The sequence below is a fragment of the Bremia lactucae genome, linkage group LG3 (assembly GCF_004359215.1).
Source record: "Bremia lactucae strain SF5 linkage group LG3, whole genome shotgun sequence".
Taxonomy (NCBI): domain Eukaryota; phylum Oomycota; class Peronosporomycetes; order Peronosporales; family Peronosporaceae; genus Bremia; species Bremia lactucae.
The window spans coordinates 4240739-4312827 of NC_090612.1; the positions used below are offsets into that span (position 1 = coordinate 4240739).

Sequence of the window (72089 nt, forward strand, 5' to 3'; positions counted from 1 at the left end):
ACCGCTTCCTCGCTGTGCTAGGGTGTGTGCTAAGTAGAGCGTGGCCGCATTGCGACGTGCCCGTCTACAGTAATGAATATTGTATCACCTCGTATGAGAATAATGATTACAGTGCATTACACGTGTAAACAAAATTGTTTTTCTCGTAATTCTTTAAGCATTTAACCAATTAGCCAAATTACAAATAACCATTTTATCGATTTTATCCTGCATTTAATATATTTCGAAAGCACACATAATTCAAGAATGATTTTTGCAACAAAATACCCCGATAAAAGCACCAGCTTCCCTTATAGCAACGTCGCCCTATGTTGTTTTGGCAATACGTTTGCCTTGTCTTACACGACCCCGCACGACCCGCATCTGGTTTGACGGAATAGCAAGGCTTTTAAATAGAGTCTCTCTTTCTAACACGAAAGTTACGAAAGATTGAACCGACGGGGATACTGATTGCACATTCTGTTTTTGTCGAGCGAGTTTATACAGCTTGCCATTTGGGTAAATTTTCAGGAGCTCCTCCCACAAATGTATAAAACCGTAATTAGGTAAATTCATAGTTGAGGCTAAGATGACAAGCGCATGCATTTGCGGCAGTCTGAAGAGGTTGTTGCCGGCGTTGTGTAATCCAAGCTCACGAATTAAAGTCTCCACGGACTTACTAAGTGTTACTGTGCACGCGTCTACGATCCGCTGAGGAAGAATCTCCTGCTTGTAGCGATATAAAGTTTGAAACAAACTGTCGAAACGAGTAGCCATCGCGGCTGCCAACTCGAGGTCAGTTTTGGCGTACACCATTAGAAGCTCACCTTCAAAAAAGCCTTGAGGCATATTTTTAAAAACCCACCATTTAATTGGGGCTTGAATGGAAGCCGCAACGTCGTAAACAGATATTTTTTTGGCCTCCATTCTTGACAAAATGACCTTTAATGTACCATCGAATAATGGTTTTAAATCTTCGGGGCCGTACTCTTTAAACTGGGCGATTTTCGATGCAAGCGGTATTAGATCATACTTGTCCAGCAAGGCCTTTGCAATTGCAGGATATCCTTTATTTATAATTGGCTGGTTGGCCAAATGTGTGTTTGTGTTCTCCAGAACTTGAATGGTTTCGAGTAGGTCATGAGGGTTGCTTGGAATAGAATCACTTTTTTTAAAAAATAAATTATTCCACTTTTCTGATATTTCGCGGGCCAGTTTAGTTAACAAACGTTCGTCATGGTTTATGCTTGACGCAACATTCGGTGCGGCCAGTCGTCTCGAAACGACGCTCCTTTCAGTCGAACCAACGTCAAGGGGTACGTTCATCGAAGCTATGAGTAAAGCAGCGGCTACAAGTAAAGGTATAGCTGCCAGTAGCTTCGTCTTGGAGTAGGATTGACCCATTTTGGCAGCTTTCTTCTTGTGGGTTGTGAAAAAATACTGTTTAACATACGCATTTTAAAAAAGATTACTTTGGATTTGTACAAGAGATTTAGCTATATTTGCTCCTTGAGATAATTGCGTTTAGTATGGAATTGATCTATAATGCCCAAACTACGGTACAGTAAATCGTATGGGTTGCAATTTTTGAAACTGAGCATAAGAGCTGATGCTTAAATTTTAGGTACAATTCTGTAAAAAAATCCCAGACCACTCACTGGTAATTTCTAAAAATGTTGCTCCTTACAACTAGAATATGAATGATACAACATCAATAAAAGTTGAGCTATTCATAACTTCATAAATTCATCATAAAGTCAATCAAGCAAAATCGTAAGGAAAAACTTTGGCCAGGATAGTTTTCAGTTGCAAGACACTCGGACTATATTACGTTGGCATGACATTTGTCCAAAACTGCGAAAACGCATACTCCATTTTTAAGCATGCGTACCACGAGTTTCTCGCTCAGCACGGCCATGCGGCCTTGGCACTCGCGACACACGTTCCTTGTCCCGCTCTTGCTTCTATGCGTATTCATTACAGCCCAAGACATCCCACTGCCAAAACCACCGCGTCCTCCAATTTCCTTGGCGAGTCGCGTGACTGGAGAGGCCAATAATATTGTCATTTCGCGTGGAGTCGGTCGACGTCGTAGTGAAGCCCATAGTATTGCTGCAAATACCGGTATCACCACCAATGTGGCCAATGTACTAAAATTCACGCCTACGTATGTAAACCTTGGCCGCGCCGAGACGTGCGTGCCTCAGCGTTACGACGTTTACGTGGAGAACACGGGGTCACTACCTGTCCGTCTCGAGCGTGTGGAATGTACCCATGACGCGTTTTACCTTCTTACTGATCTAAACGGGCTTGAATTGGCTCCAAAAGGGCGCCTTCGCGTCGAATTTATGTGGCTTCCACGTCAAGAGGACACACACGGCGTTGAAGCGCATTTAAAAGTCCTCACGTCGTCTGGATGGTTCAATGCCGTGCCTTTACGTAGTATGAAAATCGTTCAAAATAGATACAAAGTATCTGCGATTCATGCGTCGATTCCTGTAGGAGTTCTCTATCAAGAAGTCGTGGCGTTTACCAATCCCATGGACGCCACGATTCGAATTACACAAGTTGATACGTTCGACACCGTACTCGAAGCCACAGTCCCGAGTGCAAGTCCATTTATTCGTCTACGACGGCTTCATGAGGAAGCAATGCACGCCAAAAGTAACGACGAACGCCACGCGTACGATACACGACCAAACACGGGATGGGAGATGCTTCCACATGTACCAAGTCCTCTTGTTCATGTCGTACTTGATGCCGAGACTCGTGCCGGAGTGTATACAACGTGGATCCATGTGTTGGCGGGTATTACCCGGTTACTGGTCATACCGGTACATCTTACGGTTTTAGACCCTGGACTTTATCCAATCCCCGCAATAATGGATTTCGGCATACTTTTAAACTTGGACGACGACGCGTATCGGAAAATTACGATTGATTTAATCAATACCAACGTTTACGCGGTGGAAGTCTTGGATGTTGTGTTGGCAGAGAACAATTTGATACAGTCGACTCAATTCGAAGGCTATTCAGTTGTTGTACCACCACAAACACGAATCAATCATGCGCTAGTCTTTCAAATACAATTGGATCAAGACATGACCGGTAGGGGCGCTGCATCGCTTGTTTTGACGACCAATGCGTCGAATATTGACGATAAAAAACCGGTTTTAAAAGTGTATGGACATGTGGTTCACGGATACGTGGGGTATTGGCATCATGAGACACAATGGATGGATGAAGTACCGATGGCTAGGGAATTAAACCCAATGGAGGATCGATTAAGGAATACAGACGTGATCATGGAGACCCTGAAGTGGCATACGTTGCAATTGTGGAACTATTTTGACGGTTTTGTTGAGCTACAGCGTGTGTATATTGATACTCTCACGCCGGAATTGGATGCAATTCAAGTGGATACATACACTCAAGAGACGGTGTCGACGAATTCTTCGTGGTCGGATATACTCTTTCAGATACGACCGTCTTTCGTGCCGTCTAATGAGTCCATTGCACATACGTATACGCTTGTGGTCGAGACAAATGTATCGACACATGAAATTGAGCTTACACTTCATTATGGTTTATTACGCGCAAAGTCTACTCGAGGACTCGCTCCTTTTCAATCCTGGATGGTTGATTTCGTACATGTCGATTTAACAAGACTACAATTAAAGGAAAAGAGCCTACGATCTTGTCGATCACTGGTTTTTGAGTGCGAGACTATAGTATCCAATCGTTCGCTTACAGAAGTCGTGACATTAATGAATGACAACCCCGTACCTCTTTCATTGACAATCTCCCAAGTTCACACGAGTGACGTCGTTTTTGTCTCCCTTACCGCAACTATTGTTCAAATTTCGTTTGAAGACCTTCATACTACTCAAGACACGAGTACCCATTTTAAAACAGTCGTTGCCGGACAGCGTTTTGATCTTCTGCCTGGGTATCAAGTTAATTTGAGCATCACAATAAACTCGAAAGACTCAAAAGTAGGGCACGTCATCGTTCCTGTGACAACGATTGAAACCGTCATGGAAGAACTTTATTTCTTTGCCAGTTTTACCACCGTCTTAGGCACCGTTGAACCCGTAACAAGTCAACTCATTGTGCCATCAATGTTTCCAGGACGGACTTTAAATCTTCACGTGTTGTATCGCAATACCTTTGATCATGCCGTCCTTCCATTTGAACTTTCGATGAGCAATCGCGATTGGAAAGTGGTATCCATACACGAAACACACACACCCGACGCAATGATTTCAGTCGAACTTGCATTCTCGCCAGCGTGGCACACAAGATGTGTGAATGCCGTATTTCTTGCTGATTGTATGCTTCCCGTGTCGGAAGCGGGACAGAATGACGCCGAGTTGTCCGAGTATGGCGAATTCGTGACTTCCAGCGACTTGGATGCCATAACTCATCGTGATCTTGTGTGGCGTCAATTCCATGCGTCCAAGAACCCGTATGTCTTGGAAACAATTGTACAATTACACACAAAAAGTGTTCAAGATGTCGCCAATGTGACAATCTTGACGCATGTCGAGCGACCATCAATTCTTGCGTCCACATTTAGGACGACTGGCTTGCGATTCGAGCTTACAGATCTTCTTGAACGCCGTCAATTGTATATCCCTGTTCGAAATCCAAGCAATATGACTGTACACATGGAATTAGCCATCTCCCAGACGGAGCAGCGCTTGTTTTTTGCATGTGAACATGAAACAAACGATCTTTTTCGTTTGAAAACCAATGAATTGGACGAATTGTTTGGATCGATGGATGGGATTGCATTGTTATGTCTACTCAAGTGGAAAGAATTGAATTCCGATGCCGTGACGTTCCAGTGGTTTACACACGACGATCGTCACGTTGCTCCTTTTTACTTTCGAAAACGAATGGTTCAAGTCGAACCAGGTGAAGAAGCACAATTGGGACCGATTTATTATTATCCATCTCGTGTGCAAGCACTTACAACGTCCATGTATGTTCGAAATACTCTCTCACACCTTGAAACTGTGCCGTTGTTTGCTCAGAGTGAAAAAGGAACATTACGACTTGAAATCGATACGATTGGAGGTGGTCAAAAGCCTCGCTTTATTCCCAAAGAACGTTTGGGAGATGCACAAAATGAAGGGATTCCGGACGATGCGACATTGTATGAAAACCAAGGACTTTGGCGATTTGGACTTCGTCTTCTGGATGTGTCTACGAATTACACGCAAAGTGGAGACATGAGACTCACGAATATTGGGCCATTTAACTTGACAATTCATAGCGTTAGCGTAGGAGATCTCGACGATTTCTCGTGGCTTCTTCCGTCAGTAGCGTCGACTGTAAAGCCACAAAAGCGTGAATTTCAAGTCGCGTTGGATGATGTGTCAATAGAAAAGAATGACAAAGGACACGTGGTCTTACCTTTTGAGTCGTCCGTGCGCTATCGAGTAACCTTTCGTGCCACGTGCTACGTTTCCAAGGTCTCGAGTTGGTTGATTGTCATGACGAGTGATGGGATTAAACTCGTATTATTACAAGGAACCATAACCATGCACGCTGCGTTCGAGTGTCAACGGTCCCGCGTGGCCAAGGCTCTTCAAAACATGTTGTATTGGACGTGGCTACTCGCTGTGACCGTGAGTGGACTCGCGATTGTCCATGCAATGTTCTTGCTAGCGCATGATGTCGTGATGATTCGAAAGACGTATCAAACGCGATTGTCGATTGACAGGACGAGATCCGAGACGACGAATGCAAAGGTTCTAGACAATACGGGGACTTCCATCACTTTGCGTCTTGATGCGATGGAACTTGCAGCATTTACGCCAAATCCTCGCGTTGAGATGCGTGCAGTATCTCAATTAATTGAGCAACGATCGAAAGACGGGAGTACGCGTCGTAAGAACGGCATTCGTCAGGAACATCAAGACGGTATGGGAACGAAGAAGCCATTACTGCGTGACGTAAAAGCGCATGTGCCACCAATGGAAACGTCAAATCGTGTGTGTGCTACGAAATTAACGGGGTTAAATGATTCCAAGCACTCTGTTTCGAGCTATAATGAGTCCTTGATTCAAACGATTGTCGAATCAAGTTTGGAACGAGTTGACAGTCAAGAACCACGAAATTCGTCTTCAAAGACACGCACACGCTTGGAATCCTCTACCACTGGTTTGAACTCGTCGCGTTCGAATCGGGTTTTATGGAATACGACCGATCAAACCACTTTATTGCCACAAGTATCGTGTCAAACAAAGGGGTTTATGCGAAAGCGTGGAAGGACTCGTGAAGACAAGAAAGTCGTACCATCCAAACCGTTGAATCAAGCGGAAGAAGCGTTTGAAGCCTTTAAGTCCGTCTCAACACGATGGCGTTCAGAGGATTGGCAACGGAATTTAAGCAATGAAGCGTGTGGAGGATCGGATTGGAGTGAATGGTTGTCGTTTCACAACCCCAACACGGTTGTAACGGATATAGAAGTGACGCGAGAAACAAAGGATTGTTCGTTTGCATGTCGTGATGATGCCACAAAGGCTTACGGTGTCAAATCGCAGTTGCCTATTGATCCATTTGCAGCATCTGCACCTGTAGCAACGAGCACGACTTCGTCTACGATGGATCGTAAAGCCCCTCCTGGATTCACTGCTGCTGATGCACAGCCATTGGAAACACGTGCGGCATTTGAGCACTTTCGACACAATAGCGGCTTCACCACCGCTTCTCCACTGGCGAGTACGAGCCGCTCGTTTGGTAATTATTCAGTCTTTACCAGTTCGTTGCCACTCTCTGGGCCGGCTTTGCCGTCGACACGAGACGAGAATATGACGCTTGGGAACGTTGGTCGTATTGGTAGTGGTCGATCCAAAGTCTTTCGTGGTCTTGGGAGTCCTACGATGAAATAAAAGACGAAATGCGAGTTTTTTGTCCTATTTGAGAAAGCCAAGGGAGGTGTGGGAACGCGTAGTGTATGAAATAAAAACTCGTGATGAACGCATCGATGTGAAGTGCGTTATTGTTTAATGGTACAAATCTGTAAATGAGTCGTAGGCATGCTAGCCTCGAAATAGTGTCGTCATTATTTCTGGATGGACATAGGCTGATCGCTGGTCGAGCCTTTACAGATGCTTCTATTATTGAACGATAAACTTTGGATACCATGACCACAGTAATGTTTTAGCATCGTTTCTTTATTGAAGACAATGAGTACGGGGACTGTGCCAGTCATATTCCATCTGAGGACAAGGATGAGAAATTCCAACTTAACACGCTTGAGCGTGAAGATAATCTCATCGAGCTCACAATCCATTCCCAGAAGGTGGTGTCATGGGTGCTTTTACCGCAGCACGGATGACACAAGGTGTAACGGGCTTAAGTTACCCTAATGTTACACAGTCCCCGTTTAGTACACTTGGTGTACCACTCGGGTGTAGTTCACAGTTGTGACTCGCGCCAATACCAGCCGGCGAACAACGAAGTGTTGCTTTAGGCGTGCTTCTATGGAGCGCGACAGGCGAAACATTCTCTGCAAGAATATGTGCAAGAGATGCGCTCGCTGTCGGCGTCCATTACCGTAGGTCCTATTGCGGAGGACATTAAGGTGACCACGTTTATAAACGGACTACGGCATGGCCCATCGCGATAGGCCCTTTCGAGAAAGGTGCCGTCGACAATGGAAGAGGCAATCCAAATTGTCTTAGTTGAGGAGCAAACCTACAACAATGCCACGGCGACAGCTTGGTATAAGTCGTCAGCCGAGAGGTCAGAAGACACTCCTGTGGGGTTGAGCGAGGCAGACGTTGTCTGCTGAGGATGCGGCAAGCGCGGCCATATGATGGCTCGCTGCTATGCCAGGGTCCCTGCTGGGGCAAAGATGCCCAGCAAGAGGACTTCCATCCCAAAGGGCGATGGCAAGAACCGGCGTGCGAGACGCATGAGTTTTCCATCGACCACTGAGGCTCGGGAATGTAGGAGCGCAGTAGGGGCGGAATGCCCTACTGACGCGGACTCTGAAGCTACCCCTAAGTTCAGAGTTGTGGAACAAATGGGTAGCATAGTCCCTGAGGTCTCGAAATTTCGGACCTTAACCCTGCTGGTCTATAGCGCTCAAGTACGAGGCTATGACCAGGTGATGACCCTCCTAGTGGATTCGGGTGCATCACAAAATTTTGTGAAACTCGCGGCTCTGAGAAAGAGACCGGCGATGTTTGAGTCGCTTTGCCAGGATGGCAAGCGAGAAGAGGCGACCGTTCGTTTAGCGAACGGCGCGCTCGTTAAGTCTGAGGGAGTTCAGGTAGAACAAGCCTTCAGCTTTAGTGACTTCTCTTGTAAAGAGAAGTTTACAGTACTAGGTATGAAGAGTTAGCATGACCTCATCCTAGGCATGCCATGGTTGGTAAAATACCAACCAACGATAGATTGGCGTAAACAGTTGTGAAACTCTACGCAGGACATTGGAAAGGATGTGCTCCTGCGAGAGGCGTGTGCAACTGATGTCGTGTCGAACACAGTTGAGAGTGCGTTGACGGGATGTCACCATTTTATACCCAGCTCGTGGAGACTGAGGTAGTGAATAGGACGATAACAAGTACTAATGTGTCCCATAGTCCTGCACAGACCCGAGAGCCTGAGGCAGTAGACAGCGAGTTAACAGGAGTCAAGCGTCGCATGAACCGGCACAGTGCCTAGAGCCTGGTGCGGCTGGAAAGGGTGCATTAATCAGAAGAGCAACGACACCCGCTTCCCAGTTAAAGGTCGTGGTGACTCGAGGAACGAGAACCTGACATATTAGGACGACCAAAGGCACGTCTAAACGAGTACCTTTGGATCAGTCTCTAATAAACAGGACGGGTCTTTGAACGAGGTGTTCGAGGCCGTCAAAGACGAAATCGCGGAGGCATCCTCAGTTGAGATGCTCCGGTTAGTCTATAAATCTACCGAGGAGATAGTAAATCTCCCGGAGGTGTCGTGGGATCTGTTCCTTACCGAAACAAGAGAAGGAAAGGTCCACGATAAGTCAAACCAATTTCAGAAGAGAATTTGGCGGACTGTTACTCGTCGTCGACAATGGACGAGAGCGTCCAAGAAACGGACAAAAAGAAAGGATTCGCTACTCAAGGCTAAAATGCCTTCAGAGACAGTCCGTTCTGAGGTTCTGTGGAAACATCGCTATGTGTTCCCGGAAGAAGTGCCGAGCCGCCTACCAGCAGATAGGTGCATCGTGTACGATATAGACCTCGAATCTGGCACCAAGTATTGTGTGACCAGGCGATGACCACTGCCGAAAGAACAAGTCGATTATATCAATGAGTCCTTCGACAAGCGAGCCAAGGCGAAACATGTGCGTGAGAGCAAATCGCCTCACTGCAGCCCGACCTTTTGTGTGCGTAAAGCCACAGGTGGATGGCGCGTGGTTCATGCATACAATAAGCTGAACACGGCGACCATACCGGCGCAAACGCCAATTCCGCAGAAAGATGTCTTGTTGAACTCCATGGGAAAGTCAACTATCGTTTTCGCATTAAATATGAAGGATGTCTAATATCAGGTACTCATGAGAGAGTTTGATGTAGCGAAAACGGCAGTAAGCACCCCAAGCGGTATGCTGTGGGAGTGGCTTGAAATGCCCCAAGGTTTGAAAAACGCACCAGCGACATTTAACCGAGTGGTGGCTACGTGATGCGTCAGCACCGTACCTACGCGCCCCATTACTTGTACTCGTGTATAGTAGGGCTGAGGATGGGCTGAGCGCAATAGAATCGCACAATCGTCATTTACACGCTGTGTTGAAGACTTTGAAATAATCCCGTGAGCTGTTCTCGGATAGAGATCAACGGTTTACTGCAGTTTTGGCAATCCGTGTACGATCTCTCGGAACACGGCTGACTATGTCAACTTCTGATCAACTAGAAACAGATGGTCAGACAGAACGTGAAAATCGCGTCCTCGAAGAGATACTTAGATATTTCGTCCAATACTAACAGAATTGGAGCGAGTTTTTAGCGATGGTCGAATTCGCCATTAATAATACGGTGAATGCGTCTACAACGCATACACCGTTCTTAGTGAATGGCTTAGGCCATCCACATATATCCACCCAATTAGAGGGATCGTCTAGTTTAACGGAAGGGGACTCGGACGAGCAAAATTATATCTGGCTAATGCTCATCCCGCTTCGAAGCTACCAATGACGCGAATGATGTTGATGCCGAAGCAATCAACAACGAAGATGAGAAAAATCTCATGGCAGTTCGCACAAAGCGCACTGGATTAGAAAAGACAAATGAGTGAGCAGAAGAATTTCTGCTAACTCGAGAATCAGTAACCCGTTTCGTACAGGATTCCATTGCTAACGCAGTGGACCGTCAGAAACGTAATGCCGACAAACATGGAAGAGCAAATGCTCATTCATTTAAAATTAATGATCTAAGGCTACTCTCTACGGATAATCTTCCTAAGCGTGTAGTCACTTTTGTGGGTAGCAGTAAACTACCACCCATGTTCATTGGGCCTTTCCGTGTACTGCGTCGTACAGGCTTGCGTACACAATAGAATTGCCACGTAGGATGCGAACGCATCCTACGTTTTACGTTGTTCGGCTCCGTCCGTACCATCAGTACGCGGTTTCTTCCGAAGATTGATCTGACTACCCTATTCAAGAATCCTTAAGAAATTCTTGTGGTCACGAACCAGATTCTCATGCTGACTCAGCAAATTCTCATGTCGGGTCCGAATCTTCTCGGAACCGCGATGAGCGAAAGACAGCTCATCAGGAAGAGCGTGATTTTTTTCGTTTATACTTCAACAAAGAGTACGCACTCTTCGAACGGTCTTCCATCCGCTTGATATAATGAGTCTGCACCGTCTGTTCTAACGGGTGACGCTTACCGCGCTTGTGATCAAGTCCCTCCTCCAATTCACGGAGAAAGTGATCGAGTTCGCCGATTTTTGACTTTAGTTCCGACACATGGGTTGGATCTAATTTACCTTCTTTCGCCAAAACCATTGGTATATTCCCACGGCGGTCAACGTTTAATTGTAAAACGTATTCAAAACCAGCGTGATGTGAAGGGGCAGCGAACGAGTTATCTTGTTCGCTGCACGGTTATCCACCTTCACATGACAGCTGGGAGCCTCGTTCCCAGCTGACTGTTGACGCTAAAGGCCTCGTCCGTCAGTATGACGAGACCTATCCGATGGATCAGAAGGTTCATCGGAAGTCACGAGCCCTTGGCGCTTGTAAGCCGATTGCAAAACGTCAGTCGCAACGTGCATCTCGATAAAGATGCGAGCCCTTCGCCAGGGCGAAGAAAGGGAATATGCATCCCATTTTACACGCTTCGTGTTGTCAACACAACACGGACAGGGTTCACCCCACGTGAGGTATGGAAGTCCTGCCTTACGCGACAACCGATGCAATTTATACCTTGCACCGGTTGGAGTCCGTCTCTCAAACTTAACGCGACTCTCGTTAAGTTTTTGAAGGCAGGCATCGCGTCCAGTGTCGTTGACATTGCGAATGAGCGCGCTCCATTCTTGCATAAGCGAGTTTTTGTCTCGCTTATTGTTACCACTAAACTATCGATGCTTGAAAAAGCATCGAGATTAAAATCTTTCTCAGCGCGAAATCTCTTCGCGCTGGATCAAGGCCATATAGCTTTGTCGCAATAAATTAGGGATATTCATTGTGAGGAGTAGTCTATCCAGGAAAAGCTATTAATTAGCTGTTTGGCTAAAAGCCACGGCTTCTTCTCAGGAGCAAAACGAGATATTATGGTGTCTACGATCCCGTGAGTGGTACCCACTGAAGCAGGGGTACTACAAGAGCTTTTATTACGATTAAGCCATCGTCATCACGACACTCAGAAATATGTGCGGGTGACGGCACGGAAGCCGGTGCTGGCGATGAGGAATCATCCTCATCGTCGGAACCGAACATGATACAGCGGATGCTACATGCACGTCTACTCGAATGAACCCCTCATTCGAAGGTTTATAGTCAGCCGCCTGGCGATGATTGGGCGACTGTTCTGTTCTCCTCAAGTCGGTCATTTCGTTCGACTCGCATTCGTAGTCGACCTCCAAAGAGGGGTCGCATTCACGTGGTATATCACCGCGTGTACCCGCACCATTTAGAGTTGCGGTAGAAGTTGACACTACGGCAGACGGAACGTCTGCCGCAAGAGACAATAATGCGTTGCCCGCGGCTGCATAAACCGTAGCCGAAGGCGCCGCACTATTTGCACACTGCATGGACTTGTTAACCATGCTTTAGAATAAAAGTAGGCGGGTCTGACCAATCATCACCGTTCTCATTAAGTGGTCTTATAGTGACCACTCTACCCAGTGAAAGTCAGAGGGATTGTCGTTTGAGGATGAGTTGATGTAACGGGGCGTTTCGCTACATAAAATTAACACTTAAAGGTTGTTTGTTAATATATTTTCTTAAAGGTAGATAATATTTGGAGAATATTACTTACATGATAATATTGTAAAAGCCTATCTATTGTGGATATAGACCATTATATATTCTGTCTCAGTGGTCCAGTCAGCGCTGGACGCGCGCAAAGAGAAAGACAGATAAGGCTTTATTACACGTTTTGTGGTAGTTTATAATTAAGTAAGTATTAAATAAATTGTACAAAAAACTTAATTATATTAATACAGTTTTTGACAAACCCTCTTCAAAGCTAGAGTTTTGAAGAGAGTGTTTCTCCGCACGTATTAGTGTACGTGAAGTGACGTGAGACACCACTCGCACTGAGGCAGTGCGAAGTAGACTTGTACTGAAGCAGTAAGAAAATAGCAGTGCCCCGTTACACAAAGAGATATATTCCCACATGATTTAATATTGTACTCCGTTCGGAACTGGACGAAGAAAAAAATTGGAATACTAGCTGGTGATTGGTGTATAATTTCGCATTTAGTAGGAAGCTCGCTCAATGTTGGCAAATTATTGACCGAACAAATCACACTGACATTCTGTTACCTTCAGCTTTAAAAACTTTTATCCTAACTAGTATGCGTGCTGTCAGCTTGTTTCAAATGCCGATCTTTAACCTTGCGTTTGCTTAGACTATATAACGCATAAATCACTTGGTAATTAGATATGCTTTTTTTAAAGCTTTTCAAAAAGCATGGCGCTTTGGGATTCTCCGGAACGGGATAAATAAAGTCTAATTCATGTAAATCTTCATTATTGTGTGGCGCGAATCGCCATTTGAGCTGCTGGATCAAGTAGGGACCTGCACAATTTAGATTAAGCGCTTAGATTATCCGTGTGGGCTGTTCATAGCTAAAGAAATCGTTATTGTTACTGTTGGAAAAAGGCACGGTTGAAGTTACAGTTGAGGAAACGGCTGACGACTTAGAAAGGCGTTTGAGGATCAGTTGTGTGATTGATTGGACAGGTGCGTGGATGGGTGACTGATTGGACAGGAGTGATGGAGAACAAGAACAGTTAGTCCATCATGCTAGCGCGAAAAAGATAACACTACAAACAATGTCAGAATCCTTTTATCACAGTGCCACCGACTTCCTCTCTACAGCTTGCATCATGGCAAGCGAACAGGTTATGAGCCCAAGACGGGAAGGAAACGAAGACTCCAACGCGGCACAGGCGCCGCCGGCAACCGGTCACGAATGGGCCGCGGCCGCGCCTGCTACGGTCGTCTCTCCCATCGCTCACGCAAGGAGCGCGGAGCCCGACGCACTGGCGAGGGTTCTCGAGATGCTCACGGGCATGGACTTGCGAATGCAGAAGATGGAAGCGTCCCAAGCACGCATGGACGAAGACGAGCGCATGCGCGGCGCTCACGAGAGCGAGCTGTTCCGATCAGAGCTCGGGGCGGACTTCGCAGGGCGACTCCACGGCGGAGCAATGGAGCTTGAGGACTTGCATGATCGGCAGCCTCAGCAGCAACTGCGGCGTGCACCAGCGCGGCTCGAAGACCTACGGATGCGAGCGGGAGAGCAGCTGCAGCAGCGTGCTGATCCGTTGCCTCAGCCGCCTGCCCCATTGCCGCCATACCAGCCGCCACCAGTGCCTCAGGCTATGCCGGCAGCTCCAGGGCAGCCAGTACAGCAGCGGCAACAAGTGATGCCGATGCAGTATCGCACTCCGGACGCCAGGCAGCGCAAGCTGGCGATCCGCAAGTTCGATGGTACCGAGGTGTACGTTGGACTTGGATCCGGCTTCTTCGACTGTGGCAAGACGTTTCGGCGCCAGGTCGACATGGCACAGGAGTCTTGCGGTTTCCTGTGGAGCGAGAATGTGAAGACTGACGTGCTCGGGCAGTACCTCACTGGCACTGCCGAGCGGTATTTCAGCAAGCAGGTCGACACGTGGTGGGCCGTGCTGCCTACATTGCAGTACGTGATGCAGCGCATGCTGGACACGTTCAAGACGACGATAACCGCCGCTCAAGCGATGAAACTCTTCACGGCGAAGAAAGAGAGCAAGAGATCCTGGCCAGAACACTACTTGTATCTGGTCGCTGTCAGCGACGCTGCGGGCGGCGCTGAGCAGCAGGTTCTGGACAACATCGTGCGCAACGCCTCGTCTGAGCTATCGACAATACTCATGGCGAAGTACCAGACGCACCGCATCGACTACCTCGTGCACGCGGAAGAGCTCGCGCACTTCGCGCAAGCAATCGAGATGGAAGCTCGATCAGGAAGATCCTTCGGGAAGGAGGTCGTCGCGCACGTGGACGAGTCCGTGTCGCGCAGGGAGACACGCACTTGCCACGGGTGTGGGAAGGTCGGCCATCTGAAGAAGGACTGTCGCAGCAAGAAGAATGACGACAAGAAGAGGGGCAGAGGCCCAAAAGACGGCGGCAGCATCACGCTAGCTGTTGGTGAAGGAAGAGGTCGCAACGGCTCGCGCGCCACCGGTCAAAGTCTGGCGATGGCGATTGGTGACGACAGAGATGACGAAGATGACGACTGGATACTCGACAGCGGTTCCAGCCGCCACCTTGTGAACGACGCATCCCTGCTGCGCGACGCGAGGGACTGCGATCAAGAGTGCCACTTGGCAGATGGGGAGACCATCAAGTTAACGCAAGTCGGAAGCGTCGTGCTGACTGTGCTCGCGAGAGGACAGCAGCAAGATGTGACGCTGACTGACGTGTATCTGGCGCCCGAGTTATCGCGCAACATCATGTCCTACGGTAAGCTCGAGTTCAAGGGTTTCGGGCTCGTCTACGACGGCGAGTCGCGCGTGTTGGCACGGCGCAGCAATGGCCAAGTCGCGTTCGACGTGGCGATGGACCACAATGTTCTCTACGTCCAGACAGTCGCAGCGGCTCGCGAGCCACGAGCTCCTAGCGACGTGCTCATGGCGATCCTGACGAGCCAGGCAGCTCCGGAAGAACCCGAGCCGGACACTCAAAGCGGCTCGCTGCTGCACTTCCACCAAAGGCTTGGGCATCTCGCGTACGACACCGTCGAGCGTATGGCGAGAGACCCCGCGTCCGGCATCGTGCTAACGGATCGCAAGCGCCCGACGTGCATCTCTTGCGCACAGGGCAAGCAAACAAGGAACCTGCAGTCGAAGAAGGACACTGGATCAAACTCGCCGATCGACAGAGTTGGCGGGGTGATCTGCTCAGACCTCAAGGGTCCGATGACCCCGAAGGATCGATTGCAAAACCGTTACCTTGTCAACTTTGTCGATCACAAGTCGAACTACTGTCGTGTCTTCCTGGCGCCGACAAAGGACAAGGCGGCCAAGAAGTTTGAGCACTTCCTCGCGTTCTTTGAGCGCCAGTTCGACTGCCAGATCCACGTGCTACGCACCGATGGCGGCGGCGAATACGCGAATGTCGACCTCTTCTGCAAGCGAACGGGCGTCGCGCGGCAGATCAGCGAGGCGAGGAATCAGGCGTCAAACGGCAAGGCCGAGCGCATGCACAGGACGATCCTGAACATGGCGCGCAGCATGATCTTTGCCAGCCGACTGCCATTGACGTTTTGGGGCGATGCGGTTGAGTACGCGGCGTACATCCTCAACCGCAGCCCAACGAGCGCGAATGCGAAGCGCGCGTCGCCGATCGAGGTACTGACGAAGCAAGTGCCGGATCTGCGCGACATCGTCGCCTTTGGCTCTATCTGCTCGGTCTACCGTGATCCAGGCAAGAACTCGCTCGCGCAGCGCGCACAAGTCGGCGTGATCATTGGGCGGAGCGACGAGACTAAGGGCTTTCGCGTCTTCCTTTAAAAGGAGAACAAGGTCACGATCACGCAGCATGTGCGCAACGTCGAGACGCTCAGCGCAGAGCAGAACGGTCAGCTGCAGCGCGCGCTCGAGTATGAAGATAGAGCCGTGGAGCCAGCGGCAACAAGCAAAGAGTCGCCGGCTGCTGACGATGCCGCATCGCCGACGATACGCAGCGGCAAGAAGAAATCGAAGTCGTGGACACGCGCGGCTCACCGGACGCGCGGCGCAACCAAACGCGCACAGGCGGCCGGCGATCAGGAGGAGCCAGCTGGCGACAACAGCGTGGTGGCTCATGTGTATGAGTGCGATCCCAAGAACTACGGTGAAGCACTACGCAGCACTAAGCGTGAAGGCTGGGAAAAGGCCATGCGCGAATAGCTCCAAGCCCTAGAAGACAATGGCGTGTGGCGCTTGATCAAGCGACCTCCGGGCAGCAACACTCTGCACACGAAGTGGGTCTTCAAGACCAAGACCGACGCGCACGGTGAGATAGAGCGCCTGAAGGCTCGACTGGTCGCCTGCGGCAACGAGCAAGTTTTTGGGGTCGACTACCAGCTTACATTCGCGGCTGTCATGGACATGTCGACCGTGAAGGTGATCTTGGCGCTTGCGGCGATATGGGGTGTCCCAGCAAAGCATGGCGACATCCCCAACGCGTATGTCAAGGCTGACAAGGAAGCGCACTTGGAGATACTACTCCAGGTGCCGCAGGCAATGACAATCGATCAAGACGCGCTAAAGATGGTAGGCGCAGCGACAAAGAAGGAAGTAGTGCTGCAGCTACGAAAGAGCCTGTACGGCAACAAGCAGGCTGGCCGACTCTGGAGCCAGCTCCTGCACGCTCGGCTACTCGAGGCCGGCTTCCGGCAATGTATTTCCGACATGTGTCTATACTACCAAGTCGAGGGTGGACAGTTGGTTATCGTGGGCGTCTACGTCGACGATCTACTTCCTACCGGCACGGACGCTGCAGCCGTCGACCGATTCTTTGTCAAGCTCGGCAGCTTGTCGATCAAGGACCTCGGTACCGTTAGCAAGTTCCTCGGCATGCATGTCACGATTGACAACAGTGGCGGCTACGTGCTCGACCAGGCCGAGGCGATCGGCGAGCTCCTGCGTGAGCATGGGCTCGAGGACGCAAACCCGACGAAAGCTCCAATTGGGGCTGACTGCTACGACGTGCTACCAGATGACAGCGCGCTGCTCACCGAGACTAAGGTGCAGGGAGCGCCAACAATCAAGACGTTCCAGTCCCTCGTCGGCAGTCTGCTGTGGATCGCGCGTTGCACACGGCCGGACATTGCGTTCGCCGTGCACAAGGCGACGCGTCAGACTCATCAGCCGCGACTCCACGATATGAAGCTTGCCAAACGCATCGCGCGGTACCTGAAGGGGACGCGTGACTACAAGCTTCGGATGGAACCAGCGAAGCACCTCGACACCAAGATCCAGCTCGAGGCGTACTCGGACGCCGACTTTGCGGCGGAGAAGAGCGACAGGAAGTCCTTGACTGGCGGCATCATCCGCCTGAACGGCATGCCGGTCAGCTGGACGTCGAAGAAGCAAGGCGGCGTCTCGCTCTCGACGATGGAAGCGGAGTTCGTCGCTGCATCGGAGCAGGCGCGCGAGCTTCTTGGTATCAGGGAGATGCTAAACGAGATCGGTAAGCCGCCGGCGCTACCGATGGTACTCCACGTCGACAATCAGGCGGCACTGAAGCAGCTGGCCGGCGAGGCGTCCTCTCTCAAGGCTAAGCACATCGATGTTCGCACGAAGTTCGTGTGCGACTTCGCTCGACGCGGGATCATCGTGTCGCAGTACGTCCGCTCGGAACAACAACTCGCGGATCTTTTGACGAAGGCGCTGGACGCAGTCAAGCTCGCGGCCCTGTGTGAGATGATCAGCCTCGGTTAGGACGGTAAGTCGTAGCCGAGGAGGAGTGTTGGAAAAAGGCACGGTTGAAGTTACAGTTGAGGAAACGGCTGACGACTTAGAAAGGCGTTTGAGGATCAGTTGTGTGATTGATTGGACAGGTGCGTGGATGGGTGACTGATTGGACAGGGGTGATGGAGAACAAGAACAGTTAGTCCATCATGCTAGCACGAAAAAGATAACACTACAAACAATGTCAGAATCCTTTTATCACAGTGCCACCGACTTCCTCTCTACAGCTTGCATCATGGCAAGCGAACAGTTACCAGCGCACCAAACGTATGTGGGCATTGACGTTCTGGGCGAAGATCGATCTTTCGCTCCAGACCCCCAAAAATGCAACTTAGTGGGAATATAGCACATCTATTATTACGAGTCAGCTCATGATAAAATTATTATTAGCTATCAGAGAAAATAAAGAATTTTATCTTTATTCATGATACAATTAATATATTCAACCACACATTGTAATATTGTAGCGTTAATGATATAGTTCTCTGCACAAGTTGATCTAAGACCTAATGGGCGGAGCTAATATGCATAGTTTTAATTGATAGAAGACTCAGGACTAAGAAAGGTATTAGTTGTTAGGAGCTTTACCCTATTGAAAATAGTTTCACTTTTCTTAAACTTAGCACTATTTGTTTTGTCTTGTTGCTAAGCGATCGCTTAGCAGCTTCGAGTATATCTTTGCACGTCGTGTACGTGAATTAATCGGAGGTACATTGCCTGCAATATTATCATTGTAGGTTAGCCCCATTACATCTTTTTATAATCTCGTGCGGCATTTCCAATCGATTATTCGAAAATATATGAAAAAATACAAAAAGCAAGCACAGTCATTCCTTTAGTATTTAATCAACCATGGCGGAGAACAGTTTGCATTTGCGAGCTACTTTAACAGCATTGCAGTGCTCAGTTTATTTTGTAATGTCAAGTAAAGAAGAAAAATAAAACCAATTTTCTAGATCTTCTCTGTCTTTGAAATTACGACCATTCCTGTTCCTCTGGAGTGATCTCGTCCCAGACTGCCATTGACCAACGCATTGGTGAGAACTAGTCCCCTGTGTACATCTCAAACTCTACACGCTTGTAATGGTCCAGGACATTCTGAAGGTGATGGCGGCATGATTGCGCTTGAATGCTGAGATGATATCAGCATCGATGGGCTGAGTCTTGGACGTTGCATAGGGCGGAAGGAGGAGAACATTGACGTGATTAGTTAAGGGTCCTTTGAAATGTGGGAGGGAGCGTCTTCACGGAGGAGAAAAATCACGCGCTTATCGAACATTATTCTTTTTTTAAGCTCTCGCAGCTTGCTGTTGCGAATTTGTCAATTCTGGAGACATACTGATCAGCCATGTATCATTCCAAAAGAAACCCAACAAAAGTTGCTTACCCGTTTCATCCATCTTAGACCTCAAGAGGCTGTTTTCGGCGATTATGATCTGTAGACTAGGCAGATCAACTTCAAATTGCTTCATTGTCGGCAGAACCACTCGGACCTCAAATTCGAAGAGAACGTAGCTGGTGTCGCTGCTGGAACTTGTGCAACCAGCCAATAGAAATTCAATTGCATAATCTAGAATATATAGGTTCTGTGCAAAGCTCTTGGCTTTCATCTTGATGAGATCACCAGTCAGACAACTCCAGCACTGAAGGACCTAGAATGCAACTGCTTCCTCCACAGAAACTGTTGGACAATCCAGAATCATTTTCCATTGAGCTCCGTCTGATCCATAGCCTCAACTGGTCACTCCCTTCGAGGATGTTGCTGATTGTAGCCTGGGTGATCTATTAGGGAGGTTGAGCCGCTCCTTTGCCCAAGAAGCCAACATGGTCTGGCATACCTTTTGGTCTGCCGCTTTTTTTCGGCAAATTCACGTCTCTAATTGTAGGTGAGGTGGACCTGAGACATTAATTTTTTACTTTTTTGATCATTATTAACTTGCCCAGAATTATTGTCAACTTGCTGATCCTCCTTAAAAACCGACTGTGAACCCCGCTATTAAACAAGGCTACTGTTATATTAACGAAACTTAAATCTAGTAGCGATATTTCCGCTACTTTATAATTTGCATGACTTCTATAGACCTTTAGTATCAATTATCTTCGGTTAAAAGCTGAAGATATATGTGGATAGATGAATAGTTTAACTAGTAAGCTTAAATGTAACGAAAACGTAAAGTGACTTGATTAAAATAATTGAAAAAGATCAAGTTCCCGAGACCATCACGATAAAACTTTTCGTTGCCACTGGACAATAAATATCCACAATTTAAATAGCATCGGGATACTTACCATCTTACCGACACATCATAGTTCCTAAAATAAGAGCAAGCACGAAATCCTATGTTTGAAACTAGGCAGCCTGTTTCAATTAGTCCGAAGTCATGGACCAGACAGATTCGGCACGTCCTTTCCAAGTCGAATTATTAGAGTGCTCGGTAAGACGCATTAATCGAAAATATTCTGAAATAGTATAACTTTTTCCTTTTTTCGCAATTTAGCTTCATTCGATTACCCAGAAGATAAAAAGAAGCAGACTTCGCAGCCAATTTCCCCTCAAGGATTCACGAATGAGCTAAAATTATGTGTCCTTCCGCGTATCTAAAAATCCCTTTTATTGCAAGTGCAAACGCATGCTTCGGCATCACGACTGAGCATGCCCACCGTCCTGCCAGGGGTTGGCCAATAATATATTTACCGGTACTATACAACACGCAAGTCACATTAGTCGTGCGACGAATACCTTAGTTGGCAATTGACAGCCTTGGATACCTTCACAAAGCCAATGTCCGTCGCACGCTCACGGAAACAGCGACGACACATGTTGAGGTGGTACTTGCGGATCAGACCACGCGTGGTCTTGCACACGCGGCAGTGACGAGAGTCTTTGCCGTAAGTGCGTGGGTGGGAGTACGTGAGGTTAGCCATGGTTGCAAACTGCCATCGATACACAATAATAGTCGCGTCAGTCCGAATAATTTTCGTTTTCGATCGCAACAGTGGCGCTCGAAGGGTGTGCTTTGGATTAGCGTCTACTGCTGCTCTTCAAAAAGGACCTCTTGATGCAAAGGTAAAGCAATATGCTTCACCCTACTTCGGCACAATGCTTCGCCTTCACAGCATATAGAAAAACGCTTACCTTCTTCTTGAATAGCTTCGGACAGTAGCAAATGGAGAGCGATTGACGTTGGGGAATCGTACTTTCATTGCTTTGGGAGCCACCCATCCATAGGCTTAGTTTTACACCAATCAGCTAACGAGCAATCTCTTTTCGACGAATCACCGTTACGAATTGGTTAGATCTAGTTTAAGTTCGTATTACCGTACACTTTCAATGTCAGTAAGTACGACTCGTAAATCAATCTTTGCGTTGACAGCGTGCAACGTGTCAAACCCGTAGTCCTCTACAATAGCCATGGCGCCAAAGTCGAAGGCAAAAAAGGTCGTCACCTCCTTGCCCGATTTCGACCACGAGCCACTGAAGACAAAACCAGTACCCAAGAAGCTGATCGATTCAACACGTTTCGTCTTTGGCGTGGATTTGGACGATCCTCGCGACGCCGAGGATGACGAAAACACGCTCGCTCCTGTCGCAAAGTACGTCATCCTGGCCATGATTTGCCTCATGTCGTTTGCCGTTCGCCTTTTTGCTGTCGTGCGGTACGAGTCGGTATGTACCTATTTGCATCTTGACATTTTCTTTCAATGTCAAGAATTAAAAATTGTTATTGTCTTCGTCATGGCTACATTGTCCATTTATTGCCTAGGTGATTCATGAATTCGATCCGTATTTCAATTTTCGGACTACCAAGTATTTGGCATCGGAAGGATTCCTGGAATTCCTTGATTGGTTTGATGATCGAGCATGGTACCCCTTGGGTCGTATCATTGGTGGGACCATCTACCCCGGTCTCATGTACACTGCTGCGCTCGTCTATTGGGTCCTCAATCTCTTGAACATTTCCATCAACGTGCGCAATACATGTGTCTTTCTCGCACCCCTTTTTGCCGCAAACACGGCCATTGCGAGTTTTCTACTCACAAAAGAAGTCACCAAGCGCTCAAGTGCTGGTTTACTCGCCGCTGCGTTCACAGGCATTGTACCGTCCTACATTTCTCGATCCGTCGGTGGATCGTACGATAATGAAGGCGTTGCTATCTTTGCACTCCTTTTCGTCTTTTACCTCTGGATCAAAGCGGTGCACACGGGGTCCATGTTCTGGGCTGCGGCGTGTGCACTTGCGTACTTTTACATGGTCGCGGCGTGGGGAGGGTACGTGTTTATTATCAATATGATTCCCATCTACGTCCTCGTAATGATCGTTGCGGGTCGGTACTCGCCACGTCTGTACATTGCGTACTCGACGTTCTATACACTCGGGAGTCTCATGGCCATGCAAGTGCCGTTCGTGGGGTTCAATGTCATTAAACAAGCCGAGTGTGCTGGCTCGCATGGTGTCTTTGTGCTGCTCCAAGTCTATGGCTTTGTCCATTGGCTCCGCACGTACATCTCAGCAGCGTCGTTCCGTCGCCTTGTCTTGGGTGGGGCTAGTATCGTTGTCTCGGGATTCGCATTGGCTCTCGTTGTGCTCCAACTCATGGGCAAAGTCCAATGGACAGGACGTAGTCTCACGCTCTTGGATCCCACGTACGCGTCCAAGTACATTCCAATCATTGCCTCGGTAAGTGAACATCAGCCCACGACCTGGACGTCGTACTTTTTCGACTTGCACATTCTCGTTCCATTTGCACCGGTAGGTCTTTATTTTCTCTTCCAAAACTTGACCGATGGAGGGATTTTTGTCATTCTCTATGGAACCGTGTCGTGGTACTTTGCGGGCGTCATGGTGCGGCTCATGTTGACGCTTGCGCCCATTGCTTGTATTCTTGGTGCCGTGGGCATCTCCTCAACACTTTGTAAATTCATGGGTGTCCTCGCTCGTCCATCGACGTTTGTCGTGTCACTAGACGGCGTCCAATCGGTCCACAAACTCGTGGCTTTGAGTGTCGTTGGAGGTCTCTTGATGATGATGCTAAGTTACTCGTTCCACGCAACGTACGTGTCGTCCATGGCGTATTCGTCTCCAAGTATTGTCATTGAAGCAGGTCGGACGCAAACGGGGGAGCGTGTGAATTTTGATGATTATCGGGAAGCGTACTTTTGGTTACGTCAGAACACGGACGCAAATGCCAAGATCATGGCGTGGTGGGACTATGGGTATCAAATGTCGGCCATGGCCAATCGTACAGTCATTGTCGACAATAATACGTGGAACAACACGCATATTGCCACGGTCGGCCGTGCCCTTGCGTCAACGGAAGAAGACGCGTATCCGATTTTACAAAGTCTCGATGTCGACTATGTGCTTGTGATTTTTGGTGGCGTAACGGGCTATGGGTCCGATGATATAAATAAGTTTCTCTGGCCCGTACGCATTGGATCGGGCGTATATCCGAACGACATGCCCGCCGAGCGTGACTATTACTCCGTGTCCGGGTCTTTTGACATTGGTCCCGGTGGCTCTAAAATCCTGCACAATTGTCTTGCATACAAGCTATGCTACTACCGCTTTGGAGAAGTCATGACGGATTATCAACACCCTCCTGGCTTTGATCGGGCGCGAAATGCCGAGGTGGGAGTCAAGAATATCCAGTTGACGCACATGGAAGAAGCGTTTACGTCGGAGCACTGGATTGTACGCATTTTTAAAGTCAAGAAACAGCCGAATGTCGAGCCAACGACTGCTGTCAAGACGGCACGATTGTCGGCCGCGGCCGCCACGGAAAAGGACATTTCAAAGGAACGGACTCGCTTCTTGGGGTGTACCCGTGCCGAGGACTTGCTTGGAAATGACCGCGTGTACGCTGGTGGAACGAGCGGTGCGAATTATAACCTCGCGCTCTTCCTTGCAAAAGAAAAGAACAAACGATACTTTGCCATTGCTCGCGTTGCAAATGAAGGCCATGCGTTTGCATTTAACAAGCTTCCTGTGAATATTGCCGACTTGGATGGAAATGATGAAGGATGCACGCGTCCGTGTAAAGACTCAAAGTCGCACGTTTGTGGCTGTGCCGATGGTGGCTGTACAGAAATGAACGTGGACCCGGGAGAAGGACAGGAGCACAATCGTCGCTGGGCCATTTACGAACGCGAGACAATCTAACGCCGTCGCTTTACTCACGGCATCGATGAAAGATATGTCGAATGATAACAAGCTCAAACGATAATTGCAAAAGCTGCAAAAATGAATGTGAATTGATTCCATCCTCATGGCGTTTAACGTCTTCCTTGTTGTCTAAACTCTCGTTTCTTGTCTACACCGACGACTTGGACTCGCTACTAGCTTGACGAGCTGCTTCCTTTTCCGCTTCAATTTGATTGCACCATTCATTCACTTGACTGTCTTCCAATGGCTATGTATGATACAATACATTGGTACAATTCATGCAATACAAACTAGTCTCCGTACCGTCACTTTTCCGTCCATTCGGACGACAACAATTTCAATGTTTTTACTCCCAGCTTCCACGACTTCCAAAAGCGCTTTAATCGCCAATGAAATCGCGTCTTCTTCCGAAGCATTTTCAATGTAATTTTTCTCAAGAAATTCACGAATATTTGTCGAATTGCGGCCCGTGGCATTGGCTTTCCAGGCGGAAAATGTCCCGGACGAGTCCGTCTGGTACAATTGAGGAACGCCTTGGCCATTGCATCCCGCAAGGAGCATTGAAATCCCAAAGGGTCGGACACCACCTCGTTGCGTGTATTTTTGCTGGACGCGTGCAACGTAGCGCGCCACGTATTCGACCGATGGCGCGTCTTCGACCGTAAGGCGGTAGCTCTGGCATTCCAGCCGTGCTTTATTCACAAGCACTCGCGCATCGGCCGTAAGACCAGCAAATGCAATGGAAATATGGTCGTCGACTTTGCAGATCTTGCGCACGGTACGAGGATCTTGCAATTTAGCAGTCTCCTTGCGTTCGACGGCTAACACGACCGCGTTCTTGCCACGTACCCCAACGACTACTGCGCCCTAGATAGAATATATTAGTGCAACGAACGTGGTACTTGTAAACAATACAATACTTGCCTTCTTGACGGCTTCCATGGCGTATTCAACTTGGAACAAGTGCCCGTCGGGTGAAAACACTGTAATCGCGCGGTCATAGCTGCACGAGTACAAGGAAACAAACAGAGAAAAAAATACCAGTCAATAGCTGTACTAGACTTTTATGCAATAGGCGTTGAAAGATGGGCACATGCTAGCGAGAAAGATCGCTGTAACGCTCACCTCGACATGGTAGTAGCAAACCTCGATTTGTTTTGTTCTGGATCCAAGGGGGAGGAAGCCTATCAAGTAAAATACGTTTTCAATTAAAAAAAAAACAATCTCTTAATTTTTTTTAATTTTTCTTGAATCAAACGACAAAGAATAGTTCGACACGCTTTGGGATTGGCTAATATGTGTTTCAATTCGAACCATGCACCACGAGCTCTTCGTTGCCCTGCTTGGGCACACGGGCGACGTCATTGAACGCCGTGACGATGGCTTTTTCGTCCGAAAAGACGCAACTTTTCTATCATCGTCGCAACGCACTGTACTTGACCGCCTCCTATGTCTTGGATTTGCCTTTGCCACGCTAGATGAGTTTGTAAGTCGCGCGTCCAAGTATCCAAGCGTGTATTTGCGGGCATTGGCACAGGGCATTGAAACGCTCTTGCAACGCTACATGGATGACGTGGTTGCAGTCGAGGCCAAATTATTGCAACATAATGCCGTCTTTCCAGTCTCCAATCTCATTTTTGAGCTTGAAGAATTTCGAGAGATTTTACCGGAAGTGTGTACACTCGTCAAGCGGCTCACAGAAGGAAAAAAAGCATCCACGTGTGTGAAAGGAGCAGCGTTATTAAGTATCGTGCATCAAAATACCAATTCTGGATTTCCACGCGTTGCCAAGTGCATGCAAACGCTGCTCTACACGTGCCATCGGTAAGCCCACGGTATACTTTTTTCTGTAACTTTCTACCGCGTATGTCGTGTAACCACTCTATTGCTCAGCGTCTTTTTAAAGCAAATGATGGCATGGATGATTTATGGGGAACTTCTTGATCCGTATGCTGAATTTTTCATTCAAAAAGTCGAAACAAACCCCACAAACAAGACAATGACGACAACGTTGTGGCACGAGCACTTTGTTATTAATTTAAATGCCGTTCCAATCGAGTACGTATCAACGTCGGTAGTTGAGAATGTCTTTGAAATTGGCAAGGCCGTACACATTTTGACGCAAGCAGATCAATTTACTCCCGACGAAGTCCAAAAGATCATCAAAACCATGTCCGATCTTGCATTACGGCCCATATTTGATGCTCTAATATTGGAACATGAAGTGCGTCAAGTACGTCAGTACGTTGCAAGTCGACTGCATGAAGAAATTGTCGTCAAAATGAACTTTGTCGAGTATTGCATGGTCCTTAAAGATTTCTTTCTCCTGTCGCGTGGGGAAGTGTTTCAGACGTTTATTGAACGGAGTTTTCAACGAATGCTTGTGCCCCCAACGACTCGATCGGAAGATGATGTGAATTACAGGATCTGGCAGGACATTATCGACGAATGTGTGCCCAAAGATGACAACTGGAGTCGCGCGTTTCACATGGAGGTTTGTTGTTGGAATGAGATATAATTTTTGAAATCAAATACTGTACTGAATGGTCGAATTGGATCTTGTTGTTTTTGTAAAGCTTCCATTGCAAACGTTTGCGTTGCCAAATTTTAAATCGATCGATCATGTGATTCTCTTTAATATGGCACCAAGTAGGAATGGTCAATGTTTATCCGTGACGACGAAAGACTCGAATTGTGAAGAATTGGAAACGCTACCGAGCGGTTCGCTTTGGTGGCGGCATGCTCAAGTAAACAAATTGTTGTTTTCATCGGACTTTTCACTGTATTGGGATCACAAAGCAGAGCCCTGTGCGAGTCATCATGTGTCGCTTATCTTGCGAAACGAAGGAAGTCTAGGCCCTGCGACTTTTGTTAATGGCTCGCTGGAGCTTCAAGATCCAGATGCTGTCTATGTGACGGTCGACTTGGCAATACAGCCTGAAACATTGACAAAAATGCGTGTGATGGCGCAAATAAAACCTTCCAATGGAGGTGACAATACTGTCGTCGCGTCCCCAGTAGTGACACTATCAAGTACCAACGAGAAACCACAGAATCTTTGCATTCGGATCCAATACGTTTGTCAAGAAACAATCCTACCGTCGTCGAAGCAACTCGTGTTGAAACGAATGATGGTCGTTCTTGTGAATAATGTTGTTTTGCTAAAAGTGCCTTTTGATCTTCAGCAAGTGCTCAAATTACATGCGATTACGGGAAATTACTTTATTGGCCTTGGAATGTCGTCCCTCGTTTTACTGACAAGCTGGCACTTGCAAAAGTATCCAGCCACCACGAGTTGGCCTACGAAAGAAGATGTTGATACAATTGACAAAGATTCTTCAGTCACGACACCACGAATATTGTGGCAGTCCTTAACGTTGCATTGTACAGTGCACTGGCCACTTCAATTGCTCGTGACACCGGAGCTCTTGCGCTCGTATCGTCATCTTTTCCAATTTTGTTTTCGGCTTAAGCGCGTGGCATATGCACTGGAATTGGCGTGGAAACACTTGTCTCTGCGTGCCAAGTCGACGGTGGGTTTCGATGCTTTATTTGCCGTTGGTGCCTTGCGCCTTCGGATGAGCTTTGTGGTCCGCACACTGGAGCTGTACTTTCACGTGTTTGTAATTCAAGGCAAATTCGATCAGTTCGTGGGCCAGATCCAAACGGCGCAAGATTTCGACCGTGTTCAGCGCGTTCATGAAACATTTGTTGCAAGTATTGTTAAAAGTTGCTTTGTGTATTCAAAGACCGTGGCGTCCGCACTTGATGAGCTCTTAAGTTGCTGTTGGAACTTAGTCGAGTCCATTTTGCTGTACGACCGTACGACGGAACTTTCGCGGGACTCGATTTCACGGCTTGACCAGGACTTTTTCCATCGCTTTGAAGCTTTCTATAATGTGTTGCAACACTCGGAAGCGCGCGAATTACTCTTCTTACTTGATAGCAATGGATTCTTTGCCACGGAGCGCGAGCGTCGAAAGCCACAACAGTTGCCGCTATCACATGAATACGACTACATTTTTGAGAAAAGAAGTATTTAACTTTTTAGATATTTAATTTTTTTTTACTTAATGAAATCATTTAATAGCTCGACGCGAGTTAAATAGGCTGTGACTTAATGGCATTACAAAATATAGTTTCCTATAAGTGAAATCATAAATATTATTTTCCATCAAAGAAAGTCGTAGAAAAGTAAAAAATTAGGGAGCCCTTCCGGCGTTTTGGTTCCTAAATTATAGATAATAACCGATATAGCCAAACGCCTTAATTATATATTTCTGTATTTATGAGAGTAGCGTAATGGTAGCAACTTGTTGATAACTAGAATTCATATTGAGAAACCTTTATGCAGGCCTTTCCAACTCAGTAGCTCAAAAGGCCAGCAAAAAGACTTTTCAATAATTGTACAATTTCTTTGTTTAATAGCAAGATACTTTTTTAACATAGAAATCACCAGCGAAAGCCGACAAGCCTGAAACATAAGGAAATTGTGGCTTGCTTGTGCTAATGGTGGGTACAAAAAAACAAGGGCACTAAGTTTCAAAGGTAAGCAATGCACTTCCTCAAAAGTAAAGCATCGTTAGCTCAACCTCCTAAGACTGACTAATATGCCTGCGCAAGAGCGCACCTCCAACCCTTGTCGCCTATTTCCAGCTTAAGTTCTCCCTCGTACTCGATTTGCTGTTCTATCTACTCACTCTTTTTATGACTTTCCAATTAAGTGCGGACGCTCTTGGCATTTTCTCACCTGTTGAAAACAGTACATTTAATATCGCCGAACGAAAACACAATTTCTGATGTGCCCACGGGCAATCACAACTCTCATGTAATGTAATCTAGGGCTGTGATGTATCAAATACCAAAAGGGCAAGTGAATGAAAATAATTCTAGTTTTTATTCAATAACGACATACAGACGGGAAAGAAGTAAAATTGGCTTCGCGTTCAAAGTTCAAGCAGCTATTGTCTGAACGGTTCGTCGTTAAAGTATTCCCAGGGCTTGTCCGAAGCCATTCGAATAGTCATGTGGATTTCTGATCTGCTGTGAATCTTTCTTGCGAAGATAATATTGTATTACTTTGTGACCAGCAACCAGGTCATATTTGTCCTTTCCTCACGTCCAAATATATTTTTATCAATGTCAAGTATATTTTAGGGAACCAGTATAGGGACACCTCGGGAGGGAGGGGTGTGTGGCTATACCAAAAGGCATCTGTTTGTTTTAATTAGATAAAATATAAAGATATAAAATGACAACATTAAATATTTTATTATTCCGCTATATCGCAAAATTAACAATTAGTCGTCGTTAGATCCCCTTTTGGACTTTGGTACACCATCCCACCCCCTAAATTACATTAGGGAGTTACAGCAGCCACACACCTTAACCAGCTACATGAGAGTAGTGCAATGCATCAGAAACCGTGGTTTCGTTTGGCGCTATTATATATACTGTTTTTAACAGGTGAGAAAAAGCCAAGAGCGCCCGTGTAACGGGGCACTACGACTTGTATACTGCTTCAGTACAAGTCCCCTTCGCACTGCTTCAGTTGAGAGTGGTGTCTTACGTTACTTCACGTACACTAGTACGTGCAGAGGAAGACTACTCTTTAAGACAACTAACTTAAAGAGGGTTAAATGAAAACTGTATCAATATAATTAAGTATCTCTTCTTTCCATCTGTTAACTCTGACTTAATTATGAACTAATACTAAACATGCAATTGAAATCTTATCTTATCTGTCTCTTTCTTTTGTTTATCTCTACAGCTGATTAGTCTGCGGGATATATCGATATAATGGCCTATACCTATTTATGAATAAATTTTCTGAACATTACTAGATAAAGTAATATTCTCCAAATATTATCTACCTTTTAGATAACATATTAATTAACAACCTTTTAGTGTTATTTTCGTGTAACGATACACCCCGTTACAGCCCGCACTTGATTGGCAAGTCATAAGAGGAGCGAAAAGAAAGAGCAGCAAATCGAGCACGAGAAAGAAGCTGAGCTGATAATAAGCGACAAGGTTCGGAGGTGTGCTCTTGCGCATGCATATTAGTTAGTCTTTGGCTGTCAAGCTAAAAATGAATTTATATTTACTTCACATATGCCAGCTTTTGCGGAAGTGCATACTTACCTTTCAAATTGGCAAATCGCAGTGGTCTTTTTTGTGCTCGCCATGGGCGCAAGCAAACCACAACTTTTTTATGTTTCAGGTTTGTCGGCTTTCGCTCGTAATTTTTTTGTTGAGAAAGTATCTTGCTATCAAACAAAGAAATTACACAATTATTGAGAAAGTCGGAAGGCCTGCATAAAGGTTTCTAAATATGAATTCTAGTTGCTACCATTACGCTTGTAGCGGAGCTACCTCGCTCCTAAAGTCAGAGGAAGACTTTCAGAATCAAAGAGTCACTTAGTTCTATTGAACTAATGGATTTAACAAATCAGGGAGTCGTACAAGCTATTAAAGCTTAAGGAATTCTAGTTCAAGGGATTCAGGGGGTTGTATACCAAGTGGCAACTAGTGCCCAAGAGGATATACCTTAGAAAGGTTTCAATCTCTAACAGATCAATGCGCAAGCCTAAGGAAGGCACTTAACGTTTTAAGATCAATAGGGGAACTGCACTTTATTTAATTATTAATTCTCAAAACCTTACCCTAGCTAATTAAAAATAGATTTTGGCCGCCAGATTTATATCTGGCGGCGACCACATTTGTTACCCATATTAAATGGGATTTAAGTAATTAACTATTTTGAAATTAGATAAAAGGGTATTTTATTGATAAAGTAAATGTACCATATCAACAGTTCTCCAACCGATGTGTGCCCCATTATACCCTCCACGCGATCGATGAACAGCTTAGCTGTACCCTCTCCATCAATGGAATCCGCCACGGCCGCTAAGTGATCCATTTTGCTCAAACGGTAAACAAAGACCACTACACTGGAGTTACCGGCTGTCAACAAAGACCGCTATACTGGAGTTACTGGCTAAATCTTTCGGTTATTCAAAATCAAAATCCATACTAATGAACTCCCAGCAACCTATGGGACGGGAAGACTCACCAGTGGCGCAGCAGCATGCGCCGAGGGTTTAGCCCGTTGGCACGTTTCACATGTGCGAACATATGTGCTGTTCCATTTATAAAGTTTGGACCACCAATAACTCTGGCTTATAGAGCCGTAGGTCTTTTCTCTACCGAGATTACCACCAAGGAGAGTTTCGTGTGCCTCATAGAGGATTCGGTACTTTTAATCGTCATCATGAGGAACAATGACACGAGGGGGGGGGGTCCGCGATGTCTGTGCAATAAAGCAACAGGTTCTTATCGATAGAAAATCGATGTAACCTTGCACGCAAACGTGCCGGCAATTTAATACCTGAATCCGAGTTCCTTAAAGCTCGTAGCAGAGCTACACAATGTTCACCCTTGGCGTAAGCCGAACGGACTAATCCAGGAATAGGCGACGAGATAGTCGTTAAATGAGAAAGTTCATAATCCCGCCTGCGTGATAATGCATCGGCCAAAGCATTCTGCTTGCCGGGTTTAAACTTCACCTCGAAGTTGTATTCCGCAAAAAAGGATAGCTATCGGGCCATTCTCTGTGAGAGATGGGGCGACTTAGTCGCCGTGCTTAATGACGCGTGATCTGTATAAATCACAAACGGCTTAGAGCCGAGCAGATGAACCTAGAATTGTACGAGAGCATACTTCATAGCAAGTATCTCTTTGTCATGAACTGGGTAGTTCTTTTCCGCAGCTTTAAGCTGTCTAGACTCGAACGCAATAACACGTTCACGCCCATCAACATCTGTTTGTAACAGAGCACTGCCAATGCCAAAATCTGATGCGTCACAGACTACACTGAAAGGCCAATTTCGGTTTGGCAGTGCCAGAATCGGGGCATGGCTAAGACTGTCCTTAACTACTCGAAAAGCATTATTTTCGGTGCTAGTCCAGCACCATTCTGTATCCTATTTAAGGAGATTAGATAATGGCCTAGCCATATCAGCGTAATTTTCGCTATATTTGTGTAAATAATTGGCGAGACCCAACCACTTACGCAAATCCTTTTGGTTTAAGAACCAGCCAATCTAATTTGGCTTTTACCTTAGCGGAATCCGCTCTAAGGCCTCGCTTTGAAGCATCCTAAAATAGGAATCTCGTCGTCTGCGCCAAAAGTGCATTTAGATGCATTGGCATACAATTTGTTTGTGCGCATGCACTCGAGAACTGCTCGCAAATGGTCTAATTGGTTTTCCATATCCGACCGACCCTGATCCGCACGACTATGGACAAAAATGTCATCGATATAAGTCTGTACATAACCTTGATGAGGGCGAAACAGTTGCGTCACTAGACTATTGAATATTGCCGGGGCGTTGGAAAGCCCTTGAGGCATAACCAGCCACTCCCATAACATACCACTTGGGTGCTAACCGCTGTCAGCGGGATATCGCTAGCTTGCATGAGCAATTGTTAGTAACCATCGACTAAGTCCAATGAACTGTGCATTGTACATCCCACCATATTATTCTGGAGAACCTTCTTTCTAGGAATGGGGATTTGTGCTGGAATAGTGACAGCATTAAGCTTATTATAAGCATGTACAATGCGCCATTTACCATTTGGCTTTTTGACATAAAATGTCGGTGTCGAATGTGGAGATTTGCTCTCTCGTACCATTCCAGCCTCGTGCTTAGCACGGAAGGAATCGTCAATGACGTCACACTGCTCCCTTGGTAAAGGCCATTGTCTTGTGACACAGTATTTGGTTCCCGGAACCAAGTCAATTTAATGACGAACACCTCTATCCGGAGGTAAAACAGATGATGGTTTATTACATACCACATCTTGGAATTCCTTAATCAAGGAATTAAAGGGATCCGTAGGATCTTTAAGGATCGATGACCCATTTCACGCATTAAGTACAGCTTTGTGTCATCCAGGACAGCTTCGTCTAGAAGTTACGATGAGTTAACTCAATTGTTGGTCAAATGACCACAATTTCAGATAAAATACCAGCCTTTAAAGCTCGGCCGCACTCATGAATTGACATTTCGTCTAGCTCTAAAAAGAGCATGTAACGGAGGGATTGCCGCAAGGCTAACTACCCTCTCAATGTTACCGGTTACGCCATTTACAGGCGTATGTAATTGCTCACTCGTATCACTTTGTAAGAGTATACACGCTTCGTCTCCATCCTGTCTTGGAGTGGAGACAATACGCCTCTTAGAGGCCAGGACATTCCGTCCCCGGGTTTTCCAGCTTGTATTGGTTCTATACAAGACATGGTGTATAATTTGACATCCGAGAAGGAGTTAGGTAACTCAACTTCCTTATCTAGCGAATGTTTACGTTTCGCTTCACGTGCATTAGAGGGTTTGACCCACGATACCTTGGCGAACCGCCAATAGTGTCACTATTGACACTCAGTATGGTGCCACTTCGGCCGGCCATACTCGAAGGACTTAGACGTGCCACTCCACGTATCTCAGGGATACTGCACCCTTGATGATTCGGCCTTAGGCCAACAGTGCTTTCAGCAATCAGTGAATCGTTATTACAACGAGTCACTCGACGGAGTACGTGCCGTTCCACTTATTTCTGCTAAGTCGGGCTCAGAAATAATGTTTTTAACATAAGAGTTTATTAACTCAGACATGCCAATGTCTAAAACATTGACAGACTCATCCAATGATTCGCGCCAATAGCGCTTTTGTTGCCTAGCAAAGGTGAGTTCATGACTCTCCACAACTTTGCTAGGACTATTGCGCGTGACGCCTAAGGTCTTAGACCTCCAATTGATCCATGGCTCATGGTGTTCTAATCAGGCCATACCAAGGATGATATCATATCTCGAATCCAAATCAAGGACGAGACAGCGTTCCACACTGTCAAAGTCCAGGAACTTTATACCTAAGTTCAATGGAATTTTGGGAACAGTGGCACGAGTCCCAGTCGATGAGCGAACAGTCATTGTATCACCTTCATGCGCTCTAAGCGCCTCAACGTATTATTGACTTCCTTCAAGGGAAAGGCGTCGAGCATAATTGCAAGACACTCCTGAGTCAATTAAAATTGACCACGGCTTACCAAAGCCCTTTACAAGCCAGGCTTGTACTCTCGCCCCGTGCCATTGAGCACCGAGCTAATTGGGGCCAGGTTCTTATTCTCACCTCCTTGAGGTTCAACAGAGCCTAGGTCTTCCCCAGTAGGCCGCCCCGCATCTACTGGGTATCGACGTTTTCCCGCACCGTACCAGATCTCTGGTATAGGTCGGAGTTGGAGCTCTTTCGAGCTTTACGCGAAATTCGAAGAGGGCAGGCAGGGTGTTAATGTTTCGTATTTCCGCACATATAACATCGACGGATGGTCTTATGCTGTTCCACAGCTTGAAGAGCCTCTTCTCCTTCCCCAACGAGGCTTAAATCCATAGATTCCGCTCTATTAGACGGAACCCATGTGCTCGAAGATCTTGTTCGGTAGACAGGCGTGCTAACGCGAGCAGACTTAAAGTCAGACTCGGTGCGTAGCGCTATGGCAACTGCCTCTTCGAACGTAGCCGGATCAGATTGGAACAATTCCGTCCGGGCAACGCCCTCATTGCGACCCCTCATAAAGATGGTCACTGCAGTTGCTTCTTGCATCGGGTCTTGACTCATAGATGCAATGAGAGCTCTCAACTCCTGGACAAAGTCCCCTAGGGTAATACTACCCTGTCGAGTCGCTAGGAGCCGTGCTCGCATGCGAAAAGCCTGATCAGCTGATCAGGCGGTGCAGACATGCTGGTCATTTGATGTTTCAGCGAATCCCATGAGGAAAAAGTGTCATTTATGGACGTGCTGCACGAGAGTGCCCACTCCATGGCTCTACCTCCAAGTTTAAAATGGCAATAGCCACCTTTTGCCGTTCCGTTAAGTACAAGGCGGAGACAATGGACATTTCCATCTGCTTAATCCAAAAGGGAGATTTTCTCCCTCTTTTCCTTCAAATGTCTTCAAATTTACAGTTAGAGGACGAGCCCTCGGCTCTAAGTCAGGTACAGAGATGTACAGGGTTGGCATAGATCCCGCTAAATGGTCCTGTACCTGACCGATCAGGAAGGCTCCGTACCGCATGAAGGCTTCAAGCCTTGCAAGCAGGACCTCTGGTCCCTGGAAGATAATAAATTCCACGTGCTCAAGCCCGAATAAGGTTTTGAGCTTGTCATAAGCGGCGCGATGTGCTTCTGACAATTCTGGAACCTCTTCCATTTCCGTGAGAAATTAGTCTTGTAACGACTCAGGCGTAGATTGACTACTAGTGCTACCAGGTGTAGCGGAGCTACCTCGCTCCTAAAGTAAGAGGAAGACTTTCAGACTCAGAGAGTCACTTAGTTCTATTGAACTAATGGGTTTAACAACTCAGGGAGTCGTACAAGCTATTAAAGCTTAAGGAATCCTAGTTCAAGGGATTCAGGGGGTTGCATACCAAGTAGCAACTAGTGCCCAAGAGGATATACCTTAGAAAGGCTTCTATCTCTTACAGATCAACGGGCAAGCCTTATGAAGGCACTTGACGCTTTAAGATCAAAAGAGGAACTGCACTTTATTTAATTATTTAAATCTAAAAACCTTACCCTAGCCAATTAAAAATAGATTTTGGCCGCCAGATTTATATCTGGCGGCGACCACATTTATATCTGGCGGCGACCACATTTGTTATTAATAATAAATGGCATTTAATTAACTAACTATTTTGAAAATTAGATAAAAGGGTATTTTACCCATTGAGTAAATGTACCACAACAACGGTTCTCCGACCGATGTGCATATTACAACGCTACTCTCATAAATATAATTAAGGGGCTTAACTCTATCGGTTCCCAAATGTAATTTGAGGGAAAACGGCGTTCGTATAAAGGTGTGTCCGAAGGCGTCTGACAAACGCCGTTTTCACACACGCCATTGGACCCATGCCATCCGATGATCTCGATCCGAAAAAAGTTCCAAATATTATCTTATTTTCGCACCCGACGAATTAAAAATTAACCAATATATAAAAAGTTCGCCGAATGCCGACCTAAAAATTGAAAAGGAATTACTGTTGATTTTTGGATGCCATGCCGTGAAAATATTCTTTATGACGTCTTAATTCAAGACAGACGGGGAGGAGGTGTGGCTATTCCAAAAGGGTGTGTGCCTATACCGGTTCCCATATGCTTCCATGTCGCTTTGAAAGAGCATAATATCAATGTACATTGCATAGCTGATGCAAAATAAAAAAATCTATACGTCGGGGATGATTTTTCCGAGCTCTAAGCTCTCTTTTTTATGTCGCAAACACGTTAAAGTGATGACATTTGAATATGATTTGCCTGATCGCGAGCAATTGCCTTAAGATGTCGCAACGCTAGAGAATTGATGCTACTCAGATGCTGTATGCTCCATAGAACTACAGATCACTACACATAATTAAAATCAGGGGCTCGTTTGATCGCAGTATCTATCTTCTCTCGTGAGCCCCGTGGAAAGCTACCAATGGTTCGTGTCTACGTCGCGGCATTGGCAGCCATTTTCGCATTAAGTGCCTCTGCTACTTTACATTTGACGCTCGCAAACGCTTCATCGGTAACTACTGAAGAAGGTGACGGTCGTCCTCAAGGGAAGTTACGCGTCAATGCAGCAACAAATGTCGAAAGCGACGAGAGATTTCTAGACGGATTAAAAGCTCTTGTCCGTGGTTTCTATGACCTTACGCCTTTCGCACCACGCTTTCAGAAGGACACATATTCCAACCTTTTATTGAAACTGAATTTGTCTTTCGAACAGTTTTCTGGGAAGGACACCTTGCAGCTTCGGCGATTGTACGACGCCGCTAGGAGGCATAACAAGGTGAATCCAACAAACCCTGTCTCGGTATATACAGGATTGGTAGAAAAGTATGGTGAGTTTGAAATAGTAAACATGGTGTATTCGCTAAAACATGCACAATCAAGCAAATCCCGTGATGTGCTCAAGCGACTCGGCAAAGAGGAAAAATGGTATTGGAAGGATAAGAAGGATGCGGGGAAAATGTACGCAGAGGCGCTCGACCTGGGCAACGAGTTTACAGTGAAGAATATGGTTTCGAAATTATCGAAGCTAGAACAGTTTTTAAATCGCATCGACCAAAAGGCTAGCGAGGAACAATTGAAAGCTTTGGTTGTTGCCGATATTGAAAGGGTGAAAACGAAAAAAGAAAGCGTTTCACCTAGCGACGTTGAGATGTGAGATGTGCTGGCACCTTTGTGCTCTTTGCCAAGTGGAAGAACGAAATGCTAACGTCACCAATGGACTGAAGCGCAATGACGAAATAGACAGGATTATCAATCAGAACTTCGACAAGTTCTGGAACAGTTAGGCTCGAATTGATGTCATAATGGGTTGTGTTCTTGGTAGAGTAAGAAGTTGCTAATACACTCACTTTTTACGATATTTATGCGGCTATCTGTTAATAATACACGAGCTCGTTTACTTCCTTACTGTTGTTACCTCGCGATCAACCGATTTGAAGTGGCACATGAAAGCAAAGAAGAATACGACTTCAGATGCTTGATTCTTAAATGCCTAGAATAAGAAGTGCCCTCTGTGCTGTTGTCAAGCGTATGGAAGTAAACGTCTTGAAAGGAACAAGCCAAAAAGAAACACGACGACGGAAACATTGCCATGAGCGTCTAGCAAGTGTTGGTGTAGGTCGCAAGCATGTGGAATGCCAAGGTTTTCGAGAAAATGGCTCTTAATCGACAGCAAGGATAGCGATTCGATCTGAATGATTGGCTTCTTGATTTGCGCCACTCAATCTTGGCTTAATCACGTTGATAACGAAACCGCCTCAATGCAAGAAAATGCTAAAAGGTATTGCAACGCCGAGTATTGTTGCTGAGAATTTTGTTTTTGTGTTCTCTAAACTTATAGAATTTATCGTCTATCGCGAGCACGGTGGAAGCAAATGGTTTGAGTCTACGTCGCCGCATTAGCAGCCTTCCTCGCGTTTAGTGCCTCAGCTTCGGCTACTTCACAAGAGACGCTGGAATAAACGCTTCATTATGCTGATCAGAGTGACGCTTCTTCTCAAGAGAGGTTACGCGCTCACGCAGCAGCAAATGGTAAACCGACGAGAGAGTCTATATGGAAGGAACCAGGATCCTGTGCCGGTTTTTAAAGGTGGACGTGGTAGCAATTTTGAATCGTGTGGGGGATCTGGACATGGTTTAGATAAAGTTCTTACAAGTGCGGAACTTCATCTACTGACAGTACTCAACTTCGTTATATGCGCTATTGAATATCAAGTATTGCGCGTTGCTGGTAAAGGCGTCGGAGACGGAAAAAAATTGAAGACGCTAGCGTTATTAAAAAAACTGTTGAAGGAACAAAATAGGCTTTGGACAAAGGCTGGAGAGCGCTTTGCGAAGAAGAAACGATAGATTGGCTGACGCTGGACGAAGCCTGGTCGAAATATGCGTTCATGGCGAGGTGTTGTTATAGCCTTAAGTGCAAAGAGAATAGACATGTTCTCTTACTTGTATGAACGCTTTTATCGCGCTGGCACACATCCGTCTGGCACGATTAAACCTTAGAAGCAATCCTCACTATAAACAGTCAAACCTTATTTTTAAAATTCTTGTTCAGTTTTATGAGTTGTTTTTTCAAAGTTAAAAAAGAATCATCAAACAAAACATTATCAAAAATGCTAAACCTTTGTTGTCACAGGATTGCTGTTAGCTGTAAAGTTTTTGTGGTAATATAAAATACACGATCTCGTCAGATTATATGATCAGTGCTTCTTTTCTTTTTTAACTCATCTTTTAGTGTCTTTTTATTATTGACCATGTTAAAAAAACGACTTTTGAACCTGATCTGGGTTCATTACTTTGTTGCAAGAATCTGCTAAGAGATGTCGCACCGCAGAGAATTGATGCTATTGAGATGCTGTATATTCTATTATACTACAGGTTACTGAACCAAACTTTAATTCGTGGTAAGATTACCTTTTTTCTGGACGTACTTAATTCGTTTAATGCCCATCGTGCTAAGGATTCACAAAATTTACAACAAAATATTCTTCAGCTATTAGATCATGTGGAAGTGTGCAATTCAATTCCTGTACTGTAAGTGCTATCTGTCTAACTAGATTGATGTCTATCAATAAAAGGGCGCAATTACAGGAGCTTTACCGCTTCGGACGATAATGATAATAAGCCACGTGGTTATTGATTCTACGATAATAGCAAGTCTGAAGTTAAATTTTTAAAAAATTTCAGAAAGCTTTTAAGAAAAACATGATTTCGTTGAATATATAAATAATGAATATTTCCGTTTTATTTAAACTAAATGTACGACACGGACGTATTTTTTTTGTTTTATATAGTATAAACAAAAAACAATGTCCACGTCGCTCATCGTCGGAAACAATTTAACAAGACTCTTAAATGTGTAGCGGGGCACCTTTCACTAGTACTGGGAAGTGCTAGCTGATCTTACACTGAATTCAGTGAAGGTTAGATGCCTCGAGACTTCACGTACACAGGTATAGAGAAAGGTTTCTAAGTAGCCAAGGGTCTTTAACTTACCAAGGTAATTCAAAGGATTAGAATTAGGGAAAAGTAAAACTGTATTAATATATTTTGTTTTTTACGTAACGATCTTCTATCGACTACTGAACTTATTATAGCAATATTTAACTAAGTATGGCGCCTCCTTGCGCACCGCACAATCGTGTCTTATAATGATTGGCGGGGTTGGTTTACACTTTAATCAACCAATAAATAGACCTTATGTCTTATTGCATCAATATTATCCAATTTGGAAATATTGGAACTATTTAAGTCAAATTACTAAAGATTAATATTTATGTACTTCTTTATTTTTTCCTCTTAAAGGAAATAACACTTGTTATTCCTCTTACTGGAAATTATACTTATGTAATGGGAACCCCGTTACAAAATGTGGCTGATCAAGAAACATGTAACTTAAGACACAAAATACCGTACAGCGCACAGAGATGGAATTGCACGCTTCACGTGTCCTTAGATTAGCTAGAAGTGACTCATTGCTCACCGCCACTTCGCGCGTCTGTCAACGATTCGAGGTTAAGTATTTGCGACAAGATGTAACGCAAATTAACATAATTTCTTGTTATTCTGTTAAGTCAGGAAGCTAAGAAATTTCTCACATGCAGTTTAACTTTTTCCCAATGCTTAGTCTTCCGTGATAATTACCTTTCGTTGCTAAGCCATAAATAGCAATTCCAAATTCTTCCTCTACACGTCCTGTACGTGAGAAACTCGGAGGCAACTTTTCCACATGTAGGTTAGCTTGTGAAGATGCAGTGGTACCGGTTACACCTGGTAGATCTTCGTGCTCCATTCATCGACCACTTGCGTACCATCCAACATGGTCATGTCGGCAGAAGACGATGGAGCTTTAACGCCGCGCAAAAAGGCGTCCACGCAACGCATGAAAAGATCATCCATTTAAGTAGCATTGAATGGAACGCGTTCGAACGTTTGAGTTTAGCCGTACGCAGACTGCCCTTCAGCGCCATGCTGTTCGCTTTACAAAGAGATGGTCAACATGCGGCTATAGCCAAGTTCATACAACATGAACTCGACGGGGCCGAAAAAAAGAAAAGTTGCTTGACCAGAATGACTCTCAACACGCAGAGATGTTACAAGAACAGGAAGATCCAAAGTAATAATTGTTGATAAAGCAGCTCTTAAGGCTGCAAGCGGGCCGACTCTTTCGCGTCGACGTGGTAAGATGGTCGTCGAATATGAAGATGTCATTGAAGCTTGCCGCATCTATAACAAAGCGGCCAAAGTAAATTGTAGCATGTCCAACTTGGCTCGACGTGCCTAAACATGGGCCTTAGGGCTTTAGCTTCACGACTTTACGTGTTTGGGTCGTTTAAGGTCTTTAAAACCCAGCTCAGACAAACGTTTGAGCAGCAACATGCCGAATACAGGGCGCGGGCAGAGCTCCTGAATTAGAAACAAGGCAAGCTTCATCTTCATGCTTATGTATAACCTACAGGATACTTAGTGAAATGAATCGTGATTCATCCAATTGATGAACAAACAAAGGTAGTTGTGCTTATTAAGGGCCTTACAGATGGGCTAATCAAGACACACCTGTTCCGGCTCGAATTAAAGACGCTACATTAGGCGATCCCTATAGCGGAAACAAGTTTCGTCCAGTGTGGTGCTTGTCGTTCATCGAGACGACAAGAGGCCGAATATTTATTAGACCAATGTACCTCTTTTATGTAGAGAGCGAGAATCCTCGCTCTTAAAGTAACGAACGACTGCGAATATACAATCGCTATAAAAGACAGGGCCTTAAGCCTTTGAGGGTAGTGTCCCACGCCTAGTACGAAGAAACAATGAACATATGATCGGCCTCCCTATAGGAATAGCAAAGGACGCGGATTTGACCTCAGGTCGAAGTGATAAAGGGTTTATTAATTGATTGTGGGGCGTCAAAGAATGTTATTCGACGCCAATCGCTAGAAGATCGTAGGCACAAGTAATTTGAGTGCGACATACCTCATTAGGAGGACAGTGCACGCGCATCTGTAATGGTAACGAGCGTGTAGTTATTTCTTAATTCACGCTTAAGGATTGGTAGAACAATGCTGATTTCATTGCACTGAATTTAAATGACAAAAATTTGATGTCATCCTAAATGAAGCATGGCTTAGACGGTACGAGCCTTGCATCAATTGACAGATCGGCCGTTACGATACGTGTCTCTCGTTTACCAAATGGCGACTGGATGAACGTCCTCGTGCTTCAAGAAGCGTGCGGATGTACTACGAGTGAGTGCGAAGACCTCATTTGCGGCTCAGTTATTAGTACAACAGCACAAGACATAGTTATGCCAACCCATTAAACTGTGAAATTAAATGCAGACGGCTGTGCACAAATACAGGCAGCAACAATGGGACATTAATCGAGTAAGTCGGCTTGCAAAGGTGGTATAACTAGCCACTCCTATACCATCCCGCTTGGGGGTACTAACTGCTGTGAACGAAATCCTGTTCACGCATAAGGATCTCATTAAATTCATCCATCTAATCTATTGACGAAAAAATTTGTACTCTTTGACATACCGTCAATTTTACGTCTTTTATGGTATCGGTATTTAAGCCGCCACGTCGCAGCTTTCAAGTACAAGTACGTTATCAGGTCGATCTTGTGTCGAGTACATTGATCCTTAGACAACTCGTATGCTGCCGAACCTGGAACACATCCGCAAATTCAATCAAATATTAAAAAAAGGTTTTGCGTTCAACGACTCCCAAAGACTGAGACGTGAAACGTTTAATCCGAGCTTATTCCCTCAATATCGTAAAGACTTTTCTCTTATTTATTTGGAGCGTATCCTCCCCTACAACCACGAGATTTAGTTGCGCAACCACATCGAGATCCTTTACGCTTGACTTTCCGGTCGATCAAGAATTTCCGCAAAAGCAGTTGCCGTATAGGCAAGCATTCTAGTCAGGGGCTTAGTAATGCCCCTGCTACTATCAGCAGGTGTGCAATCCATCTGTTGAGATCGATAAGGGAATTCGCGCCGAATTTTTTGATGACGCCTTTGTTCATAGCAGAACCTTGAACGTAAAGTCGGACGTTAAGGTACATCGTAACCACACCTGAAACGTTCATACACTTAGATTGCCAATAAATTTTACGAGTGTGGATTCGCTGCTAGCGATAAACTACTTCTTGGCGCATCGTGGGTAAACGCGGTGTACGCTATGATCCTGAAAAGATCAAGGCAATCATTGACGCTTGTGCCAGTCGATGTAAAGGGACTTCAAAAGTCTGTCGGCCTAGTGGTGTCCTTCCATAAGTACTCACCCAATTATGCCGAAATGACACTAAATATTCTTTCTTTGTTATAGAATCAAGTGAAGTGGTCATGGAACGCTGATTGTCGGCGTTTCTTTGAGGATATCAAGTAAAGCTTGATGAATCGCCAATCCTGACGATTCCCAAGACATACCATTTCATGTGGTCGGTGGCGCCAGCATTTTTGCAACTGGCTGTGCGTAAGTGATATATGACACAGACGGAGCAGAGCGCATCGCCTTCTGTTTTCCGTTGCGTCAGCTTCAACTAGCTGAGCCGAATTTTCTAGAGCATGACAAGGAACTCCTTGTCATGAAATATGAACTGTAAGTTTAGGGTCTATCTATCAGGAGATAGACCTGTCGCAAAGATTAGCGAGATGGTTGTCTTTCTTTGTAGAGTAAGAATTCTCCATTAAATAGAAACGGGACAACTTATGATAGCCGCTGATGTCCTTTCGTGCCAGCTCGGATTTGAGCCGGCTGCGCAAGTCAAGAGTGAGGATAAGCCCACTGCTGCAAGAATTAACAGGGAGCATAAGCCCACATTAGCACCAATTAGTGTCCAGACGTCAGCATTGCTTGACGACGTAAGAAGAGCCTATTAAGACGATAAGTTTCCTAAATGTTGATAAATTGCCTCAGAAATCCATCGCAACAATCCTCAAAAGGTTCCTCGAAATTTTTTATCGACCTTCAACAGAGAGATGCACAATACGCAATGTTTATTTGTATTATACAGCCATCGCTGGCAGCAAAACTCTTCTCGTCACCTATAATAATTTGCGATTACGTATTTTGCATGAGTGTCACGATGCACCAATAAGTAGCCTTCGATGGCGTGAGAAAACTAATCACACGGTAAGCCGCGATTTCTTTCAGATGAATTCGTCCGCAAGTACATACTTGCTTGCGAAGTTTGTCAACGGTTGAAGCCTAAAGTTTCATCTCGTGCTCCAATACAACCTACGCCTGTTCGTCAAGTGTTGGCAGCCTGTATCTATTCTTGTGTTTTCTTACCGTTTCAGCAAGATGGTGCATCTTGCTGCAATCCCGGAGATGATCGCAGCCAAAGGCTGGGACCGCGTCTTTGTGGATACGACATTTCGACTCCATGGGTTACCCCGTGAACTACTCTCGGATTGAGAGCCCAGATTCACGGCGAAGTTTTGGAAATCTGTGTTCATACACAATCAAAAATGTCAACTTGTGACATCTGAAAACCGATGGTCAGACGAAACGTGCAGACTATATCAGCGAAGAAATACTTCCCGTAAAGAGTTGGGACCGAGTTCTCGCCGATGGCAGAATTTGCTATTAGCAAACAATTCGGCCCATGCATCAACAAAGCATACACCGTTTCTCATGAATAGCTTACGCCATATTCGTATGACCACCTTGTTTGAGAGTGAATCTTATTCGGTGGAGGCTGGCTCAATCAAGAATTTCTTAGCTCTTGCTCATCCCGCATTGACTCAATTGTCAATGCGAAGGATACTAATGATGATTCAATCAACATTGATAAAACCAAACTCAGTTAAGCGAAAAGCTTTTTGCTGACTTTGATTGCTATGATGCCACACTAGAAAAAAATATTATTGGTGAGAACAATGATGCTCTTACTAAATGTGAGAATGATTTCTCCCCGATGTGCACCGGAAACACTGAAACAAAAGCAAATACAAGTCAGCAAATGATTTACTGTTGGTTCAATAAGCAGTTTTGTGCAAGATTCCATCGCTGATGCGGAAAACCGACAGAAACGGAACGCTGATAACAATGGAAGAGCAAATATTCTTATATTCAAAGTTAATGATCTAGACCTACTGTCTAAGTTTTATCTACTTAAACATGAAGTGACGAATATCGACAGTAATAAATTACTGCCCAAGCATATCGGCTCGTTCCGTGTACTGCGTCGCAAAGGCAATGCGTACACGATCGAGCTGCCCCGTGGGATGCGTACGCATCCTTTGTTTTACGTCAGACGTCTCCGCCCGTACCGTCAGCACAAGGCTTCGATCGAACTCTGAACTCAGCCCTAGGCGGTTCAAACGTCTGTTTGAGCCGGTCTTTAAAAGCCTCTAACAACCCAAAGACATATGGGTCGCGCAACTTAAGGCCTAATGCCCAAGTTTTGGCACGACCTGCCAAATTTACTGAGCAAATGCGACTTGCATTTGCTCGTCGACGATGCGACGAGCCCTTATGGCATCGTCCAACTCGAAAACCATCTCAAGAGGGAGTATTCTTCGAGTCCCCTATACTTAGAGATGTCAATCTTTAAGGTTTCGGGACGACGCGTTTGTGTCGTCCCAGGTACAGGGGTCTGTACCTGCTGTAACCTCAACAGTTCTGCCTGATGAGAGCCTTGCTGATTTAGCAAGGCTACCTTCTCCTTCGCCTCGTCAAGTTCATGTTGTATGAACTTGGCAATGGCTGAATGGAGGGCATCTTTGTCCAAACTGGACAGCATGGCCAATATGGCATCGTTCCCTACGGTCGAACGAATGAGTTCGACCGCACTCCTTTCTATGTCAGTTAGAAAGAAGAAGTTGTCACGCGAAACGTGATGCGTATTTTCATTATCATCTAACATGTCCATGTTAGATGATGGCACTGTGGTCCTTGGACGGACTAGAAAGTGCTACCATGTGTAACGGGGCACTGCCGACTTGTACTGCTTCAGTACAAGTCCACTTTGCACTGGCTCAGTGCGAGTGGTGCCTCACGTCACTTCACGTACACCTGTACTTGTAGAGGAAAACTCGCGTTCAAAACACTTTTTTTAAAGAGGGTTAAAAGATAACTGTATTTAATATAATTAAGTTCTTCCGTTTTCTATCTTTATACACTAACTTAATTATATACTAATACTTTACATGTAATAAAAGTCTTATATGTCTCTCTCTGCGCGTGCCCAGCGCTGACTGGACCGCAGTGCAAGTAAATATAATAGTCTATATCTACCAATGGATAAGCTTTCCGAATATTACTATGTAAAGTAATATCTTCCAAATATTATCAGCCTTTTCGATAATATATTAATTCACAACCTTTTTGTGTTAATCTCATGTAACGATACACCCCGTTACATAGGGTGTGTGTCCAAGTAGAGCGTGGCATTTACGTATTTAGAGCGTGGCATTACGACGTGCTCGCCTACAATAATACTAGGAAGATGAAAAGTATTGTAGCTTTTTTGTCGAATCGCCTTTAACACGATTAGGCATTTTACACGAAAAGTAGCAACTACAAAGATTGATGTTGGCCTACATCAACCCGCTTCCCTCGTACTATTGCTTACAAGCACTCGTTAAAGCTTAGTTAGCTATGAAACTGAAAACGTATTTTATACGTTTTCCCTCAATTTCATATGTTACGCAGTCTTATTAGTGATAAATTATAATATTTGTGTCTCTGAAAAAAGGTTACATTTCAAATTAGTGTAAAAGCAATGCCAGAAGGGGAAATGTTACTTTTGAAGTTTTTGCATTTTATTTCAAACCGCGCCGAAAGAGTTTTACATTGCGCCAACCAGCTTTGGAACCAGCAATGCCGAAGAACAGCAATAAATGATTTTAATTGCGGCGTGTGCATCATCTGACTCACCTAGTTCATCGCTGCAAAGTGCCTAGGTTATGAAATGTATAAATCATTTCTGCCGGCAAACGATCGGCACATTTAATCGTTTTGACCCGATTTGACATCAAAGACTATTCGTACTGATAGGTGTGAGTCGAATGAAATAATTACATTGCTACAGTCTGAAATGTCGCTCTTGTCATACGTTGGAAAGGCTCGCGCCTTTGAGAAAATTGCCCCACTACCTGGAATTCAACAAGAAGAAGAGCCGGCTTGGTATCGGATGTCCATGGCAAAAAGACATGTATTTTACGGTATCTGATGCCCAAAGACATGTGTCCCTTTGTATCCAACGCACAAAAACAACATATGATTTTTTGCAATTTACATTATTTATTAAATAGAAACCCTTGTTGCCAGCAGAATGGCTGAATATAATCGAATGTATGGGTGCAGTTTGTATAATTTTATCGGCTTCAAGGCGCGATGTACAAAAATCGTAGACAAATATTCTTAAGCCTAGCTTCGTTGAATTCTCGGCTTTCTCAGAAATATACGCGGAAGATATAGTGGCAAAGCTCGAGCAAAGGAACTTGGCGGGAAAGCGTCGGGCATGTCGCATGCCTTAAGAGAGCAATTGGGATCAATTCCAATTCAAAAGTCTAAGCTATTCAAATCGTATCACTTTTTCCATAGAACCAGTATTGGATCAGAGCAGTAAATTTTTATTCACAAGCCATAAAAAGATCAAAGCAGCTCTCTTTAACGATCTCCAGTCGGGTCAGGATCCAAGTCTGACACCGCAGTCTTCATTCTTCAATTTCGTGTCAAGAACTCACATGCGACATCACGCCAGAAGTGCCCAGCTCAAGCCTTCGGTAATGCTCTTCCATGTCGTGCTGCTGTTAAGCTCTCATTGGATCGCCGGTTTAAGGCTGGTCGCTTTTAATGACTCTTTCGTTCCCGGCGACAACTCTCCTGGTAAGCTGCGGCAAAGCTCCCATCTCGTTGCTTCACGTCTCGATGAGGACTCGGACGATTCTATTCAGCAAGTCTCCGGTGTCGTCGAGGATAGAATGGATCTCGATTCTAAAAAAATTGCGATACTGGCGAAGGAGACGGCAGTTGCTGAAAGTTCATGGACAGCACCTTTCAGAGTATTCCAAACAGCTTTACAACAAATTGCGAAGCTTGGAACAGAAGTTATCTACAATTTTGACAAAGCGCGTATCATGTTTAAATCGATACAAGATCGTGATGGTATTTCTGTAACGAAATTCATCGAGTTTGATCGTGCCGTTATGAAAGGCTACGAGGAGGCAGGGTTGAACACGGCCGATGCGTCTGAAGTCGTCGTCATGGTGATCGTTAATGAAATGGGTCACATGGGTGCTGCAAAGCTTTTAAACGATTTGGAAAAAGATAACACTGAACTTTTTAGGAGGACTCAAACATCCCTCTATCGTTATTGGAGGCAGATCGATCTGAGTTTATCCCAATATGAAGCTGGCCTAATTGAATCGGTGACACGTTTTGGACCTCATGAATTCGCTTTGCAGGAAATTGTTGGTTGTTTCAGTGATTATTTCAAATACGCCGACAAGGTTGTAGGTCGCGAAGAAAGTTCAGCGTACAAGGCTTTGATGGAGATAGTTGAGAACGTTATGTGGCGCAATTTGGATTCCTTTATCAAATTTGTAATTCGACAAAGTCAACACGAGATCATGGACGATGGTCGACGGATTGCAATCAACTACTTGAAGAATCAGTACGATACTGTAACTACTCCAGTTGCGATCATAAAGACATTTCAATCATCAAAAATGGGTCCCAAACAAATACGAGGCTCCTTTGCGGAACTTAATTGTCGATGTTCAACTCATGGGGCGGTCAATGACAAGGCCAAGTGGCTGATTGATAAATTAACGAAATCATACGATAAGGAGCTATTCATCATTATGGAGAGTTATAAATCCGAGAACCTCTGTCATGACGTCTTAAGAGAGCTTTCAGTGCGTTGGAAGAACGATCAAGCCTATTCTACATCCCTCGTACTCGAGTTTATTGAATCGTTTTATGGTGCCGGCAAATCTACAGCTAAAATCTCGATGGATTCTAGCAATGGCCATGAATTAAAGACCCTTATGGATCTTGCAATTGTGAAGCCGGTTCCGTCAGAAATTAAAGATATGTTAGAGTTGTATAAGGTGGATCTAGATTAAAAAGGTGAATAATCGTTCAGTTTTTATCGAAACAATTTAAAAAATGATTTCGCTTAAATAAGTGCTCGTTCATATTATTGTTGAAATAACAGGAAAAGGGTCGAACGGTGCACCTTTCGCTAGTACTGCTTCAGTACTAGCTGACTTGCACTGATATTACTAACATACGTAAGGTATCTCCACGTGGCGTATCGTACCACACGACCTCAATGGCCTCATCTGACGGCGAAGTATTTATTTGACGGCGTCATTGTAACGAGTGTATCGTTACATTATTTAACACTCAAAGGTTGTTAACAAAATATAGGGAGCTGTTATATACACAATGTAACGGGGCGCTGCTCCTACTCGTCATTTCACGTACACTAGATATTATGGCCTATATCAACAAATGGATAAGCTATCCGAATATTACTACGTAAAGCACGATTCTCCAAATATTCTCTACCTTTAAAATAATATATCAATTAACAACCATTAACTTTTAAGTTCATGTAACGATACACCCCATTACTTCACCTATCTCTTAAACGAGACAATCACTCTGACTGTCATTAAATAGAGTGGTCACTATAAGATTACCGAATTAAAAACGATGATGATTGGTCTGAACCATCATTCTGAATTCTATCGCATTATTTAACGAGTTCATGCGGTGTGCCAATAATGCGGCGCCTTTGGCTGCGGTACATGCAGCCGCGGGCGACGCATTATTGTCTCGTGCGGCAGACAATTCGTCTGCCGTAGTATCATCTTCTCCCACAACACTAGATGTTGCGGGTGCACGTGAATGCGACCACTCTTTGAAGGTCGACCTTGAATGTGAGTCGGACGAAATGGCCGACTCGGGAAGTTTAGGACAGTCGCCTGATCATCGTCAGACGGCTGACTATGAGCCTTCGAACAAGGAGGCTCATTTGGGTAGACGTGCAGGTGGCATTCGCTATAGCATGTTTGATTCCGACGATAAGGATGACTCTTCATCGCCAGCTCCGTCTCCCGTGCCGTCACCCACACGTATTTCTGTGCGTGGTGATGACGATGGCGTAAGCCATCGTAATAAAGTTCTTGTGGTACCCCTGCTTTAGTGAGTACCACTTAGGGGAGCGTAGACACTAAAATGTCTCGTCTTGCCCCTGAGAAGAAGCGGTAGCTTTTGCCCGAACAGCTAATCAATAGCTTGTCTGGAGAGACTTTTCCTCCTTATTTTTGCGACAAAGCTACATGGCCTTGATCCCAGCGCGAAGAACTTTCGCGCTAATGAAGACTTTATCGCGATGCTTTTTCAAGCATCGATGGTATAGTGGCAAGAATAAGTGAGGTAAAGTCTCGCTTATACACGCCTGGGGCGCGTTCATTCGCAATGTCAAAGATGATGGGCGCGAAGCCTGGCTTTTAAGACTTAATGCGATTCGCGTTAAGTTTGAAAAGCAAACTACAACCGGAGAAAGGTAGAGATTGCATCGGTTGTCACGTGAGGTAGGGCTTCGCCCTGGTATCAAGACCATGCCTCACGTGGGGTGATCCTGTCCGTGTTGTTTTGAGAACACGAAGCGAGTAAAAAGGGTCATCCATTCCCTTTTTTTCGCCCTGGGGAAGGGCTCGCATTTCTATCGAGATGCGCGATGCGATTGACGTTTTTCAATCGATTTACAGGCGCTAGAGGCGCGCGCTTTCCGGTGGACCTTCTGTTCCATCGGATAGGTTTCGTCATACTGACGGATGAGGCCCTCAACGTCAGCAATCAGCTGGGAACGAGGACCAGCTGTCATGTGAAGGTGGATAACCGCGCCAACGAACAAGATAACTCGTTCGCTGCTTCGTCACATCACGGTAATTTTGAATACGTTCCACAAGGAAACGTTGACCCCCGTGGAAATTTACCAATGGTTGTGGCGAAGAAGGTAAAATTAGATCCGACCCATGTGTCGAATCTCGGGTGGAAGATCAACAAACTCAGTAGCTTTCTCCATGATTTGGAGAAGGGACTTGATCACGAGCGCAGTAAGCGTCGCTCGTTAAAGCAAACGGTGCAGGCTCACCATATCGAACGGTCTTCCAACCGTTTGAAGAGTGCGTACTCCATGTTATAGTACGAACGAAAATATCACGCTCTTCGTGATGTGTTGTCTTTCGCTCATCGTGGTTTCGAGGAAATTCGGACCCGGAATTAGAATTCCCAGATTTAGCATGAGTTTCTGGTTCGTGACCACAAGAATCTATTAGGGATTCTTAAATACGGTAGTCCGATCCGTCCTCGAAAAAAAACGCGGATTGATGGTATGGCGGAGCCGACTAACTTAAAACGTAGGATACGTTGGCATCCTACGTGGCAATTCTATTGTGTACGCATTGCCCAATCAATTTGAGTGGTAGTTTACTGCTATTCACATTAGTGACTACACGCTTAGGTAAGCTTACTGTAGAAAGTAGTTCTAGGTCATTAATTTTAAAAGAATGAACGTTTGCTCCTCCATGTTTGTCTACGTTTCTTTTCTGACGGTCCACTGCGTTAGCAATAGAATCCTGTACAAAACGGATTACTGATTCTCGAGCCAGCAGAAATTCCTCTGCCGACTCATTTGTTTTGTCTTTTCAGAGCACTTTGTGCCACCGCCATGAGATCTTTCTCATCTTCGATGTCGGTTGCTTCGACATCGACATCACTCGCTTCGTTGGTAACTTCGACGCGTGATGAGCTTAGGCCAGAACTGATTGTGCTCGTGCGAGTAACCCCCCCCACAAACTAGATGATCCCTCTAATTGGGGTGGATATGCGTAGACGGCGTAAGCCGTTCACGAAGAACGGTGTATGCTTTCTAAAAGCATGCACCGAATTATTGATGGCGAATTTGACAATCGGTAAATACTCGCTCCAATTCGGATACGATTGGACGTAACCTCAAAGTAATTATTCGAGGACGCAAATTACGCATTCCGTCTGATCATCTATCTTACGATGATCAGAAGTTGACATAGTCAGCCGTGTTCCGAGAGATCGTAACATGGATGACCAAAACTTCGCCGTAAACCGTCGGTCTCTATCCGAAGACCAGTTCACGGGGTAACCCGTGGAGTTTGAATACCGTGTCGATAAAGACACGGGCGCAGCCCGGAGCCGTGGTCGGTTTTGGTACTGCAACAAAATGTACCAACTTGCTGAATCTGTCTTCAAAAACAAGGATTGAATTGTTTTTGTGATCGTCTCCGGGAAATCCGAAGCCGAAGTCCATCGATACGACTGCCAACATTCTGCCGGAAATGGTAGAGGTTGAAGAGGTGCATATGATGAAGGGCTAGGCTTCACCCGTTGACATACCTCGCAAGCACGAATGTTCTTGCGCACAAGCTGATACTAGCGGGGCCAGTAAAAGTCGCGGCTTACTGAGAGATATTTTTTCCCGTCCACGATGCCCACGTGTTTGTGCATCGTGACACTCAAACATGATGCGCAAGTACAAAACATTGTGCGGAACGACGACACTTGGAGTGTCGCCGGCAACGGCTGTGATACAATAAGCCGTTGCGTGTTGTGTATCGATCGGATGACGATCGATATAAAGCAGGTAAATCTTTAAAAGATTTATCGGATAGATTCATTAGATGATCCATTTAACGCAGAAGGTCCTTATCTAATGCGTAGGCTTTCTTTGTGTCATCAAACAAAGTTGATGATGGAACACTTGAAATGAGTGGTGCAACAGTGGGATTATTTTCACTGTTGAAATGCACAGCCAGCTCGAAATTGGGTCATTAGCGACGACATTAAGTCGTCCTGGTTTATATTCAACAGAGCAATTATACTTCGCGAAGTAAGATAGCCACCTCGCCATTCTTTGCGAGAGATGTGGGCTATTTTCGGCCGTCCAATGACGCATGGTCCGTATATACGATGAACGGTCTATCTCCGAGGGGATAGACCCTAAATTTAGCCAATGCATATTCCATGACAAGAAGTTTCTTGTCATATACTGAGTAAACGCATTCAGCTGCTTGTAGCTGACGCGATTGGTAACAAACGACGCGCTCCGCGCCGTATGTATCGTATTGCATTAACGCACAGCCGATTGCAAAATTGTTGGCGTCATAGACGACATGGTATGGTCTGTCTTGATCTGCAATCGCCAAGATGGGCGATCGCATCAAGCTTTGCTTAATACCTTTAAAGGAATGCTGACAAGCAGTGTTCCATAGCCAGTAATTGTCTCTTTTTAAGAGACGAGAGAGATGAACTGTCATCTCGGCATAATTGCGTGAGTACTTGAGCAAGTATGCCGCTAGCTCAAGGAACTTTCTAAGTCCCTTGACATCGACTGGAACTGGCCAGTCGGTAATTGCCTTGATCTTTTCAAATTTAGGGCACACGTCGTGTTTACCGACAATGCACCCAAAAAGAGGTATTTTGCTTGCAGCGAATATACACTTCTTGAGATTTGCGTTCAACTTATGTTTTCGCATAAGTCTATGAACCTGACGAACGTGAGTTGCATGAACTTCCACGTCCGTCTTTTCTTCCATGGCCCGGCTTTGAACGGCTACATCGTCAAATTACTCGGTGCGAATTCTCGCACCGACCTCAACCGATTTATTACGCATCTTTTGAATGTTGCAGGGGCGTAACTCAGCCCCTGTGGCATTACTAGCCATACCAAGAGCATCCCACTGGGAGTGCTACCACTGCTGTGTACGGGATGTCCCGTTCACGCATAAAGATCTAACAAAATCCATCCTTCAGATCCATAGACAAAAAGATGGTACTCTTAGACATACCATCTATGATTACGTCTTTTCTCGGTATCGGCGTTTGAGCCGGTACTGTTGCAGCATTCAGTTTGTTGAATGCGTGCACTATCCGCCACCCTCCTGTGGCCTTTCGCGCACAGAAGGTCGGAGAGCTATGTGGGGAGGTTGACTCCCTTACATCGCCCGCTTTTACTCGATCGGTAAAGAATTTATCGATCGCAAGTACTTGATCACGAGGCAGTGGCCACTTCTTCATGACACAGTACTTCGAGCCCGGTTTGAGCTCGATCTCATGTCGGGTGCCTTTATCCTTAGGCAACTCGCATGGAACCGCTTCAGGGAACACATCCCTGAATTATATTAAATCCTCGTTTAGAGGATTTCCCTTGAGTGACTCCCAAGATTGAGTACTGTATCTTTCAATCCGAGTCTTCACATCAAGACACTTTCGTCCATCGATGAGCTGCTGAGAACCCGTTCGTTCTCTGCAAAAACTACCGCTGACCGAATGTCTGTTTCGTAATCGTCCTCTGTGACGAGTCCGCAGATCTGCTTGATTTTACCACCATGCAGATCTCTCAAGGACGGCTTAGGCTCTAGGGTTAGTAATAAATTTATCTCCAAAGTTAACTTCGGAGGCGCATACAGATCAAGAGTATAAAGGCATTGAATGTCTCGGTTTCTTCCTGAAACCCCATTTCCACAGGCTGCCGAAGAATTAATCCCTCGAGATGCTGAGGTCTAGTCAATTTAGTATGAACTATTTGAGGGGCTTTCTCCTCAAGTACGTAGGGACTTCTTCTTTTAACGTTTTCTTTTTGTGATTGCGCTATCACAGTCGGGTCCTCTACGGTCGACTCTCTACTTGACCTAGGATCATCGTGTTGTCCCTTTTGGGCAACCGGTATACTCCTTGAATGTCGCCCACTAAGCGTACATTCATGTCTCAATCCACTCGACCTTTTCGAGTGGTGGACCTTCGGCGCTGCCTGTGCATTAGCACAGCCGCCGGCAGCTGACTCCACAGTGTGCTTAGTAATCACACTGTGATCTTGTGCAGTTGTACTAACGACCGTACCACAAGTGAGGCTATCGCACTCACTCATAGTACATCCAAACGCTTTTGGACGCTCCAAAGCGTCCAATAGATGACCATCTGATGAACAAGTGACAGGCATTTTTACGGACCGATGCTGCCAGCTGATTCTTGGCTCATATTTTTTGAGCCAAGGTAAACCTAAGATGACATTAAATTTGTTATCCAAATCCAGTACGATGTGATTATCATCGTACTGTAAATCTTTATACGTGTAGTGACATTTCACTACGCGTTTCATTACTTTTATCAATGCGCCTGTCGCTAGACGCACCGTCATCCTCGTTAGAGGGATGTCGCGCTCAACATATTTGAGCCCACGACCCTCTAGCGACTGGCGACGAATGAAGTTATTCGACGCTCCACAGTCCAATAGGGCTCCAAGTGACATATCATTTGTCACTTTTGACTTTTAAGGTGATGAGGGATACCTCATCGCCAGGTGCAGAGACACATAATGATTATGTGTCTGGAGCAACTTTAGTCAAGAGATTTGCAAATTCTCTTGATGTTGCTGGATCAGTAGGGCGTTGCGCCCCTATTGAGCCCGACCGTTTTTTTAAGGTCCGCCTCGCTGCTGTGATTTCGCAACAACGTCGGACCCGTGACCGTTGCCCTTTTTGCATTAGGTCCATATTTATGGTCAGTACCTCTCGGTACTGGGCGTGAAGCACTACGATTATTAGCATAGTGTCCTAACTTTTGACAGCGATTGCATTTTTCTGCAATCGCTTGTTGTTTGAAAAGCGAGGTCTCTCGCTTTCGATGTAAGAGAGGTCCATGTGCTCTGGACTTCCTAAATCGTGTCGTCATGGAGGACGATACGATGACGAACTAGCTTAAGCCTGTCTCAAGCTTAAAATCCTTCTATTCCGCAACGGATGTTGCTTCTTGAAGCGTATCCAGTCCCAAGCGGAACAGGTGGGTCTTTACGGGACCATCCGTAAGACCTTGCATGAACACCGTAATCAACGTGTGTTCTTGGACTATGTTATTTGTTATACAACTCGCTAAGAGTCGTATGTGCTGAAAATATGCGTGAACATCACGCTTGCCTTGCTTAAGTTTCAGAAGCTCTGAACGAGCTCTGAACTCAGCCCTTGGCGGTTCAAACGTCTGTTTGAGCCGGGCTTTAAAAGCCTATAGCGACCCAAAGACGTATGGGTCGCGCAACGTAAGGCTCAATGCCCAAGTTTTGGAGCGACCTGCCTAATCTGATTGAGCGAATGCGACTTGCATTTGCTCGTCGACGATGTGACGTGCCCTTAATGCATCGTCCAACTCGACAAACCATCTCAAGAGAGAGTCTTCTTCGACTCCCCTATACTTAGAGATGTCAATCTTTCAGGTTTCCGGACGACGCGTGTGCGTCATCCCAGGTACAGGGTTCTGTACTTGTTGTAACCTCAACAATTCTGCCTGTTGAGAGCCTTGCGGATTAAGCAAGGCTACCTTCTCCTTCGCCTCGTCATGTTCATGTGTATGAACTTGGCGATGATAAATAGAGGGCATCTTTGTCAAAATCGGACAGCATGGCCAAGATGGCATCGTTCCCTACGGTCGAACTCATTCGTTTGACCGCACTCCTTTCTATGTCACTTAGAAAGGAGTAGCTATCACGCGAAACGGACGAACTACAAAGTGCTACCAGGTGTAACGGAGCACTACTGACTTGTACTGTTTCAATAAAAGTCCACTTCGCACTGCCTCGGTGCGAGTGGTGCCTCACGTCAGTTCACGCACCTAGTACGTGCAAAGGAAGACTCTCTTTATAGCACTTGCTTAAAAGAGGTTGATAAAACCGTATTTAATATAATTAAGTTCTTCTGCTTCTGTCTATTAAGTACTAAATTAATTTTAAACTAATACAAAACATGTAATGAAGTCTTATCTGTCTTTTTCTTTTGCGTGCGTCCAGCGCTGACTGGACCGCGGAGAAAGTAGATATAATGGTGTATATCTACCAATAGATAAGCTTTTAGGAAATTACCACGTAAAGATATATTCTCCAAATATTCTCTACCTTTTAGATAATATACAATTAACAACCTTAAAGTGTTAATTTTCTTGTAACGATACACCCCGTTACACGTGTAGATCGGTTGATTCAAACTAAAATCAACCAATTAAAAGAATCACTGTCTTATCGCGTCAATATTACCAAAATTGGTAATATTGGAACTGTTAAGTCGAATTTGATAAAAGACCAAAAAATCTATTGATTTTCTCTTAAAGGAAATCGTATTTATTATTCCTCTTACCGAAAATAATATTTATGAAACGGAAACACCATTACAATGTACTTACAGGGCTTTTTAAATATGACCTGAATGCCTTTAAGAAATTACCCCGTATTCACCTAACATATGCTCCAGCGCAATTAACAAATTGACGAAATTGACAACCAGAAATAATTCGGAGTGTACTACTTCAATAGCTTTTAAATGTCAAGTAAAATTTGACGCTTACAGATTTAATTAATACATCAACATTAAATTACGTAGCATCATTGTTGTTTGTATTATCCTTTTAGTTGTCATCTGTATTGAGCTTTTCCATGCCATTTTCAAGATCTATTCTCTTTCTTGCATCGGCTCTTTTTCTTCTTTTTGCTGCCATTGTTTTTTCAACTGGGTCTATCTCTCTTTTTACAGTCTCTGATTTGCTTGTAGCTCCTTTTGCGGTTGAAGCTGTATCAGTAATCTCTTTCGCGGCTTCTTGGAACAACTTCTCGTCTTCTTTGGAGAATTTGAATAGTTTGGAGCTGGAAAACATTCTCTCCTCAGATTTCGCAGATTTGCGCAGTTCTCCAGCTTTCAGGTATCTAGCAACTGGCGCGACTGGGATTGTGTCACGCATTTCCTGCTCTATATTAGCGGCTACGAGGAAAGCACTCGAATCTCCGAGGGAAATCGCAGACACAAAAATACTGCTAATCAGGAGCATACGCACCATGTCGCTCGTTGAAATAAGAAAGAAAGAGATCTTACTGAGACGGAAGCAAAATGATAATGACTCGCTCCAATTAAAACTGTAGCGGTCTCTTGAAAACAAAAATTAAAATTAGACGAGTCATGCAATCGATTGCCACCAATGAAGTGGTGGTAGCCTTGTCGCAGTAGACCTAATGCGAAAAAGATTAGATTTTTTATGCAAGTTGTAAGGGATAGTGACGCTAACAATAGCAAGTATGAGCTAATATAACGAGACTTTCGAAAAACTCCGATCAGGTGGAAGATCCAATACCATTTATCTTGCTTGAAATAGAATGGGGGACCTGACTGTGCGGTGACCATAGGCTTTGTTAGTTTGCAGTGGCTATCGGGCAATAAATATCTTATGATAGATAAAGAGTAGACATGACAGTCCTGTTTATCATACAAGAATGTCACTGTTTAGCAATTTGTGCCTCCCCCAACCGAAGTTTCTTAAAAAAAGAACGAGCGGATAACGTGATGCGCTGGCATGCGCGAATCCACTTTTATGGACAAGACGTGAGCGGGACGACATCCTCCCGTTCCTGGACGGAGATAAAGCCTTTTAGCGTAGGACACGTGGAAATCTTGACTTTTTCGTTGCGACAAATAGAGCCGGCATCTGATTCATATAAATATGATGGCTTCTTTTTGCACGAAAATTAACGACACGTTTGCTTAACAAATAAGACAAAGCACAACATATTGAATATTTTGCAGCCAATATCACGTGCTTAGGTATTTAATAGACTCATTGCGCCATTAAGATATAAAGTAATGTCATATCGAACCATTGTACAAGCTCAACAATTGCTGTGGTCACAATATCGGAAGCAAGCCGACAACTAATCGAGATGCCGTAAAAAAAACTTCCAGCAACTTTCTTGGACTGTTCGGAAATGGATGCGACATTCATGCGTTATTTCGCATCGCAAGCATTGAGCTGGAAAAAAGTTCAGATTAATTAAGACCATGTTTTTACCACCAGCTGCAGAAACGAAATTTCAAATATATACATCACGCTCATCGATAATTGAAATCATCTGGAAGAGAAAATTGGGTATTCATGCGACGATTGAGCGACCAGATGACTTAACACCATGCGACAACACCAAAATATAGTTAGCCCCGGGAGTGATGACACAGCCATTTTAAAAAGTTGCGTTTTAACCAATATTGTGTCGACACACGCTTCACCACGAGAAATCAAAGCTCCATATATCCTTTTGCAAGGCAAACGATATTTTTACTTGCGCGTAAAGCATGAGATGCAGTTTTGAGGACAAGAAGTATCCTATAATAGCGTCATTGATATTGGAGATCCGCAAGGGAATTTTAGATTTATATGCCCGATAAACAATTTAGGCAACAATAAAAGTATTATTTTGTCCCCAATGATGCAGCAAATGAAGTGCAAGCCACTAAGTAGGAGTGAAGTATGAAAGTAGAATACCTTCACTCGTCTTTTTGGATCCTTTTGACAAATGATGTGGCTAGATTAAAACTAGACACTGTTTTATTCACGTTCGACTAGGGAAATATATTTAAACCAAATGTAATTAAATATAAACTTTATCCAATGATTGGATGCCATCTGTAGATGTGTATTCCTGCATGGCGAGCTTACTTTTTTAAATCGCAGATGATGTCTTGATCCCCTTAAATGCGAAAGCACATTAAGACACAAGGGTGGGTGTAGACAGGTGCTACTATAGCAGCCACGCTCTACTTACGCACACACCTTTAGGCACAGTGAGAAGGCGGTTTGACCGTCTTCTCACACGTGCAGTGAGATTGTTGGTGGGCCCCTAAGCGACCTCACCCAACGAGCTAAGTACTTTAGTACAAGTGTCGTCACGGAAGCGGTAATCCGTCTTCACGTGCGCACTTCTTAAGTTGAAAGTTGTAGGTGGGCAAGTCTTTATGGGGGCACGCTCTACTTAAGCACACACCCTAGCGCAGCGGAGAAGCTGTTTGACCGTCTAATTTCGTGTGCCGTGAGGTAATTGTGGTGGGCGCCTTAGCGACCTCATCCAACGCACTAGGTACTCTGGTAAACGTGTCGTCACGGGAGCGGTGATTCGACTCCTCGTGCGCACTTGATAAGTAGAAAGTAGTTTGAGACCGATTTAAATATAATCGCATTAAATATAAATTCCAATTTTTACCAAATTGAACTGTCATCTCTATTGATTACACTAATATGTTTTGCGAGCGTATCTCTATATATCTCGCGTAACGGATGACGCTAGGCGACATCCCTCCTAATGTGAATGCACCTATGTGCATCACATACACAAGGGTTGGTCACAAATGTGAACCACACTCAAGTGGTGGGTCTAATTACTTTATTTAAGAAATTGACCATCCCCTTGAGTACACCAAGTGTATTTAACGGGGACTGTGTAACATTAGGGCAACTTTAGCCAGTTACACTATCCACTCCCTTAAAGAACGAAGTTACATTTTAAACTTCGATAAAGTGGAAGGAAGAACTATGCTGCTTGACGCGCCGCTAAGTCTCTGATTCACTCTAGCGACCTCTGTTTTCATACACGGCGCCAAAGGTGCCACCTACATGGGCAACGTTGGAGGGTCGTCTGCGAAGACGCCCACTAACTCTTGCATTTAGCGCGCGCGCCGCGTTAACACGCCCTGCAGCGTCCAATGCCTTAGCTGAAACGCCGACCGCTACTGCTGCTGTCGCGTTAACGGGGCTTAAGGATTCATCCCACTTAATCAGTGAGGATGTTGATCCGTCGCTCATTGTCGACTACAATGAGTCGAGACCGTTGCCGTCACCTCAAAGTAATGATGCGGACAAGGATCTCACGAGGAAGGATGATGGCACATTATTGCCCATCCAAACTTCTATCATTGCTCATAACATGGAGACAGCAACACTTACGAATGCTGTCTCGTCGTCTGCGCTGGATAGCGCAGCGACGGTTATTGCGAGCGCTGCCCATAAAGGCGCAGCCGCTTCTCCGTTGGGTAAAACCACACCGTCTTTTGCTCAGACCATTATCCATAATGGTTCTGACATAGAGGATTCTGAGCGTAACGCTCCGCCGACGACGCGTGAATGTGCTTAGTCGCTGTCACAAGCCAGCCGTATTAAACGTGGCTGTGTGACGGGTGGCATATCACTTATGCTCCCTCTCTCTGAATGGCCTCGTGTAAACGGGACAATAGCGTCGCTCAAAAAACGCGCTTTTCTAAATGCTCAAAACTATTATGGTGTCATTAAATTATGGAAGACCCGGTCGTGTTGCGTTTAAATGAAACGCCCGACCAATACGAGGCGAAATTCTTGCGCCGCATTCATCCGCATTCCGATGCGATGATACAGCGGTCGCAGCGAATTAATATCGCCCGCTTGCGTGTGAAAGAAATCATGGGCGGTACTGTACCCCCTGTTTCTTCTCACTACGCTACTTCTGCTAGTCCATTTGAGACTAGCGAAGAGGCCTCAGCTGGTGCTCCTTTTCATAGGCAGTCACCAAGTAAATTCACCGTCTCCCTCATCTGATCGCCGCTAGACTCACAGTCGGCGTCACCATCGTCTTCTTCGACGAATGGGGGTATGAGGCTCATTTGAGTCTACATACCGTTTCAGACGACCCACTTAAAATACGGCGCGTCTTTATATACGAGGGAAGGGTGAGCCTATAATTTGAGTCACCAACCTCTATTACCACCTTAAAGGGCCCAATGAAACGGTGCAACAACTTCGTAGTACCTCCAGGTAGTACAAAAATTGCATTTTTAGGTAGGGTAGCAATACTTAATAGTACTTTTTCACCCACTTTAAAGCGTTCGTTAATTTTGAGACCATTTCGGTCAGCATATTCTTTTTGCTTGTCCTGTGCGCTTGCCATCTCGTCACGGACTTTTCGTGTGATGGCTAATCGCTTAATCAAAAAGCGTTGAGCCTCGCTCACGCTTTTAGCATCAAACTCGCCTATGATACCGCCGAGAGGTCGGTCATAGGACGTAGTTTTATTGACCACTGCTAAACTGGCAGGGTCACTAGGGAAAGTTCATGTCTTTAAGCTGATAGTGTAATGGGGCACACATCGGTTGGAGAACCGTTGTTGTGGTACATTTACTAAATGGGTAAAATACCCTTTATCTAATTTTAAAATAGTTAGTTGCTTAAATCCCATTAAATATGGGCAATAATTATGTGGTCGCCGCCAGATATAAATCTGGGGCCGAAATCTATTTTAAATTAGCTAGGGTAAGGTTTTTAGATTTAAATAATTAAATAAAGTGCAGTTCCTCATTGATCTTAAAGCGTTAAGTGCCTTCCTAAGGCTTGCGCATTGATTTGTAAGAGATAGAAGCCTTTCTAAGGTATATCCTCTTGGGCACTAGTTGCCACTTGGCTTTACGAACCCCTGAATCCCTTGAACTAGGATTCCTTAAGCTTTAATAGCATGTACGACTCCCAGAGTTGTTAAACCCATAAGCTCAATAGAACTAAGTGACTCTCTGAGTCTGAGAGTCTTTCTCTGACTTTAGGAGCGTGATAGCTCCGCTACACCTGGTAGCACTCGTAGTCAACCTACGCCTGAGTCTTTACAAGACTTATTTTTTACGACAGTGAAAGAGGTTCCAGAATTGTCAGAAGCGCAACGCGCCGCTTATGACAAGCTCAAAATCTTATTCGGGCTTGAGCACGTGGAATTTATTATTTCCCAGGGACCAGAGGTCCTGCATGCAAGGCTTGAAGCTTTCATGCGGTACAAAGCCTCCCTGATCGGTCAGGTACAGGACCCTTTAGCGGCATCTATGCCTACCCGGTACATCTCCGTACCTGACTCAGAGCCGAGGGCTCGCCCTCTAACTGTAAATGTAAAAAAAAATGAGGGAAAAGAGGGAGAAAATCTCCCTTTTTGAATTGAGCAAATGGAAATGTCCATTGATTACGTCTTGTTCTTACCAGAAAGGCAAATGTGGCTATGGCCATGTCCAAACTTGGAGGTAGAGCCATAGAGTGGGCATTAATGTGCAGCACATCCATAAACGACGCTTTCCCCTCATGGGATTCGCTGAAACAGCAAGTGACCAGCATGTTTGCACCGCCTGATCAGGCTTTTTGCATGCGAGCACGACTCCTAGCGACTCGGCAGGGTAAAAGAACCCTGGGGGTCTTTGTCCAGGAGTTGAGAACTCTCATTGCATCTATGCATCAAGACCCGGTGCAAGAGGCAATTGTAGTGACCTTTTTTATGGGGGGTCTCAATGAAGGCATTGCCCGGACGGAATTGTTCCGATCTCATCCGGCTACGTTCGAAGAGGCAGTTGCCATAGCGCTACGCGCCGACTTTGACTTTAAGTCTGCCCGCGTTAGCACGCCTGTTTACCGAACAAGCTCTTCGAGCACATGGGTTCCGTCTAATAGAGCGGAACCTATGTTTATAAGCCTCGTTGAGGAAGGAGAAGAGGCTCTTCAAGCTGTGGAACAGCATAAGACCATCCGTAGATGTTATGTGCGCGAATGCACGAAACATTTACGCCCTGCCTGCCCACTTCGAAATTTGCGTAAAGCCCGAAAGAGCTCCAACTCCGACCTATACCAGAGATCTGGTACGGTGCGGGGAAACGTCGATACCCAGTAGATGCGGGGCGCCCTTCTGGGGAAGACCTAGGCTCGGTTAAACCTCAAGGAGGTGAGAATAAATAGAACCTTGCCCCAATTAGCTTGGTGCTCATTTCGATTGTAAAGGGCTTTGGTAAGCCGTGGTCAATTTTAATTGACTCAGGAGTGTCTTGCAATTATGCTCGACGCCTTTCTATTGAGGGAAATCAACAATACGTGGAGGTACTTAGAGCGCATGGAGATAATACAATAACACTGTTTGCTTAGGGACAGGGACTCGGGTCACTGTTCCCAAAGTTCCATTGAACTTAGGTATAAAGTTTCTGGACTTTGACAGTATGGAACGCTGTCTCGTCCTTGATTTGGATTCGAGATATGATCTCATTTGTTGCCTAGCAAAGGTGGGTCCATGACTCTCCAAAACTTTGCTAGGAATATTGCGCGTGGCGCCTAAGGTCTTAGACTTCCAATTGATCCACGGTCAGGGGAGTGAAGACAGTAAAATGTCTCATCTCGCCCCTGAAAAGAAGCCGTGGCTTTTGCCAGAAAGGCTTATCAATAGCTTGTCTGGAGAAGCTACTCCTCACAATAAATATTACTAATTCGGTTCATGATGTTCTAGCCAGGCCATACCAAGAATGAGTCTGTCACTGTTTTAGACATTGGCATGTCTGAGTTAATAAACTCTAATGTTAAAAACATTAATTTTGAGCCCGACTGAGCAGAAATAAGTAAAACGGCACGTACTTCGTCGAGTAACACTCGCTATACTAACGATTCACTAAATGCTGAAAGCAGCGTGCAATATCCCTGAGATACGTGGAGTGGCACGTCTAAGTCCACCGAGTATGGTCGGCCGAGGTGGCACCATCCTAAGTGTCAATAGTGACACTATTGGCGGTTCGCCAGGGCATTTTGGGTCAAATCCTCCTAATGCACGTGAGGCGACACGTAAACGTTCGCTGGATAAGGAAGTTGAGTTTTTTAACTCTTTATCGGATGTCAAATTAGACACCATGTCTTGTATAGAACCAATACAGGCTGAAAACCCTGGGGACGTGAATGTCCCGGCCTCTAAAAGGCGTATTGTCTTCATCTTCACTCCAAGACAGGATGGACACGAAGCGTGTATACCCTCACAAAGTGATACGAGTGAGCAAGTACATACGCTTGTAAATGGCGTAACCGGTAACATTGAGGGGGAAGTAAGCCTTGCGGCAATCCTCTCGTTACATGCTCTTTTAGAGCTAGACGAAATGTCTATTGATGAGTGCGGTCGAGTCTTAAAAACTGGTGACTTATCTGAAATGATGGTCATTCGACCTATGGTTGAGTTAAACTCATCGTCACTTCTAGACGAAGCTGTCCTGGATGACACAAAAGGTGCACTTTGTGCGCGAAATGGGTCACCGATCCTGGAAGATCCTACGGATCCTTTTTATTCCTTAATTAAGGAATTCCAAGATAAGGTATGTAATAACCCACCATCTGTTTTAGCTCCGGATAGAAGTGTTCATCATGAAATTGACTTAGTAATGGGAACCAAATACTGTGTCACAAGAACAATGGCTTTTACCAAAGGAGCAGTGTGACGTCATTGACGATTTCTTCCATGCAAAGCACGAGGCTGAAATGTTACGAGAGAACAAATCTCCTCATTCGACACCGACATTTTTGTGTCAAAAAGCCAAATGGTAAATGGCGCATTGTACATGCTTATAATAAGCTTAAGGCTGCCACTATACCAGCCCAAACCCCCATTCCTAGAAAAGATGTTCTTTAGAACAATATGGTGGGATGTACAATGTACAGTGCATTGGACTTAGTCAATGGTTACTACCAAGTGCTTATGCGAGCTAGTGATATCCCGCTTACAGCGGTTAGCACCCAAAGCGGCATGTAATGGGAGTGGCTGGTTTTCCACAATGGCTTTCCAACGCCCCGGCAACATTTAATCGTCTAGTGACGCAACTGTTTCGCCCTCATCGAGGTTATGCACAGACTTATTTCGATGACATTTTTGTCCATAGTCGTGCGGAGCAGGGTCGGTCGGATATGGAAAACCATTTAGACCATTTGCGAGCAGTGCTCGAATGCATGCGCACAAAAAAATTGTATGCCAATGCATCTAAATGCATTTTTGGCGCAGACGAAATTCCTTCTTTAGAAAACTTCATTGGAAAGCGATGCCTTAGAGCGATTCCGCTAAGGTAAAAGCCATAGTAGATTGGCCGGTTCCTAAAAACCAAAAGGATTTGCTTAAGTGGTTGGGTCTCGCCAATTATTTACACAAATATAGCAAAAATTACGCTGATATGGCTAGGCCATTATCTAAACTCCTAAAGAAAGATATAGAATGGTGCTGGACTAGCACCGAAAATAATGCTTTTCGAGCAGTTAAGGGTAGTCTTATCCATGCCCCGATTCTGGTACTGCCAAACCCAAATTGGCCTTTCAGTATCGTCTTTGACGCATCAGATTTTGCCATTGGCAGTGCTCTGTTACAAACAGATGTTGATGGGCATCAACGTGTTATTGCGTTCGAGTCTAAAAAGCTTAAAGCTGCGGAAAAGAACTACCCAGTTCATGACAAAGAGTTCCTTGTTATGAAGTATGCTCTCGTCAAATTCAGAGGTCATCCACTCGGCTCTAAGCCGTTTGTGATTTTTACAGATCACACATCATTGCGCACGGCGACTAAGTCGCCCCATCTCTCACAGAAAATGGCCCGATAACTATCTTTTTTTGCGGAATCCAACTTCGTGGTGAAGTATAAGCCCGGCAAGCAAAATGCTTTGGCCGACGCGTTATCACGCAGGCCGGATTATGAGATTCTCATTCAACGACTATCTCGTCACCTATTCCTGAATTAATCAGTTCGGCTTACGCCAAGGATAAACAGTGTGCAGCTCTGCTACGAGCGTTATAGGACTCAAATTGGGTATTAAATTGGCGGCACGTTTGCGTGCAAGGTTACATCGATTTCTATCGATAACAACCTGTTGCACAAACATCGCGGACCCTCCGCGTGTCATTGTTCCTCATGATGAGGAGGTGAAGTACCGGATCCAATATGAGGCACACGATACTGTCCTTGGTGGTCATCTCGCTTGAGAAAAGACCTACGGCTTCATAGGCCAGAGTCGGTGGCCCAAACTTTAAAAATGGGTCAGCACATATATTCGCACATGCGAAACGTGCCAACGGATTAAACCCTCGACACATGCTGCTGCGCCACTGGCGAGTCTTCCCGTCCCCATAGGATTGTGGGAGTCCATTAGTATGGATTTCGTCTTTGGGCTACCGAAAGATTCAGCCGGTAACTCCGGTATAGTGGTCTTTGTTGACCGTTTGAGCAAAATGGCTTACTAAGCAGCCGTGCCAGATTCCATTGATGGAGACGGTACAGCTAAGCTGTTCATCGATCGCGTGTTTCGAAAACATGGTTTGCCAGTGGCAATTATCTCTGATCGGGATCCCCGATTTTACGGGTAAATCTGGAAATCAATTTTCCGAGTGCTTATAACCAGATTGGAGATGTCCACTGCGGACCATCCACAGACCGATGGTCGAACTGAACTTGTCAATCGCGTCATTGAAGACGTTTAACGCAGCGTGTGTGCTCAGACACCAAAGCGCTGGAGCTCAATGCTCCCAGTAGTGGAGTTTGCGTTCAATGACGCTGTTCATGCCTCTACAGGCTATACTGTGTTCTATGTAAACGGTCTTACCAACCGCGCGTTCCATTAACGATACCACTGCAGGGTTAAGGGCTTGGTGGGGGAGAATCGGCCGATAGGCTTGCTGATATCAGCCCTGTTACCGTTCGGAAACAAGTAAGCGAGTTTCTCGCGACGCGATTTAGTATCTTAAGACATGTAAGAGATACGATGGCTGATAGCCAAGACAAACAAAAACAAGAAGCAGATGCCAAAAGCAGAAACTGTATTAATTCGTATATGGTCGGAGACCGAGTTTTACTAAACGCTAAGAACCTACCTACCAACTTGGTATCCGCGGTCTTCAAGACCAAATTTCGCCCGCGCTTTATTGGACCATTTACGTTCGTGGCCAAGAAGGGCCTAGCTTATACGCTAAACCTTCCCAACAAGCTGCGTACACATCCAGTGTTTTACGTTGGCTTGCTTTAGCCATATCGGGACCCTTCCCACTTGGACTTGAAGGCGCTTGCGCCGAGACAGGCGGTCGTGCCGCAGATTGTTGCATCCTCACCAGGATATCCAACTGGCCCTCTTTACGTGGTAAAAGCGATTTCGGCGAAAGACGCCCGAACCGCCTCAAAAGAGCTCCCAACCCGAGCAAGGACCTCACGAAGAAGTTGCACCTCGTGTCGTTGAGCATCAAATGCTTCCGCCGAAATTTCGGCCCCCTCCCGCACCGCTTGATGCGCGGGGAAACCTTCAGTTTCATGTGGAGAAACTTTTAAAGCGACGTCGTCGTGAGGGTCAATACTAGTATCTGGTGAAGTGGCTAGGGTAACCCTCTTCCAAAAACTCTTGGGAGTTCGAGGTACCTCTTCGGCAAGATTGCCCGTACAACGTTGACATTTTTGAGCTCCAAGCTGAGGGTCAACTCGCGTCAAACGTCGCTTCCCACTACTAAACGTGGGATTAGGTGGATCTAAAGCCTCAGTGCGGCTTCGATCCTTGGTTGTACGGTCAACCGTAGCACTGAAATATCGGCTAGCCTTACTTCGTTTTGTGGCATAAATGCTGAACGTAACTGGCCTTTGGCCTAAAGCTTAGCGAAGTCGAAGCGAAGCTTCACCTTAATCCGCAGACTCTCTGATATTCCAGATATTACGGAGTTTGCGGGCCCGGTGAACCCAGTTCTCAAATGAGACTTCGTTTTCACTCCTTGTTTCGTTTGGAAACAAAACGATCAGAATCTTTCTCATGCAGGTCACCGAAGCCCCACAAGCTTGATCACGTAAACGCGTCAGATACTGGCTTCGCGTCATTACCTTCGGCGTAAGGTAATGCTCATGAAGAGCGTCGCGGGCAGCGATCTCCTCCGGCGTCCTCGCCGGGTCACCAGTGATCCAGGGGAAGGGCTCGCATCTCTATCGAGATGCGCGATGAGATTGACGTTTTGCCATCGATTTACAGGCGCCAGAGGCGCGTGTTTTCTGATAGACCTTATGATCCATTGGATGGGTCTCGTCATACTGACGGACGAGGCTCTCAACGTCAACAACCAGCTGGGAACGAGGCTCCCTGCTGTCATGTGAAGGTTGTAAACCGCACCAGCGAACAAGATAACTTGTTCGCTACCCCTTCACATCACGGAGTATACGTTCCACAAGGAAACGTTGACAGCCTTGGAAATTCACCAATGGTTGTGGCGGAGGAGTGAAAATTAAATCCGACCCATGTGTCGGATCTAGTGTCGATGGTCGACAAACTCGATCGCTTCCTCCATGATTTGGAGGAGGGACTTGACCACGAGCGCGGTAAGCGTCGCTCGTTGGAGCAGACGGTGCAGGCTCACCATATCGAGCGGTTGGAAGACCGTTCGAAGAGTGCGTACTCCTTGTTGGAGTACGAGCGGAAGTATCATGCTGTCCGCGATGAGCTGTCGTCAGCTCATCGTAGCTTCGAGGATCTTCGAAACCGGCCTGAGAAACTTCAGGTTCAACATGAAAATCTGGTTCGCGATCACAATAATCTTTTGGGTATTCTTGTAAAGAGTGGTCAAATCCGTCCTCGGAAGAAGCCGCGTACTGATGGTACGGCCGGAGCCGACCAACGTAAAACGTAGGATGCGTTCGCATCCTACGTCGCAATTCTATTGTGTACGCATTGCCTCTTCGATGCAGTACACGGAAAGGCCCAATGAACTTGGGTAGTAGTTTAATGCTACCCACATTAGTGACTAATCGTTTAGGTAAGTTTACCGTAGAGAGTAGCACTAGATCATTAATTTGAATGAATTAACATTTGCTCTTCCATGTTTGTCTGCATTCCATTTCTGTCGGTCCACTGCGTTAGCAATAGAATCCTGAACGAAACGGATAATTGATTCTCGAGTTAGCAGAAACTCTTCCGCTAACTCATTTGTTTTGTCTTTTTCAGTACGCTTAGTGCGTACTGCCATGAGATCAATCTCATTTTCGATGTCGTTTTCTTCGACATTGACATCACTCGCGTCGTTGTTATTTTCGACGCGTGTTGAGCATGAGCCAGAATTGGTTTTGCTCCTGCGAGTCCCCCCCCCTTAGACTAGAGGATCCCTCTAATTGGGTCGGTATGCGAGGATGGCGTAAGCCATTCACAAAGAACGGTGTATGCGTTGTAGACGCATGCACCGAATTATTGATGGCGAATTCGACCATCGGTAAAAACTCGCTCCAATTCGGATACGATTGGACGTAACCTCGAAGTATCTCTTCGAGGACGCTGTTTGATTATCCGTTTCTGGGTGATCGGATGTTGACATAGTCAGCCGTGTTCCGAGAGATCAGAATACGGATTGCCAAACTCCGCCGATAACGGTGGATCTCTATCCGAGACCAGTTCACGGAGTAAACCGTGGAATTTGAATACCGTGTCGATAAAGACACGGGCACAACCCGGAGCCGTAATCGACTCTGGTACCGCAGCAAGGTGCACCATCTTGCTGAATCTGTCTACAAAAACAAGGATTCCATTATTTTTGTGGTCGTTTTCGGGAAATCCGAAGACGAAGTCCACAGATACGGACTGCCAACACTCTGCTGGAAGTTGTAGAGGTTGGAGAGGTGCACGGGATGAAGGGCTGGGCTTCACCCGTTGACATACTTCGCAAGCACGAACGTACTTGCGCATAAACTGATACTGGCGGGGCCAATAAAAGTCGCGACTTACTGTGAGTTAAGTTTTCTCACGTCCACGATGCCCAGTTATTGGTGCATCGTGACGCTCATACATGATGCGCAAGCGCAAATCATTGGGATTTGGGATGGAGTGTCGCCTGCAAGGGCTGTGAAATACAATATGCCGTTGCGTGTTGTGTATCGATCGGATGACGATCGATATAAAGCCGGTAAATATTAAAAAAGTATTATCGGATGCATTTATCTGATAATCCAATAAACGCAACGGACCCTTATCTTCTTCGTAGGCTTTTTTTTAAGTCATCAAACAAGGTTGATGACAGAACACTTGAAATGAGTGTTGCAACAGTGGGATTATTTTCACTGTTGGAACGCGCAGCCGGCTCGAAATCGGGTCGGCATGGAATGGTCTGTCTTGATCTGCAATCGCGAAGATGGGCGATTGCATCAAGCTTTGCTTGATACCTTCGAAGGAATGCCGACAATCGGCGATCCATAGCGTTTTATCGTCTTTTTTTCAAAGACAAGAGAGATGAACTGTCATCTCGGCATAATTGCGGAAGTACTTATGCAAATACGCAGGAACTTTCCAAGTCCCTTGACATCGACTGGAACTGACCATCGGTAAATGCCTTGATCTTTTCGGGATCAGGGCGCACGCCGTGTTTACCGACGTTGCACCCAAGAAGTGGTATTTCGCTTGCAGCGAATATGAACTTCTTGAGATTTGCGTACAACTTATGCTTTAGAATAAACGTGACTTTAAGGAACTCCCACGTCCGTCTTTCCGTCATAAGTCCGGCTATAGACGAATACACCGTTAATAACTCAGAGCGAATTCTCGCACCGGTCTCAACAGATTCGTTACGCATCTATCGAATGTTGCACTAAGCCCCATATGGCATTACTAGCCATTCCCAGAGCATCCCACTGGGAGTGCTCACTGCTGTGTACGGGATGTCTTGTTCTCGCATAAGGATTTGATAGAACCCATCCATCAGATCCATAGACGAAAAGATCGTACTCTTAGACATACCATCTATGATTACGTCTTTTCTAGGTATCGGCGTTTGAGCCGGTACTGTTGCAGCATTCAGTTTGTTGAATGCGTGCACTATCCGCCACCCTCCTGTGGCCTTTCGCACACAGAAGGTCGGAGAGCTATGTGGGGAGGTTGACTCCCTTACATCGCCCGCTTTTACTCGATCGGTAAAGAATTTATCGATCGCAAGTACTTGATCACGAGGCAGTGGCCACTTCTTCATGACACAGTACTTCGAGCCCGGTTTGAGCTCGATCTCATGTCGGGTGCCTTTATCCTTAGGCAACTCGCATGGAACCGCTTCAGGGAACACATCCCTGAATTATATTAAATCCTCGTTTAGAGGATTTCCCTTGAGTGACTCCCAAGATTGAGTACTGTATCTTTCAATCCGAGTCTTCACATCGAGGACATTTTCGTCCATTGATGAGCTGCTGAGAACCCGTTCGTTCTCTGCAAAAATTACCGCTGACCGAATGTCTGTTTCGTAATCGTCCTCTGTGACGAGTCCGCAGATCTGCTTGATTTTACCACCATGCAGATCTCTCAAGGACGGCTTAGGCTCTAGGGTTAGTAATAAATTTATCTCCAAAGTTAACTTCGGAGGCGCATACAGATCAAGAGTATAAAGGCATTGAATGTCTCGGTTTCTTCCTGAAACCCCATTTCCACAGGCTGCCGAAGAATTAATCCCTCGAGATGCTGAGGTCTAGTCAATTTAGTATGAACTATTTGAGGGGCTTTCTCCTCAAGTACGTAGGGACTTCTTCTTTTAACGTTTTCTTTTTGTGA

At 45.6% G+C, this 72089-nt stretch overlaps 8 protein-coding genes across 8 annotated transcripts; 6 read left to right on the top strand and 2 right to left on the bottom strand.

The window, feature by feature from the left end:
• Positions 1-1862: 1862 nt before the first annotated feature.
• Positions 1863-6881, top strand: CCR75_004211 (uncharacterized protein; the record flags this gene model as incomplete). The annotated part of the gene is made up of 1 exon (XM_067962298.1): positions 1863-6881. The coding sequence occupies one exon, from the start codon at positions 1863-1865 to the stop codon at positions 6879-6881; it is 5019 nt and encodes a 1672-aa protein (XP_067817625.1).
• Positions 6882-20598: 13717 nt separating this feature from the next.
• On the bottom strand, positions 20599-21556 carry CCR75_004210 (uncharacterized protein; the record flags this gene model as incomplete). Its single annotated transcript, XM_067962297.1, has 3 exons — positions 20599-20842; positions 20912-21182; positions 21462-21556. 3 exons carry the CDS (start codon positions 21554-21556, stop codon positions 20834-20836), a joined length of 375 nt encoding a protein of 124 aa, XP_067817624.1. The 3' UTR covers positions 20599-20833.
• CCR75_004209 (uncharacterized protein) lies at positions 21555-24303 on the top strand (the record flags this gene model as incomplete). Its single annotated transcript, XM_067962296.1, has 2 exons — positions 21555-21809; positions 21907-24303. The coding sequence occupies 2 exons, from the start codon at positions 21555-21557 to the stop codon at positions 24301-24303; spliced, it is 2652 nt and encodes an 883-aa protein (XP_067817490.1).
• A 151-nt stretch (positions 24304-24454) lies between these two features.
• CCR75_004208 (uncharacterized protein) lies at positions 24455-25439 on the bottom strand (the record flags this gene model as incomplete). The annotated part of the gene is made up of 4 exons (XM_067962295.1): positions 24455-24553; positions 24610-25173; positions 25198-25309; positions 25432-25439. The coding sequence occupies 4 exons, from the start codon at positions 25437-25439 to the stop codon at positions 24455-24457; spliced, it is 783 nt and encodes a 260-aa protein (XP_067817491.1).
• Positions 25440-25539: 100 nt separating this feature from the next.
• CCR75_004207 (uncharacterized protein) lies at positions 25540-28349 on the top strand (the record flags this gene model as incomplete). Its single annotated transcript, XM_067962294.1, has 3 exons — positions 25540-26130; positions 26200-26800; positions 26883-28349. The coding sequence occupies exons 1-3, from the start codon at positions 25622-25624 to the stop codon at positions 28347-28349; spliced, it is 2577 nt and encodes an 858-aa protein (XP_067817611.1). The 5' UTR covers positions 25540-25621.
• An 8490-nt stretch (positions 28350-36839) lies between these two features.
• CCR75_004206 (uncharacterized protein) lies at positions 36840-37571 on the top strand (the record flags this gene model as incomplete). Its single annotated transcript, XM_067962293.1, has 1 exon — positions 36840-37571. The coding sequence occupies one exon, from the start codon at positions 36840-36842 to the stop codon at positions 37569-37571; it is 732 nt and encodes a 243-aa protein (XP_067817612.1).
• An 815-nt stretch (positions 37572-38386) lies between these two features.
• On the top strand, positions 38387-38764 carry CCR75_004205 (uncharacterized protein; the record flags this gene model as incomplete). The annotated part of the gene is made up of 1 exon (XM_067962292.1): positions 38387-38764. One exon carries the CDS (start codon positions 38387-38389, stop codon positions 38762-38764), a length of 378 nt encoding a protein of 125 aa, XP_067817609.1.
• A 9088-nt stretch (positions 38765-47852) lies between these two features.
• CCR75_004204 (uncharacterized protein) lies at positions 47853-48998 on the top strand (the record flags this gene model as incomplete). Its single annotated transcript, XM_067962291.1, has 1 exon — positions 47853-48998. The coding sequence occupies one exon, from the start codon at positions 47853-47855 to the stop codon at positions 48996-48998; it is 1146 nt and encodes a 381-aa protein (XP_067817610.1).
• Positions 48999-72089: the final 23091 nt, after the last annotated feature.